General features: G+C 37.7%; 4 protein-coding genes across 6 annotated transcripts; 2 read left to right on the forward strand and 2 right to left on the reverse strand.

The window, feature by feature from the left end:
• The first annotated feature begins 2,367 nt into the window (after positions 1 to 2,367).
• Positions 2,368 to 5,235, forward strand: LOC104242826 (uncharacterized). Its single transcript, XM_009797930.2, has 2 exons — positions 2,368 to 2,966; positions 5,137 to 5,235. The coding sequence occupies exons 1-2, from the start codon at positions 2,532 to 2,534 to the stop codon at positions 5,152 to 5,154; spliced, it is 453 nt and encodes a 150-aa protein (XP_009796232.2). The 5' UTR covers positions 2,368 to 2,531; the 3' UTR covers positions 5,155 to 5,235.
• On the reverse strand, positions 4,013 to 12,988 carry LOC104242789 (intermediate cleaving peptidase 55, mitochondrial). 2 transcript variants are annotated; one of them, XM_009797876.2, is made up of 14 exons: positions 12,826 to 12,988; positions 12,303 to 12,377; positions 11,845 to 12,108; positions 11,568 to 11,660; positions 10,328 to 10,534; positions 9,345 to 9,448; positions 9,015 to 9,081; positions 8,795 to 8,902; positions 8,209 to 8,301; positions 7,367 to 7,457; positions 7,099 to 7,169; positions 5,262 to 5,317; positions 4,515 to 4,575; positions 4,013 to 4,378 (listed from the first exon to the last, which is right to left on the reverse strand). In XM_009797876.2, the coding sequence occupies exons 1-14, from the start codon at positions 12,883 to 12,885 to the stop codon at positions 4,277 to 4,279; spliced, it is 1,452 nt and encodes a 483-aa protein (XP_009796178.1). In that variant the 5' UTR covers positions 12,886 to 12,988; the 3' UTR covers positions 4,013 to 4,276. The 2 variants fall into 2 exon arrangements, with proteins under 2 accessions (XP_009796178.1, XP_009796171.1); XM_009797869.2 differs by having other exon boundaries at positions 12,796 to 12,968.
• A 3,232-nt stretch (positions 12,989 to 16,220) lies between these two features.
• Positions 16,221 to 25,055, reverse strand: LOC104242799 (rhodanese-like domain-containing protein 6). Of its 2 annotated transcripts, XM_009797883.2 has the most exons (9): positions 24,806 to 25,055; positions 24,551 to 24,712; positions 22,601 to 22,706; positions 22,261 to 22,459; positions 21,241 to 21,322; positions 20,729 to 20,811; positions 20,158 to 20,290; positions 19,214 to 19,376; positions 16,221 to 17,116 (listed from the first exon to the last, which is right to left on the reverse strand). In XM_009797883.2, exons 1-9 carry the CDS (start codon positions 24,980 to 24,982, stop codon positions 16,380 to 16,382), a joined length of 1,842 nt encoding a protein of 613 aa, XP_009796185.1. In that variant the 5' UTR covers positions 24,983 to 25,055; the 3' UTR covers positions 16,221 to 16,379. The 2 variants fall into 2 exon arrangements, with proteins under 2 accessions (XP_009796185.1, XP_009796198.1); XM_009797896.2 differs by lacking the exon at positions 24,806 to 25,055 and having other exon boundaries at positions 22,261 to 22,511; positions 24,551 to 24,680.
• A 2,402-nt stretch (positions 25,056 to 27,457) lies between these two features.
• Positions 27,458 to 37,686, forward strand: LOC104242812 (importin subunit alpha-4). The gene is made up of 10 exons (XM_009797903.2): positions 27,458 to 27,838; positions 29,200 to 29,296; positions 29,375 to 29,466; positions 29,566 to 29,697; positions 30,749 to 30,934; positions 31,061 to 31,224; positions 31,383 to 31,461; positions 31,848 to 31,976; positions 36,388 to 36,515; positions 37,040 to 37,686. Exons 1-10 carry the CDS (start codon positions 27,629 to 27,631, stop codon positions 37,416 to 37,418), a joined length of 1,596 nt encoding a protein of 531 aa, XP_009796205.1. The 5' UTR covers positions 27,458 to 27,628; the 3' UTR covers positions 37,419 to 37,686.
• Positions 37,687 to 72,089: the final 34,403 nt, after the last annotated feature.

The raw sequence follows: 72,089 nt of genomic DNA on the forward strand, positions 1-72,089 counted from the left end.
AAAGGGGCCAAGAATTGAAATACAAAGGTCACCATGTCTAACTTATTGCGAAAATAACACTTTTCTTAGAAAGGTAGGCAAGAGAAATCAAATGCATCCATCAAATTAAACGTCAAATTCGCTCTATAAATTACAAGGCAATCCCTAGCCACCTTCGTCGAACGTAGTTGCTGTATCCTATGTAGCAAAAGATTAAGAAAATGAATATGACTACACTTGTTTAATACTATCCTATGAAAATTTAAGTGTTTAGTTTATGAGGGTGGCTACACTAATGAAGTAATATCTATTGATGCTCTTCTACGAGGAAAGGAGGTGATGAATTGAGACGATTAGTTCCATACTTAAATGACCATTGATTAAGTATATATATATATATATATATATATATATATATATATATATATATATATATATACCCCTATCATTCTATTACCTTGCTATATAATATAGAATCCTATAGGAGCATAAAGTTTACTAGTTCAGTATGACTCATTGTTACTAAATGTTGTCACTGCTATTTATCACTAAAAATAGGATCACTTTATTGCATGTTGCAACTACGTACCTGCTTCCTTAATTTGTATCCTAATCAATAGTATCTTGACGCCAAAAAGAGATACTATAAGATCTTGAACGTAAGTAATTGAGATTTTTACACACTTGCTCCCTTTTTAAAGAGTATTCTCATAAATAATATGTTCTGCTTATTCCAAAAATAACAATTTTTATTTTAGCCGATCTAATTTTGAATTTAAATTTAAAAATTTGACCAATTCTATTAGGTCCCTAAAAATCTCTCGAATTTTAAAAAAGTATTTCCTTTTTCTTTCCTATTCCCATACGTTATGTACTTCCTTCTTTATGATTTACCCATCTCGCCCATTTTTACTTTGTCATGGAGATTCTTGGAAGATCGTTTCTTCTCTTTTTTTCTTCAACTTAGCTAGAAGAGCTTGAAGCACATTAAAGAGAAACTAATATGATAAAATATAAAATTAATATATTAGAATACCACTGTAAGTTATATATTATTATACTATGAATATATACTAGTAATGTACATTCATATATAACATTACTATTCATCATAACAAACATCAACCCGGTAGAGTTATATATACATTCATATATAACATTACTATTCATCATATATTCAATAATTATACAACACAATGTATTATTAAAGCTAATATATTATAAGTATAATAATTAGAGTTAAAAGCAGTTACGTGAAGGAGAAATGAGAACATCTTGAGGTAATGCATTAAATGAGGGAGAGAAAGTTGTGGGAATGATTGTTCCAGCGTTATAGGTTTGTGTTAGAAATGTAGTTAATTACTTATTAGTGCTAGGACTATGTAAAATCTCCTTAAATATTGGCTAAATATGTTTTTTCAAAGTAACTAAGCCAACAAAAATTGACTTTTATTTTTTCTTTTGTGTATCAGTTTTTTTTTAAAAAAAAAAAAAAAAAAACAGACAACGGACTGCTGCACAACGCGTCTATAGTTGAAATTTATCATAGTCTAGTTTGGCCAAGGAAGTATAATAGCCAACTGGCTGTAAAAGAGATGGTTTGCTGAATAAATGTGGACGGTGAGATGGTTACACACATTTAACCACTACGTAGTAACCAAATAATGGCAACTACCAATTCCCCCTAATTACATTCAAGAAATCTGTTCCTTTCCTTCCCACCCATAACATCGACACATACAATTCTTAGTGGGCCAGTTACTTACTTCGGCTCTACAACTAGAAGTCTTACAATCTTCTGTTTGGTTAATTCCATTATAGAAAATAGATTTGATATTAAATTTTGTCAATCACATATATGGTGCGACTTCAGCTTGAGGACATGACCTTTGATAAGAGGGTCTGGAGGTCGGAATTAGGGGGGAAATAATAGGTAGTCGGGCGTTTTTCTAATCCATACCGGGTTGTTTAGGGCTAGTTTGTTAGTATCTTGTCATTGTTCTCAGATTACTAGTATTATGGTTATTTTCTTACTATCTTCTACTTCAGTTTTCTAGTATCTTGGCGTGGTTACCGCTTGTTGCTATTGCTAGTGCTATTACTTTCTTCCATTTATTTTTCCGATTCTTACATTGTTGTTATTATTTTTCTGGCTTGTGTTGTTGATATTTTATTGTTTTCTATTCATCCTCTCAAGCCAAGACTCTTTCGGAAACATGCTCTCTATTTCCACGGAGTAGGGGTAAGGTTTGCATACACATTACCCTCCCCGACTCTTGTGTAATTTCACTAGGTTTGTTGTTGTTGTTGCAGTACAATCGGATGTTTAATTGTCTTTTGTTTTGTGTTAATACTAATAATAATATTACCAACATGAATTATGAAATAATTTATTTTATATCAAATTATTGTAGGAGTAATTGTTTTTATCATTTCTCAAGGAACCATCAAGTGCACAGATAGCCGAGCACTAATTAATGTTTAGCCGCCTCAGCATCATTTTCAAACCTAAGAGGCTATAGTTAAAAACTCCTGAATCTTAAGTTTCAGCAATGGCGATTCCGTCGGCATTCAGAGAAAGACTTGAACAGATGGAGCAGAGCAGAAGCGAGCGTCTCTCTGTTCTTCAGTCGGAGAAAAAGATCCAGCAAAGCAAGTCTCAGGTGTTGGCCTCCAGACTCTCCAACATCGCATCCATGGAACAGCGTTGCCTCAAGCTTGATCGCAAAATTGCTTCTCAATACTTGTTTATCTCTTCTCTCAAGTCTCGCCTCCACCGCCTTGATGCTGATTATCTCCAGAATCTTCAGAAACACAGGGATTTGAAGGATGAGGTAGACAACTTGGAAGAGTTAGAGAAAGAGGAACAGAGCTATTACAGTTTAGAAAGTCGAGAAATGGAGGAATTCAGGGAGCAGGTGGCAAATTTCCTGGTTGAATGCCATGTACAGGTGGAGGAATTGAGGAATCAGGTCAATGAGCTCAAGGTAAGATTTGCACAACTTCAATGCAACCTTAATCATTCAAATAATTCTGAGATTGCTGCTGCTGAGATGAGAAAAACACAACTTCTCGCTACCAAGGAGAATTTGGAGAAAACCTTGGCATTGAATTACCAACTGCGGGAGCAGTTAAATAACCTACTTCTCACTACATTGATGGGCCACAGTCTAGAGAAAAAGTGATTTTGCCAAACAAAGAAGCTTTTACTGGAAAAAAAAATGCAGATTTAGAAAAGAGATTAATTAGAGAATCGTGAATGACATGAACAGCACTCTGAAGTCATCTGTTGCTGTACAGGTTAGATGTGTAGATGTTACAAAGAATTTGAATGGATTTGTAGAAGATAATAAAAAACACTTTTCTGAAAACAATAAAAAATAAAAAAAATTCAAATATAAGTCGAAGTTGGCTTGCCAAAGTAACTTTAAACTCGTATGTACTTTGAACTCAGTTTGGATGAATTCCAACTTAATCACTTTTGATAAGTGAGTATTAGGTTTGAGTCAACAGGAGGGGAAGTGTAAAAACATTATAGATACTCCTAAATTGGGAGGACTTCAAAAAAGAAAAAAAAGATTAATCACTATTGACTTTATAAAGAAAGGAAAAAAGAAATAAGGCATTAGTGTTGATAGTTAATTCTAGAGCTCATTATATGACATCAAGTGGTCCCGGCTCAATTCACGGTTCACCCACTTCTAATTTTGACTTTTGAGGCGGATAAAGGCTAGACTCAATTAATGATTCACCTGTTTTAAATTACGAATTTACGATGCATTAATTTTCAAATGTATGCCAATAGTTGCCTAACGCCATTTGAATTATATTGGCAAATTCATGGATAATAACATAAACGTGACTAAAAGCGCAAAAAAAAAAAAAAAAGTTCTTGGAAGTTTTAGGGGTTTATCTTGAACCTTACTTTATAGACGAATCCAGCTTGGATATATGTAACTATATATGATATTTAGATAATATTGGACTGCACAAAGACAATACTGTATGACAAAGAAATGCTTCCAAGCGATCCTTCAACTTAATACTAATTCTATAAAAGCTAATAAAATTGTTCTTATAAAAATACCATAGGAAATCACATAAATTATTATTCAACACTTGTAACATCAAATTTTAATGATCCACATTCTTGCTAGTAGAGTAGAAATGGCTGCGAAAAGAATGAGGAGCAGGTATGAAACTTCTGACTAAAACAAGCATGACTAAGGATCACTCAGATTCTGGTCCTGCTATTTGGTTAATTATGTGTAGAAACTTGGAGACTTTAAAAGCAGAACTAACTGAGAGCAGCTCTAATTTCTGTTCCTCTCCCACTGCCAAAGTTGTTCAACAAGGACTCGAGGTGTTTAATTTCCCTCGGTATGGATGCAGTAAGTACCTGTTTCCAATAGGGCAGAAAATCAGGTCTTGAATGCTAATAAGTTTCGGAAGTGATGAAAGTATCAGAGATTATATGAACTGGTACTTGTATAACTCGGTTGTTTCAAACAATTGAACGATTTCTGTATCTATACCTCGTAACCTGATTCTGTAATAAGGACTTCATCTTCAATCCTAAACCCAATGCCTTGGAACCTGAATGAGCATAAGTGAATATAGACAATGATTTATGCATATATAAGTGAGTAAAAATCAAGAATTCTAAGGAAACAAACACGATGTTCCTTACTGGGGTAAGAAAATAATCTAGCTCCTTAACCATAGATGAATCACCAGATGAAGCTTCTTAGTTCAAGTGAGCAATAATTCTCTCCCTAACATTTATGACAAAAGCAACAATTTTCCCTAGAATGGGACAGCCAGAAAATGCCATTGATACGTGGAATATTCTTTCGAGCTATTTGTTTATGGGAAGTTTTCTCGGACCTTGCAAAAGAAATTTTGAAGTAAAGGTTGCTGATCCCATTCTTGGTTGAACAAACAAGTAGCCATCAGTCATTCATGGAAACCCCAATGCAAACTGGGACTCCTTTGCACGATACGACTACTTTTGCTACAAGGTCCTTAGATTAACATGTTGGCTAGACCTACAAGATCTACCTTGGTCAACCTAGAACAGACATCTTTATACGATTCTCAATCTTTTGTGCATGAAAGAGTAACTCTTCGTCCATCCACCATAATACATTTTGGCAGATAGAACCAGTTCAATAAACCAAGAATCTCAAGGATGATCTAAGGAACTCGAGGATGATCTAAGATACAGTAACTTCTGAATGCATGCCAAAAGGAACATTAATTTGATGAAGTAACAAGTATACCTTTCTGGACAATCAAAGCATGAAGGGATGTATACTCCTGGTTCAATTGTGATGACCTACATATAACAGTCCATGAAGATTGATCACAAGTTCTTGCAGAAATCACAAGTAATTGGAAGCTAACATGAAAAGGACTCATCTATGGGGGTCAGAGATTCTTCTTATCAATGACCACCTCATCAAGGTTAATGTAGAAACAACCAGAGGGAACAGGAGTTCACAAATGTCAAAACAATGACCAGGCAATTTTATCCTAGACTAATTAGCTTTGTCTAATTTCATCTGATCATTCTGAGTTTTATGGTCTCCTTCACCTTTAAAAAATTGTAAAGCATGTTTCACAGTTGGCCATGACCTTGTCTAGATGTATGAATGTAGAGAGTAAACATGAAGTGTTCCAAGAGTTCCGAGGTCAAGGAAAAAAAAAAGACGCTGCACATAAACTCAGAACAATCTAAAGTCATGTACTTCTTTCAAATACAAGTGCGACGCAGAATTAGCATATTTCTCCACAAATATGATCAACGTAAATAATACAAACTTAGACCTCGAAGTAGATGTTCATGGTGCTTCTTATTCAAAAACATAATGGTTCTGAAAAAAATTAAAAGGACTAAAAACAAATGCATGGATGCAGATAACACTGGCAAAATAGACCTAAGTTAAAGCATAATTTAACATAAATCTACCACCTACACCAATTAGCTGTATTACTGGAATTACCTTCAGTAATTTGCCTATAACATCTGACTTGATATATATTGTGTATGTTTTTTTGGTCATATCAGACAGGTCGCGAGCATATTCCAATTTTCTAAGATTCGATGAGTGAAGGAAAAAGGAGAAGCATGGGATAACCATTAATTTTTCATACATGGAAGCAAGCATGTTGGACGTTAAGTACCTTTCACAAGAGGAAGGTACTTGTCATGAAATGTGTAATAAGTTAACAGATTGCACTACCAACAGGAAAACAAGATGCACGACCTACTGAGAAATTTTATAACAATTGCATATAACATTACACATTATGCAGGAATATTACATTCCGTGTGACTCAGAATGAAAAGATATACAAGAACTTTACTTTTTGATAAAGAATAGACACACCAGAAAAGAAACCTTTATCACTAACAAAAATTGCATTGTGTATGAAGCCGGGGTTAATGAACTAAGTGGCCGAGGAATTAATCATTTCAAATATTTCTAATTAATCAATCAAAACGAAGGTTTATATGGAACCTAGAGAGAAGCAAAAGATAATTTGATCTTTCTGCTAATTGGACTTCAAAAATAATTTTTACGCAAATGCATGCACTACCCTGATGTATACATCCTTCAAAAGAAATAAACCTCACCAACTTCATTTCTGAATTTAACTTTCTCCATGTAACTACTAGTAAAAGTGATGAAATTAGAAGCTGCAATAGGACCAAAGAGGTGCACATGACAAAAGCAGTTTAGAAAATATTCATATATATCATCATTCAACCGTCTGTTTTAACCCTTTGCATCTCTATAAAAATGGAAAAAGTGAAGGAAAAGGGAATTTGACCATATGGCTCTAAAAACATAAGCATGCTTAGTTGGTTTATATTGTAATTCAGTCAAGAAGCAAGGAGAATGACTAAACTATCCTTTGGAGGAAAACTCACTGTAAATTGCAAAAGGGGAATGATGCATTATGGCAAAGCTCCTTTGTTTCCAAATGAACAAGTCACTGGTGCTCATTCGCTAGGAGGATTTCAGAAGAATGACAACCAATTTCTTTGCAAATCTAGCAGTTTCCTTATTATTTCAGATATCAAAGCAATCATCAGTAAGGAAGGAAACTTACTACACCAGGTTTCAGAGGTCGATCATTTCCAATTGTAGAACAATCATGAACGTCCATTCCTAGATAGTGACCTGGAAATATAGATGAACAAACCAAATTCATTCAGGGATGGTCGCAGTGGTACAGGAAATCATTTTCTCTTTTCAGCAAAAAGCACATTAGGAATAGCAACTGTGAAGACAATTGAGAGGGAGCAGGTTTCTGCTGCTATTGCACATGCATTTGTACTTGTATCTGCAGCGAAAGAGTAAGGGCTAAAAGGAAAGACCTATATTTGTAGGATTTAACATTTCATAACTTCCACGCCGATCATTTTTTAGTATCCCAATTTCTTTGAATCCTCTTCGCAGCTTTTCTACCTATACACATCAAATAAAAAAACAAGAATGAGACCTTGGCAGTCCTTAAGTATCTAAAGAAAATATCACGCTGATATGGAGCAATTACTCACTACAGAATATATATATACCATATATGCCCATATCTTGAACAGTAATAAGACCTTTACAGCTGCACTAACAACAAATGCAGAGAATGACCCTTAATTCATAAAGCATTTGCATCAACCAAGTAATACTACCCTTCATTGAGAATCAATTACCAAAGCATAATACACTAATTAGACACCTCTAATCATTACCTTACTGGCTTATCTTACAAAGCATTACCATTCATCATATATGAAGAAATGGGGGAACAAATACTATTTTCAAATCAAGGGAGGGCAATCAAAAGGCCTCTATCTCTCCCCAACACCTCTCTACTCAAAGGCTTAAAAAGAAACTAAACTTTTTTCCTTATCTTCAAAAATGCCATCAAGCCTCATTTCCCTCGGCCCATGCATAGGAACGAAAACCGTGAAGCAACATTGCTATTCACAATAGGAGGTGGAAGTCAGTGTAACTTGAGAATTAGGCAAAACATAAAGCAAGAGTATGGCCTCACAACTGTACCCAAATTTATATCACCGAGACTACCAATGTAACTTGGCAATATAACTGGGTCTAAGACTATGAAAGGCAAGAGGAAAAAAATAAATAAATTCCTACTCTCAGCTACCCCCTGAATATAAACAGAAAGAAGTTACGAGATGGATTAACCAAATAGTACCGAGTAGTGGTGTATTTCTCGGATGGTTGTGCCAGGTCTGCACAGCTCCACGCATTCCTTGTTTGTCTCCAAAATAAGATTATAAAGTTCCTCCTGAAATGTATCTTGGAGCGTATCACTAAGTTCCAGACAATAATGTATAGAGACTATATCACAGAAAAGTAGCAATTTAAAACCATACCAAGGGAAGAATTTATTTCTCAAGCATAACCTGTAGCTTAGACGTAAAATTGAGATTTTGTTTTTCTAATAATGAGGGACTTTATATGATTATATCATTCTCATTCTTCACATCCACATCAAATCAGCAAGGCCATTGAGATCTGGAATTAAGATTCATAACTCATACCACTGGAGGGTTAAACTAGCTGCTAGGCTACATTACCTGATGATTTTCATTTTACTGTTTGTCTTTCTAGATTGTTTTTGGTAGTCTGGGGTTTCAATTTAGGTCAGTGCATTTTTTCTGAAATGGAAGGTTGTCTATGACTTTGATCAGCTAACAGGGTTTTTACCCAGAGGAGTGGGGTTTGACTTGAGTTTGTAAGGGGAAAAAGGAGAAGAAAATGATGGATTCTATACTTACTTGAACAGAAGAAAATTTTCCAAAGGGCGGCCAAGCACGAGTAAGATCACTGACATAACCATGGAGCTCGCATCCAACATCCATGAGTACAATGTTACCATCTTCTATCTGTTAAAACAACAAAGTCCCTATCTTCAATCTGTTAAAACAACAAATTAGATACTACTAGTCAATATGCTTGATATTCAAATTCAACTGTGCTTAAAGACAGTAAACATACTTTCTGGTCATTACGAAAATAATGCACGACACTGCCATTAGGTCCGCCACCAACAACAGGATTAAACCTGTGGAACAGGAAAAAAAATGTATAATCCTTGAAACTATCTCAGCCAGAAGTATGACCAAAAATAACAGTCAGGAAAAACAACAAATTATCAGAATCTCAGAGAATAGAAGAAAAAGAAAATCAATTGCATGTTTACACATGAGGTCTTAGTGGCATTTTGATTCACTCTGCTGCAACTCATGTAGACTAAAATACTTAGAAATTGCAAACGTGCTCCTCTCTATATACAAACTTCCAAAAGTTATTACAAGAAAAACTTACGCCATTCTTTGGGCACCTCTAACTCTGCATTCATATTCAAATTTGGCTGACAGCATTCCTTCATCAGGAAACAACTTCGAGTACAACATGGTCTGGATAAGTGCCTACCAAAAATATATACATTAAAAGATAAAGAAATAAAAAATAACCTTTATACAGAATAAAAAAGGACTGAATTAGTGAAAGGAAAATATCACAACTCCCATATAACTGGCAGCTATATTGCTAGGCAACTGCATACAAGTCCAGGAATAGGAAGAAACATTTTCCAGACCAGTCTCTCATAAGAAAACATGCAAATCATGATTGTGAAATAGAATGAATGAGTAGTATATACACATCTTTTCATTAAGCATGCCTAGAGCTTCTGAACTACTTAACACAAAAGCACATTATCAAAGAAAGCACTGTACATGCAAGAACTGTTCCTTCACAATTAGAGCAAGAATATCTTGACCCAAATAAGCAAGCTGGGACTCCAACTTTTGGAATATTAAGAATCGTCTTCTTTTAGACTGGTGATCCTTTTATCTGTACCCTTTTTCCTTCTGTGAAATTTATTTTAGATCCTCAGAAGTGTAGTATCTTCAACCTGAAGACACCACACTAGACATGAAAGAAGAAGGGGAAATAAAGGGAAATGCAAATACCTATTTTACCTTTTAAAAAGAATTTGTCGTATAGAAAATGACAAACATGTTACTTAAGATTGTATAACAGCTGACCTGCAAATAAGCTTTTTAAAATTCTGAAAACACCTCGCTGGCATATCAATACCTTAGTCACATGTTAACTGTGTGAAGAGTATCAACTTCAATGGAAAACAAATAAATATACAAAAGTAGTGTCAGGTGTACACTCTATCTTTCCATCTCTATAACCCAAAGACTGCTTTTCCTTGTCCAATCAAAACAAGATCCTCTATGAGTAAGAACTACCACTCTAACCCATGAACCTGACAAAAATGAAAGAACTACCATTACCTGACAAGCTATAGATGCAGAATCTCTCATCAATTTCAGCTCTGCTGGAGACTTCACAAATCGGGCTTCATGAGTGTAAACAGAGAAATCTTTCACTTTGTAATTGCTAACTGCTTTTTTATAGGCCTCAAGCTCAAGGTAGGATGAAGTCCTTGTCTTCACATTATGGAACACAGTGGAAGAACTTTGTATCATCCTGGAGAGAATCTGACAAGTCCAGCAAAAATTAAAGAAGAGAAATTGGAACATGGAGAAAGTGAAACAAAGTCACTACATTGAAGCCATGTACAGGAAAGACAGCTTAGAAGGAAATAATTGACATATTTTCTTTGCTGACATAGAGATAATCATGATATCGGCATCCCGTCTTCATTTCCTGCTCTTTTTTATAAGGTAAGAATTTATCGATGTTTCGGAATTTAAACTCTTGTACGCAAGTGCTCTACAATAACTAGAAAACCTACACCATAAACTGGTTCTCTACAAATAACACAGTCATATATATATATATATATATATATATATATCTTCACTTCCTGTTCTCTGTGTTGCCGATTTAAATAGTAATATGCCGTTATGTGGTCAAACAAACGGTTAACCTGAGAGCCAAATACAACCAACCAAAAAATATTCCCTCTGCCTAAATCATTTACCTAGTTTCCATTTGGAACACAGTGTCCACTTTCTGTTAACCTTCATTCTTCAATTTCTTACCCCTAATATTTTATTCTCAACTGATCCTAGCATGATGCCTGCTTGATTTTTAAAAATTATGAGGAAAAGCTACATCCAGTGTTATGTCCTATCAAACATGAATTTATAGTAATAAGCCAGGCCTGACTCCTATATATGCAAAAACTCTAACTTCCATCCACTTTGTTCCCTCTATACCTTTTACGCGTATTAAAAGAGGAAAAAAAATCTTTTCCCAGCAGGAAAAGAGAAAAAGAAGGTGTTTTCAATAGAAATTATTCTAAGAATTGCATCAACAGTCAAAAGGTATCTACAAGCCAACTCTTACAGATTCAATTCTCTGACATAAATTTCTATAATCAAGAGGAAAGGAGACAAATAGGTTTCCACTCCCTTTTTAGATAAAGTACTCCATTGTCCTATTGAAAGGAATACAAGAAGGGATATTATCATATGCCCTTTTGCTTATCAGTGTGAGAGGTATTCACTTCTAAAAAGAATCTCACACTTATTTATAGTTGGAGATATGATTTTAAATTTTTTGTACCTGAGGCAATCTGCTAATAGGGTAAGCAAGGTCAGCCTTGAATATCTGTAGAGCTGCATCAACTCCAGCAATTTCTCCTTGCCAAAGAACGTCCTAAAACTTTTGACTTTTAGTATGGAAACAATCTTTAACTTGCTACAATGTATACTAACTACCAAAAAATCATGGTAGTAGCTGAATCTAAAGAAAAATGGCACTAAATTATAGGACGAAGCTTTTCTCTTATTAACAGCTTCTTGTCAACAAGAAGGAAGCAAATGAATGGTTCCTGAAATACCTGGGGGCTTTGTTCTGGCATGAACATGCATAAACCACAGTCATGGCCTAGAACTGCAACACCGCCAGGTTGTTGGCATCCGGTGATGTATGAATAGTCAGCATCCTGCCTAAAATTGTATGGTACAACGTCAGTCATCATTTTTATGGGAGCGGCTGCAACAATCGCTAAACTATTCTCCGGAAGAAACTCCAATAGTTTCTTCCTTCTCTGCATATATTCTTCACTGGTAATGCCAGGAGTAATCTCCCCTTCCTTCATTAACTGCATGCAGTGATATAACAACATTTAACAGAAATCCACAAAGGAGCCCCAAAGGACAGCGGGGTATGTCCCATACAAGGAAAACAACCCCCAGGAAAACAAGATTTTAAATTTACTGCACATTTATCATTAATTTCAACAGCCTTAATTCCATTTTAGCAAATGTCAGTACTACATATGCAGTGTAGAAGTACCTGAGGGTGAGTGGCAGCAGTCGGCTGCCCAGCATTGTAAACTTTCTTGGTTGAATATGCACTGGTTTTGACTACCTATCGCATTCAATTCATGACATATCAGCAGCAAACCAAAACAAATTGAATTAGAAAATAAATCTAAACCTCACAAACCAACTCTTAAACAAAAAGATTATAGCTTGACCTAAGAATGGGGAGAAAATTCCACTGTTTCACCACTTGGCCGAAAAAATTGCAAACAGGGAAAATAAACGATTTGAATATCTGAATTGCAGCCATATAATTAATTAATCCAGTATCCTCTAACAGTCTAACTATAAGCTATAGCTGCAAGTCCTACTGAATTATACTGGACCACGTGCTCAACCCCATTTAGAAATATAACGAGTTTTTGCTGTGAACCTCAAGATATATGAAATATCCCAATATATGTTAGTTGTTACACAACTAAGATATCCGAAAAGCCAAACAAAAATTGAAAAGGTTGCTATACCTTGGAAGAGGAAAAGAAAAGAAAACGAACTTGATTAAGGAATCTGGGGGAGATTCTGTGAAGTGATGGGTTTCTTCGGAAAACCTGCATGCTGCTGTTGCTTGCTTCCCGCCTTTAGCCTTAGGTTCGTTTTCACTTTGGGATGGTTGTAGGTTTGTAATAACTATGGTAATCGGTACAACCAAACTGAACTGGGGTTCTTCTGGGTTTCTTGAGTTTTCTCCTTTTGAGGTTTAAGGTCCCTATGAATTCTTATATTTGCAGTAGGCACCCATTTACCCATATATTATCTATGTCGTCCAATTATATTTTCTATTTCAAATTTTGCACCCTTCTTTTTTGGTGAAACAGCAAAAAGTTCCCACTTTTACCTTTATCTCTATTCTTTTGCCCCTCTTTCTTTTTTTTTTCCTTTTTTTTTTTTTTGTGGGGGAGGGGGAGGTGAAAGTGTTTCTTCTAGAGCTGTCAATATGGGCGGGGCCGAGCTAGCCCAGCCCAGCTCACGTGGGTTTTAGCAATTGATGGGCTGAGCTGGACTGGGCTAGGCCACCATTTTGATGGGCTTTATAATGGTCAGCCTACCCCAGCCCTATGTGGGCTGCGGGCCCCCACAGGCCAACCCATCATTTTTTAAAACATAATTTTATATTTTTTCTTTAAGTTCTAACCTAAAAAAAGATAAATATTTAAAAGTTAAAAAAAAATTATTGGAAAAATTTCACAAAACTTAATAACTTTTTATACTATTCCAATATATCACAATAAACACTAAAAAAGTAAAAGACAAAACTATATTTCATCACTAAAAGTCAAAACTCAAAACAAACTATTCAAGAGAACGTCCATGTCACTTATGTGATATCCAACACATCATCTTCATCAAACACATTTGAATACGCTTGTGAGAAGATTGTCTTAACATCTTCACATTCATCTACATTTACAATTCATATGCAATATTAATTAGTTAAATATTAAGAATAATTAAAAAAGGTTTATCTTTTAATATGATGAGCTTAATAAACTTTAAGCTTGGAATACTCTTCTTGTTATTTTTTGTGTCATATACTTTTTATATTTTATATATTTTAAATATCTATTTTTATTAGGCCCACGGGCCGGCCCAGCTCAGCCTCAGTTAAGCCTCACGCGTTACGAAATTTACTTGGGCCGGATTTAAAAGCCTCATTTTTAAATGGGCTCCTAAAATTCTAGTCCAACCCTACTAAATTACGGGTTGGGCTAGGCTGGCCCAACGGGCCAAGCCCATATTTATGGCTCTAGTTTCTTCTAGCGATACACACAAGTTCCCTTCTTCTTTTTCGGTGAAGGTAGATTTATAATCAAGTATATTTTCATATGAATATTGCTTCTTAATTTTGGTATTTTTCACTTCAGAAATTATTACTGTTTATTTTCTCATTGGAACAGAGAGAAGGAAAAGAATTTTCATACATTTTTTAAACGGTTAAGGGTCTGAATTGTTCCTCTACTATTATAAATGGGTCTAATTTATCCCGCGTTTAAGTTTTCTATCAAAAATATCCCTACAATTATACATTTTGTGCATATTTATCCCTTATACGTTAAAAACACCCTCCCATATTTTAAAATTCACGTGGCATCCCCTTATTGGACCAACTGACCCGCCCATTTTTTAATTCAAACTCGCCTGATCCCTACAACAAAACTACACCCACTCATTTGAATATAGAGAATAATTCAAAACCTTTTTTTTTCATCCGACTAGCTCCTTCTCTCTCTATCTCCTTCATCAAGGGGCCTTTTTTTTATTTGACTATCTTTTTTTCACATAGTGATGTTGTAATATTATTCTCTATATTTTCTAGTGAATGTATTGCTTTGTTGCAAAATTCTAAGTAGAGAGAGAACAATGATTTTCTTTTTATGTGCCCCTTTCTCTAGAATAAATTTAAATAGTGTTTAGATGAAGTATGGTAATTGAAACTAGCATTTACCAAAAGAAGTTGGTGAAATGGTAAACAATAATCAACAAAATGATGCGGATATAAAATTAGATCCCGCAGAGTGAAGAGATGAAATGGGATAAAACAAAAATATTAATTCTAGGAAGAGCAACACTAAAATAATAGGAGTACAAACTTCAACTAAAATCAACTGCATATTGCTTAAAACAGACAAAAATAACTGCAAAGTTCATAGTGAAAATCCACCATACAAACTTCAACTAAAATCAACTGCATATTGCTTAAAACAAATAAAGATAACTGCAAAGTTCACTATGGAAATTCACCGCACAAAAACTAAAATCAACTACATATTGTTTAACTTAGAAAACTTGAGAATTCAGTTTGATGGACTGTTGGATGCAAAATTATAACCCCCAAAAACTTACAGACCCTTGGTCAGTTGAAGGAGATAGAGAGAGAAAGATATAGTCAGATAAAAAAAAGGTTTCTTAACGGATGGGTGGGTGTAGTTTTGTTGTTGGGGTCGTGCGGGTTTGAATTTAAAAAATGGGGCGGGTCAGTTAGTCCAATAAGGGGATGTCACGTGAATTTTATAAGCTGGGAGAGTATTTTTAACGTGTAAGGGATAAATATACATCTAATGTATAACGGTAGGGATATTTTTGTTAGAAAACTTAAACGGAGGATAAATAAGGCTCATTTATGATAGTAGACGGGTAAATCAGACCCTTAACCGTCTTTTAAAATTCTGAAAATGCATACGAGTCATCTACGATGCTTCTGTAAGCATTTTTTTTAATAACACTTTTTTTTCCCTCTAATTTGATCAAGGATACAAAAAGTCGGAGATGAATAATATGATATTAAGGACAAATGGATAATATAAAGGTTATTATAAACAACTGTATGTCTTTCAGATGCTTCTGTTGTCCTAAACTATAGTGAGATTATCTACCTTGACTTTAAATGAGTCAATTTGGCTAATTTTTGAAAGAAGGAAGGAACACGAAAAATTAATTGTTATACAAATGATATTCAAAGTTTGCAAACTACAATGACGATAGAAAGTTAAAAAGGAAAATGTATTAAAGAGAGTATAAAAACATCATGATCAAAGTTTAAGTGTCAACTCTTGAAAAGCAGAAACTGGAAAATGGTAGTTTACCAAGGGAGCACTATCATATGAATAATTCAAATTGATTTCGCTTACCTGAAAAAGGGGGCCTTGCGTAATTGATAAAATTGTTGTCATGTGACCAGGAGGTCACGAGTTCGAACTGTGGAAACAACCTCTTGCAGAAATGCAGGATAAGACTGCGTACGATAAACCCTTGTGGTCTGACCTTTCCTGGACCCCGTGCATAGCGGGAGCTTAGTGCACCGGACTACCCTTTTTTTCGCTTACATGAGTTTTGAAAAATTAAACGAATTGACTTCAGAAAACAAAAGATGCAAAGAACAAAATCGCACACCTTTGACAACAAGGGTTCTGATTAATAGTATACAGAAGTTGTAACATAGGGTACAAGCTAGCATAATCCCAAATCTCTTGCAGCAAAAGCTGGTGTGCATCAAGGCTCTATTGATCAATGACACGAAGCCCGAGTTATGTTAGATAAAATGGTAAATAACTTACAGGAAACGTTTGAGGAAATCTTTTATCTGGTCTATATACGGAGGTCGTGCTGGAATTATATGACCAAAGTCATGTTCAATAACAACGGAGCAGCCATTCTCAAACAAAGAAGCAAGGTATTTACTAGCTTCATTCTCTATCTGCCTATCTTTGCCCTTGTCGCTGCCAAATATATGAAGTGAAGGAACATTGATTGACCCCTGCTGACAATTGTTCATATTGACAGCAAATCCAGAGCACAGGATCGCAAATCTGAATTCCATCTGTCCTTTTAGCTTCTGTTGATGCAGGCAAACTAAAGCGGCCATTGCAGCTCCTTGTGAAAAACCCAATATCCCATCAAATGGGCCTGCTTTAGAATATAAGGCTTTTAAATAAGCAATTGATTTATCGAAACCTTCAGTTTGTTTCTGGTACTGAAGAGGATCAAATGGACTGTCAGCTATCTTCCAATCAGAATCGTTCTCCCCCTTGTGATCAGGTGCAACTAACCATGAAAACTTTTTATTGCAACTCTCCGAAGGTGGATGGTTATTTTCCAGTTCTGATGCAGAATCGCAGTTTTGACGAATTTGATAAATGAAAGGCAATTCATGGGGTGCATCCACAAAAACAAGCTCCGCAATGCTCTTGAGTTTCTTGGCTAAAGATGCAGTTCTACCTTTGAATCCAGAAGCATTCTGGCGAAAACCATGAAGGCAAAGAATTCTCAGTTTTCGCAATGTCCTGGGTCCTGCAGTGTATCTCTACATAATGTCAAAGAGTGCCTTGACACACCAACACCAAGTAGGGGAAAAGAAGTATTTCAAAAGCATATCCCTGAATTAGTTTTCCCAAATATGTTTGTGCTGGCAACAAAGTGTGTGCTATAGTATTTTTCGATTGTCATACCGCATGGCTTAAATCAAAATTGATAGGGTACATATCTATCTACTCTACACTTTCTGGGAAGTCATACAACCTCGCTCAGAAAAAGTTCAAAGGATTCTTTCCTGCACACAGAGGTTTAAGACAAGGAGACCCTCTGTCTCCTTTTTTGTTCATATTAGCAATGGAAGGTCTTAACAATATGGTTAAGACAGCAAGAAGTCAGGGTTGGATCAAAGGTTTTGAGGTAGCCAAAAATGGAAACAATAGTCTGGAGGTTACACATCTCCAGTATGCTGATGACACTTTAATTTTTTGTGATGCAAAAGAGGAGCAACTGAGGTTCTTGAGAATTATCTTGGTACTATTTGAAGGCATTTCAGGACTGCACATCAATTGGAGAAAAGTAGGAAGCCTACCTACAATTTACCTTGGTATGCCCTTGGGAGCAAAGTCTAAATCTAAGCTGATTTGGAATTCTGTTATTGAAAAATGTGAAAAGAAGCTGGCTAGATGGAAATCCCAATATTTGTCTTTGGGTGGTAGACTCACCTTGATCAACTCAGTCTTAGATTCTCTTCCAACATACATGATGTCCCTCTTTCCCATTCCTGCAAGGGTTACTCAGAGACTTGATAGACTTAGAAGATCCTTTCTTTGGCAAGGAAACAAAGAAAAAAGGGCTGTTCATTTGGTTAAGTGGAAATCTCTTACAATTGGCAAAGCTCATGGTGGTTTAGGCATTAGGAACCTGAAGAACCAAAACAAGGCCCTAAAGATGAAATGGTTATGGAGGTACTCACAGGAAATTGAAACCTTATGGAGCAACGTAATCAAAGCTAAATATGGTGAGGAAGACAAGTGGGTATCAAAGGTAGTTAATACAGTATATGGAGTTAGTTTATGGAAGTCCATTAGGTCACTTTGGCCTGTGATGAAGAGTCATTCTTCCATAAGAGTAAATAATGGCAACAAAACCTCCTTTTGGAAAGATAACTGGTTGGGAGTTGGTTGTTTAAAGGAACTCTTCTCTGATATATATGGTTTGGTTCAACATCAGCATAGAACAATAGCTGAAGTATGGACCCCCCAAGGTTGGGATCTTATATTTAGGAGGATGTTAAATGATTGGGAGGTGGCTAGGTTAACTGAGTTTACAAACAATTGGAAGACTTTAAAGGGTTACAGAGTGGGGTGGATACACTATTGTGGTAGGGACACAACAAAGGTATGTATAAGGTGAGTTCAGCCTATAAGCTCTTAAACCATTCAAATCAGCAATTAACTAATTGGCCTTGGAAGCATATTTGGAAAGTAAAAGTTCCATATAAGGTAGCTTGTTTTACTTGGCTGCTAGCAAAGGAGGCTGTCTTGACCCAAGACAATCTCAAAAAGAGAGGGATTCCACTGTGTTCAAGGTGCTTTCTATGCGGGGAAACAGCCGAGACAATCAGCCATCTATTTCTTCACTGCACGACAACAGATCAACTATGGAAAATCTTTATTAATCTCAGAGGTATAGCTTGGACAATGCCTAGTAAGATTACTGAAGTGCTTTTTAGCTGAGATGAAGCTGGAGCTGGAGCAAGAGACAGAGATAGATGGAGGACTGTCCCAGCATGTATTTGGTGGACAATCTGGAAAGAAAGGAATTCTAGATGTTTTGAGGACAGTAGCAACTCAGTACAAAAGATCAAACTAAACTGTGTTTTACTTTTTTGTTTTTGGTGTAAGCAAAGCTACACAGGACACTATGTCAATCCTAGATATTCTAGAACTTTGCTAGGACTGCATAGCAGAACTTTTCTTTTCTTTTGCCTTCTTGTAAATATGGTTTCAGTACAACCTATGTACTGAGTTGATTAATATATACAAATATGTTACCATCTCAAAAAAAAAAAAAAGTTCAAAGGGTGCAAGCAAAGCTGAACTTGAAAGCTAATACTAGAAACCATCGTATTACCTGAAACCAAGGCAGGTGGTGCTATTCTGTCCGAGGTAGAGACAGCTTCAAGCTCTGCGACTTCTGATATTTCCACCGAGTTGTCAAACTCTGTTGCTGAAGTTGGTTGAATACACAGGCTGTTTTTCCGGCATAATTCACAAACATAAGAAGAATCCTTCTCCTGCAAAACAGGAAGTACATTTAACAGAAGGAAGATAGAGGTGAAGAAAAGATGACAAAACAATCAAAAAGGAAATACTCCTTAGATAACCAAACAGAGGTGACTTCCAAAATGGTTGAGACAAGACCATTATGTTAAAGTAACAATGCAATACTTGGAACTCTGAATATTTGAAAAGGGTATATGGATGTCACATCAAAATTCAATAAAAAAGCAATATTATTACATTAATTGATTTTTTTTAAAAAGTTGACTGCTATTTTAAAGAAGAGGTCATTCTTTGTGGGGCAGATGAAAATATGAAGCAAGTAAATGAAAGGGAGGTAACTGCAGTATTAATAAGCCCAAAGCACAAATAAGGTACTTCTAACTGAAAGGCAGTTATCTATTAGTTCGCCGAAAGTCCAAACAAGCATAGAAGTGAAGATAGGCCCTTAGTCATCAATTATTTAGGAGAATCAACCTAAAACTACATAATAGGTATGCATGTCCATCATCAAGGCATCTGATGGGAAGAAGCGAAAAATTGCTAAAATTTATCAATGGATAGGCCTAGAGGCATACAATGCAACAAGCATAGGTTGAGATCTACCAGTTAACCATCAAAGAGGAATGGTTCATGCCCCCATCACTCTATATATACCGTGCAATAACAGTTCTACTGTTCAAGTACTACACAAGATCAAGTATGCTTTGAATTTCTGAGATATGAAATAGTTTTAAGAACCCAACTAAGCTAATGCAATTAAGAGGCTTGATCAATCTTCCTAGTGATACTTACCCGGCAATTATCACAGACTAATACAAGCATCCTACAGTATGTGCACCGGCTCCGTGAGGAGTAATCATCAAATGGAGAATTACAGAGAAGACAAGTACCCAAAATTCTTGAATCTGAACTTCCAACTGAAACCCTGCCAAGACCAGAAAGTGTAGGGCAAACATTGAGAATGCCTCCTATGGATACTCTACAAAGGAAGTAAATGAACACCACACACAACATTTCTAGAAGAGTATTATGGCATGGTTATTGACACGGAAAAAGGTAAATTTCTGGTAATATGCATTTTTTGTAATACACACACACAGAGAGAGAGAGAGAGAGAGAGAGAGAGAGAGAGAGGTATCGAGTTAAAGACCTACATATGCTTAATGTGCTAACATGGAGAGCCACATTATATGTTATTTTATGGTTCTTACCTGTGAGATAAAAAGCAGCTACACATATATTTTGGATAGAGAGTTTCCTAGTACTAATGAAGTTGTAATCACATCCGTAAGAATGCTGGATCACTGAAACCAACAATTCAAGTAGGGATTGACTAAGAACCACTGAAATACAGTGACCATACCTGTGGTCAAAGACAAAATTCTTTCCTTTGAAAAAACCACCATCAGGAAATTGCTCCAGATATCGTTGAATCCCACCATAAAGCTGTGGAAAGTAAGTACTCTGAATCAACCTTCAACATAATTTAGCCCACAAACCAGAATTTACCCACAGTTCAAAATCCCAATGATCATGAAATGGAATAAAAGTGGAATTTAAAATGAACCTGGTTGTTCCGCAAAAGAAATTCTTTAGAAAGCATAACATAGATATTTCAAAACATGGCCATCCATTGCATTTTGAAGTCTCTGTCTTACCATGGCAAAGCTTAAAAGATCAACTTCATGGTTTCAAAAAAAAATTCAAAAAACTAACCATTAACACAAGGTTAGGGTTCCAAATTCAATAGAATTTCACTTAATAAAATAGAAATCATAGTTTAATTTATTTTTCAATGTAGCAACAATACCAAAGAAAGACACAACAACATTAAAAAAAGTGCACCAGAAGGGTCTGATTCTCCTAAAAGTTTACCTGGAAAACATTTTCAAAGCCGGCACCTTTAGACCTGATATAGGCTGATGCCATCTCGCATCTAATTCCTCCAGTACAATACCTGAAAACACATTAATGAGTGATAGGAAACCCAGATGCTCAGTCAACAGTGGAGTGTAGATCAATACTAGAATGCATGCAATTCATAGAGTGTTATATCTGATAATTAAGAGTTTGCGTGCTGCTATTTTACATCTTAACTCTGAATTAAATGCAATTTAATACAATATACTTTGCAACTTTTCATCCGTTCCCCCCACCCCCACCCCACCCCCCAAAAAATCCTAATATTCCTAAAGAAATATCAAGATTAACAATATCCTAAAATGCATGCAAGTTACTCAGCATTATCTTCTACTAATTAAGCATCTACATGATGCAGTTTTACATCTGAATTCTGAATTAAATGCATTTTACATAATATCAATTGGAAATTCAGTCCATCTTTTCCTCCTAATAGTCCTAAAGGAACTTTCTTTACACCAAATAATATACTGATAGTAATGTACAGGGTCTAGCCATATCCAAGAAAAAAAGGAGAAAAACATTTTTTTTTAAAAACATGCAAGAGGAAAGGAAAAGCATGGAAGATGTTGCAACTAGACAGCAGACACAATATGTCTTACACTTAATAGTTGAAGTTGTACGATTATCGACGAAAGGAAACAAGTTTTTAATTCTCTACTCTATAATAACATGAAGGCACAATGCCGCAGATTCGAAGTTCACAATACACATCACCTGGAAAGTAACATAAAACCAATGAGAGATTGGAAATTTAAAGGGAACAAAATAGTGAATCAGGATAGCAGCAAGGCTTTAACTGAGTAGAAGTAAGCCCATATGCAGTTTCTTCACCATGTAAGACACATATGATACCATTGAATAAAAATGCAATATCACAAAATCACAAGAAAGAACATAAGAGAAACATTCCCTGCAATTCATCAGAATAATTATCCACCCAAATATGATACAATATGGTCAAGCAATACTTACATAAGAATATTGTTCCCACGCAACTTCTCAGAGTTATTATCTATCCAAGAAGGAAGGTCGCTGTACTGCCGGATTTCTGGATCCAAAGTCTCCACATTTGGTGTATAGAACTTCCCAATTCTAGTCTCATATAAATTCCTTGCATCCATCAGGACTATTCCGTTACTGCTGCTTGGAATCAGTTTGTCTTGCGTGTTCCCTAATAAATTACTGAGAATTAAACAGCTGCCAGAGAAATATACACATTCGTTCTACAAAAGTTCAATGTCCAAACATCAGAACATCATAGTTAACTTAGAAGAACATGGATTAAGCTTCGTCAGAGAGGTAGAGTACAAACCAATATTGTGAAGGACAGAGTGGAATTCAACTGCAGAGAGATGCTTCCCCGCATTTGAAATTTCAGGTGACTTTTGCAGGGGACAGGAACTTAAAGTTACCAATTCCTGAGTGAGAAGATGAGGTTAGTATCACATGGAAGGAAAGAGAGAAAGAGATAAAGACAAACAAACTTCACTAAAAGTCAATTACTCAACAAACATTAGCCAGATTTTCCTCTTCATAGAAAAAAATCCAACATGTTTATTGTTTTTTTTTATAAGGTAAAATTGTATTAATCCAACATGTTTATTGTTATGATATATGCTTACACAGTTCCAATTTTTTCAATCTATGTGCTCTCTTTATTACGTAGCATAGACCAAGTTCAACATCCTGTTTATAGTAACTTTCACTCCATAGAGAAGTCCTCTCCATTACATCCAAAGATTTGCTGGCCATGATAAATGGATGGCTGACGCTTGCAGCATTTCACTTTCTTTAGCAAACACCCAAATTAGCCACACCCTAATTGTATTTTGGTTCGAAATATCAGCAATATCTTGTGAATGTGGAAGATGCCAGTTGAATACCGAGACCCACAATGGCGCTTAAGCTAGATAGGACCAAGAAAGAGTAGAATCACAATTTCACGATAGCCTACTTCTGCATTGCTCAAATGGTCTGCAGCAAGGGCTTTGGTTCAAAGGTAAGGATGTAGTTCATGAAGTATGGGTTAGGAGCATGTCACGGGTTCAAATCTTACCGTGAACAAAAGCCGGATATTTAAGTTAGAAATAGGGTAGAAGGGCAGGCCATACTCCCCGGAGTTTCAAACTTGATACCTGAGTGTGTCGTAGGCCCAGTGTTATCAAAGGCAAAAAGCGTTAAAAAGCGGTCCAAGTATATCGGGGCTTTAAGCGCGAAGCACAATTAAAGTGTGGGCTTTAGTTAACAAGAGCGCAACGAAGAAAAAAATAAAAATATATATGTAATGCAAAGTGACATTTTCATTCATAATGATTTCCTTAATAATTTTATTTTTTTTTTGCCAACCATATTTCTTCTTTTGTGCCGCTTTATTTAAGATAGAACTTATAGGTAATGAGGTGTATGCCTTAGTGTCTTGCCTACATTGAAGCGCAGCCTAAGTGAGGCAAAGTGCATACCCTGAGCTTTTTTGAGCTTCAGGGCTTAAGCGTCCTCAAATGAGCCTTTGACAACACTGCGTAGGCCCATATGCAATTTATACGAAACGTTGCTACAATGGTTTTTCTTAACAAAGAAGAATCATCTAAGGCTTCTGGAAGAGATCGTGCTAGCTGCTCGTTACCTATGTTCCTTAGCAAGTTATATGGTTTAGGAAAAATATCAATAGAGGTATCAAGATTAAAAGTTCAAGTAGCTATAATTAAACAAATTCATTGTAGTATTTTCTTTTTTCTTTTTGGACAGATCAAACTTCTGTTATAGTTCAAATTTCTAATAGCTATATTAGAAACAAATGCAAGTTCACCTTCTTAATACTCTATATGACTAAGGAACTTCTTGATTTAAAAAGTTGACTTAGGAGCTTGTAGGTTGTAGTATATCCCAAATCCAATCCGAACTTCTACCAAAAATGTGGACTTGACTGATTGGTCCCTTTAAGTTACTAATAAGTTTGTGAAATGTAACCGTGAAGGTGCAAATCAATAACAGGGAGGAGCAATTAACATGCAATCTCTCCCAATTGCTCCAATTGCTGAGCAGGGTCAATGCCAATTGCCCACACACATTATGCCCTTTAATTCTATCATACCCCTAAACACGGGCAAGTTTTTCATTCAATTTAGGCTCTAATTTGTATCTGACACAACTAAAATTTCTGAAAGTTTCGACCTTTCCAAACCACTAACTAGAATCAATCATATAACTTCTTTCTGCAAATGAACACAGACAAAAAAGAACAAAATGAAATTAGGGAACCAACCTTAACAATACGTATGGAGAGGGAAGTAAATCCACATTCCTTGGCGACCCTATCGTTCGAAGGTTCATGACAAGAGGCAAGCTTGAAGTCCGTGCCTTCAAACAAGGAATTCAACTTCACTGCAACAATATGCTCCTCCAAAGCAGATAACTTGCCACCAACCTGCAGGAAACCACCTAAATAGCTCAGAATCATCATTTTGGACAATTAAGGGTTTTCATTTTCCATTTTCAATGGCGAAAAGAGAGGGATTACAGTGACGTTGACGCCATTGGGAGAGAGGCGAACACGACCGAGGAGGGAAAGAGTGTTACAGTTGGATTCATAGAAGTTGAACAGTTCTTGGAGGTCGGGAATGCTAGTGTATTTGTAGTATAACAACACCCCGTATTCTTCTACTTCTTCCTGCTTTTTTGGTTCCTGATTCGCCATTGATGACGCGAGGCTTTCTTCGGATATTTGCTTAAACCCTTGTTCTTCGTGATCGTGCAAGTCCTTCTTCTTTGGTTTATTGCGAGTTAGCCCCCTGAATTTGTTGTAACCTTGTAGAATTTGGTTGCTCTCTTGGGTACATTAGAAAAGGTAATCTCCACATAACATATTTGTTACTTGGGGTGTGAATTGCTCGGTTCGGCCGCTTATTTCATAAAATTTATACCATACTAATTATTTGGTTATTTTATTATATATAGCAAAAATTAGACTTTTCGAAACCGTCCCAATCATGTCGGTATCTTTTCAGTATCGGTACAGTTCGATTAATTTTTGGTATTTTTTTTTTAAATGTCATGCACAAGTCACTGGCAGGAGACTTAACAAAACTATCTGCACATTTTTACAGTTTAAAAGGTGACGAACTATGAAAATATGAAATATGCATCAACTATTCTACAGCAGCGTAAAAGAAATTAAGAAATACAAAAAAAAAATATATAAATCACATAAGTGGAAAGATATTAATCAAGGTGGGGCTCAAGAATAAAGTATATGGAAGATTAAATATTCAAAAAGATAAATTTAAATCATACGAAATAAAGCATATTCAATACATTGTAGTTTGCTACTCATAATCGCCACAATACCCTGTGTCTTACTATTGAATATACTGGAAATAATTTAGCTTCAACAACAATAGCATATTATATGGGGGTGAGTATTGGCCAGTCAAGATCGCTCATGTCCAGAAGATGAAGGTAGCAGAGATGAGGATGTTGAGATGGATATGCGGGCACACTAGGCTAGATAGGATCAGAAATGAGGTTATACGTGATAAGATGGGGGTGTGGCCCCTATTGAGTAAAGGATGCGAGAAGCGCGACTTGGGTGGTTTGGTCATGTGAGGAGGAGGAGCACGGACGCCCTAGTGATAAGGTGTGAGAGGATGACATTGGAGGACCTATGGAGAGGTAAAGTTAGACCAAATAAGAGGTGAGGAGAGGTGATTAGGCAAGACATGCGCAACTTCAACTGACCGAGGACATGCCCCTTGATAGGAAGGTATGGAGGTCGAGAATTAGGGTAGTAGAGTAGGTAGTCTATAGTGTTCATAACAGTAGTATTGGCACACAGTCTCGCTTTCTGTTGGTAGTAGGTTTTTATGACTAAACATTGTTTTCTTTCATAGTTGATCACCTTACTATCTTGTTATTTTTATTCTGCTTTTATATGATTTTTTGGTACTGTCACTTTTTGTCTATATTTCATTAATGTGGTGCTTATGATTTCATGAGTCGATGGTCTACTGGAAACATGCTCTCTTCCTCACAAGGTAGGGGTAAGGTCTGCATACACACTACCCTCCCTAGATCCCATATTGTGAGATAATACTGGATATGTTATTGTTGTTCGTTATAGCAGTAGCATAATAGGTTTGGGAATTAGCATATCGAATTTAATTACTTGTTGGCTTGTAATTGTTTTATAATTCTAAGGCCAAAGGAAAAAATTAATGCTTTATTATTTTTAAACTTAATATATAAATATATATTTTCACGTTGTAAATTTATTCAGTATGGTTTTTTTTTTCCGGTTTATTTTCATAAAATAAAAAACTTATCATAATTATCGATACGGTTATAGATTTATATAAAACCTACGGTTTTATTAAAAGAAACTAAAAAATCGATTCGGTATGGTACAATTAGGTCGGTTTAGTCGGATTTTAAATATTCCTTGACAGCTGTAATGTTGCTAATACTTAATATGATCATTTGATTTCATTTTTTTTTCCACACAAAACTATTATTCATGTAATGTTTGGTTCCAATTTTTTTTTAAGCTGTGAGGGTAAAAATTAAAATAAGTAACCTTTTTTGTAATGATTGATATTTCATTTTATCAAGGAAAAAAAATACAATTTAAAATACTTGCTCCAAAATTTGCAAATTCAATTCTTTTATTCAATTTTTTATTTGGATATGAAATATATTAAACCACAATAATATATTATATTTAGTTCTTCTATTATTTGATACAATTCCACGCTTTGGAATATACAATCTCATCCACCATAATGCGAAAACTATGTTCACTAAACTCATTATATTTTTCCAATCTCTGAACTTATGATTGATCACGACATCTATATCGTAATTCAAACAAATTATTCATTAACATGGTCATCGAAAACCAACAATATCTCGTGCATACATATACAATATTTTACTTAAGGATTCTACCTGCGACACACTTCCATCTTTCATACTATACTAGTATTTTATTGTCTTCCCTTAGGACCCTTTACTTTTTTTATTATGTGATAAATAGTACTCCTGGTGACTCATATATAATAAGAAAGACCAAAAATCAGCCTGTTATTTTTTCCTTAACGTGTCTTAAAAGCAAAAACCAAGAATAACCCAAAGTTAGTTTCACAACCCATTCCCACTGGCCCTCGCACTGTCTCTTGCCGTTTATATTCTTCAAAATCTCACCCCATCAAAAGATTCTCTTCCCTTCTCTCTCTCTTAATCTCACTTTTCCAGTTTCCACTTTCTTTCTTCTTCCAAATTTCCACTGAGAGGGAGAGGGAGAGGGAGAGGCATTATTATCCCCCCAAACCCCCTCAATTTCAAGAAAATGTCTCTTCGACCCGGCACTCGAACTGAAGTCCGCAAGAAATCTTACAAAATTGGGGTTGATGCAGATGAAGCCCGTAGAAGAAGAGAGGACAATTTAGTGGAGATCAGGAAGAACAAGCGCGAAGACAATCTCCTCAAGAAGCGACGTGAGGGCCTTCTTCTTCAGTCCCAACAATTACCTGATGCCCCTGCCGCTATTGAGAAGAGGGTAATGTGTATTTTGAACTCTTAATTACGATTTTTATAAACCCTTTTGTGTTTTATGCCACGTAATGTTTTAAAGTTTTGATCTTTGTGATGTCTGATTCTTGATTTGATTACTTTTGGAGCTAAGAAAAAAGTTTGTATTTTTTGCCATTTTCTTTTGACTATTTCCGAGTTGGGTATTGTGATTTTACCGGTAGAGCTTAATTAAGTTGACTCCACTTATTAGTCCACCTTTTCTTTATGTGTTGTGATTGAGATCGTGCTTGTTTGCTTGGAATATTTTAGCAATAAGCAAGAGAAATGCCAGATATTTGGAATTTGATTATTCTTTTTCTTGGTACTACAGAAAATTATGTGGCGACTTGCGCGTATTACAGTACTTCTTTAGAGCTATGCAGCCCTTGATTACCAGTGGGATCAATAATGAACTCCTTATAATCATACACTTGAACAAATTTGACTAGTCAGTCTAAAAAAAAAGCTGTAGCATATTCTTTTTGTGTAAAGAGAAAATGCTAGCATGTATAGGTTATCAGAACAAGTTATTATTGACTGTATGTTGTTTTGCACGATCCTAGCATGAAATAAATGAAATTATCTTTTGATTTATAAATTTTTTAAAGTATTTGCCAAATTTCAATATGCTGATCAAATTGTTGGAGTGTAGACCAAGTACGATGGTGGAAGGGAGCGCTAGCAAGACTTAGACAGAGATAAAGAATGTACCCATACTTTAATCAAGGACTTAAAAATATGAACATACAATATTGAACACAAAATATCTATGTAGAGAATTTAGTTACAATTTTCAGCATATTATTGATAGAACTACGATCTTAGCACATCATATCAGTACAGACGTGAATTTCAATTGAAAATGTAGTCAGTAAAGAATGATTTTCAAAAGAAATATTCAGTAAATAATGCCACAACATGATGAGGAAAAATAATCAAGTAACTGTAGAATGAAGAGATCAGAAGCAGAAGATGAGAGATGCTAGCATAAGTGCAAAAAGAAATGTATTATTTGGCAAGTTTGGTTCTCGAAATTAAGAAGAGGAACGGAAATCAGTAAGTCCTTTGGGCTTACATAATTTAACCCCTTTTCTTTGATGTAAAAGGTAACATTAGTTTTATAAGGAAACACCATATCATGCTGGGAATACTCTGACGACTGTGGATTCTTGAAACACATTAAAGGTTTACCGATAACTATCTATGGAATTGTAAAAAGTTTGGAATAAGGACAGGTGGAATGTATTTGAGTGATTAAAGATGATACTATCGTCCTTCCCTTCCCCTGATCTTTTTATTATTATCTCGGTCCACCTCTAACTTTTTTTTTTTTTTGTATTCTGACAGCTGGAAAGTATTCCTCTTATGGTCCAAGGAGTATGGTCAGAAGATCCTGCAGCACAAGTTGAAGCAACAACACATTTCAGGAAGCTCTTATCGATTGGTATTTATTTGTTCCGCTGTTTTTGGCTTTTTTTTCTTAATTCGCCTTTGCCATTGACTATAGTTTTGTTAACTGTAGAGCGCAGCCCTCCAATTGATGAGGTGATTAAGGCTGGAGTTGTCCCTAGATTTGTAGAATTCCTCGGACGGCATGACCTGCCTCAGCTTCAAGTATGTGTTATTTATAGTTCCTTCTTTTCCTGTTATGTTGCGTTTACTCAAGATGCAGCAACAATATTACGTTTGCCTTGATCTTTCCTGTACCTGCAGTTTGAAGCTGCCTGGGCATTGACAAATGTTGCATCTGGAACATCGGAACATACTCGCATCGTGATTGACCATGGAGCTGTTCCGAAGTTTGTACAACTTCTTAGCTCTGCCAGTGATGATGTCCGTGAACAGGTAATTTTTTGGTTATTTTATACTATTATTTTAACCTGTGCACCCGACAGCTTCACGTGAACTTCAGTATTCTCCTGGTGGGTTTAAAGTTTAAAACTATGTCACCCATTATGCAGATCACTTCGGTTTGTGGAACATGAATGACTTTGCAATTTGTTATCTAACCTAAAGGCTGAAACATAATTCAGTACGGAGAGCTTCTTTAAGTTATACTTCCAGAAACCTTGATAAGAAAGGACAATCATATTACATTAATCATTTCTTCATAATTCTACAATTTTAAGCAAAATCAAGTCTAAAGTAAGAAATAATTGTTTTCCTTGTTCATACCAGTGGTATTAGTCTGCTACGTAGTGGTAGTCTTGTATCTTCTTATTCTTATATTTGTGTTATCATTTGTTGTTTCGTTGACTTCAATTTGCTGATTGGCCTGCTGGGGTTACTACTTGTTACTCCTTTCTTCTTATCTTTCCTGAGCCGAGGGTCTATCGGAAATAAACTCTCTATCTTTTCAAGGTAGAGGTAAGGTATGCGTACACACTACCCTCCCCAGCCCCCACTTGTGGGACTACACTGTGTTTTTTGTTGTTGTTGTTTACTTGCATGTCCGGATTAAAAAATTGTAATATGATTTTCCTTAGTGCAGTTGGATTTAGAGAGAAAAAAAAAGTGATGGAGATGTAAAAATAAAGGATAATAAAAATGGATAACTAAACTTAGTGTACCAAGTAACCAGTGCACCGCAACTGTGGGATCCATTGTGCACAAGGGATTAGTGAGTTGTGGTGGCTCTGTTTTCAAGGAGCTTGATACTAAGTGAAAGCCAAGCGGTATTGATTGTTGTATAAATGTAGGAGGTTTGCAAAATTCCCAGATATTGCTTCTGTAATTTCTGTATGTGATGCTCTGTTTTCTTCAAAGAGTTGTGATGTCCAAACTTCTAAAGAAACGTGCAAGTCCCTTGACATTAAAAACATAAGAGTTTAATAATTGTTGGTTCTTTCCAAAACTTCGGGCAACAATTCTGTTGCAACACCATTTTACTAAACAGGCAGTCTGGGCTTTGGGCAATGTTGCTGGCGATTCCCCAAGTTGTAGAGATCTCGTTCTAAGCCAGGGTGCACTGATGCCATTGCTAGCTCAGCTGAATGAACACTCAAAGCTTTCAATGCTAAGAAACGCGACATGGACTCTCTCTAACTTTTGTCGAGGCAAACCACCAACACCATTTGAGGCGGTAAGTGGACTTGGGTTATGCTTCCTTCTAATGAAAGCATTTTTGTGGTTTGTAATATTGTTCCAGATCTACCTAGATAGTTAAAGTTTTATTTCAGAAAATAATTCCTGACAGTGTATTTTATAGGTCAAACCTGCATTGCCTGTTCTTCAACAACTTATCCACATGAATGATGAAGAAGTCTTGACAGATGCTTGTTGGGCCCTTTCTTATTTATCTGATGGCCCAAATGATAAGATTCAGGCTGTAATTGAGGCAGGTGTCTGTCCACGACTTGTGGAGCTTCTTCGGTATGTTCCAACTTCCTCTACAATGTTGTTTTTAGTCTGTATCCATGCTTTTAGGGGGTTGGATATCGGTCTCTGACATCCAACTTCATGCTTGCATTATCATAAAAATCCACTTGATTTGACGCTAACTTTGGCTTTTTCCCACTTGTCTTATGAAGTCATCCGTCGCCTACAGTTCTCATTCCTGCGCTCCGGACTGCGGGAAATATTGTCACTGGTGATGATGCTCAAACACAGGTACGGCTACTTCATCTTCTGGGTGAATCAATGTTCTGATGTTACCTTTATCGTGTTTAAAAATTTGTTTTTCAGGTTACTGTATCTCCACATCAAAAATCTAAATGATATGAAACTGTTGTACGGTTGATTATGTTATCCTAGTTTAGCATGTGAATCTGTTTATTGAGCACAATTTACTGAGTAGCACTGCCAATATTTTTATCGTGTCTCTTTGTCTTTCAGGATGAAGTTGTATAGATTCCTCATAATTAGGAAAAATTGAAAAATTCTTCTAATATCACCTCCGCTTCTACTTGAATATGGATTTAAGCGTTTAACAAGTGTTTTTCTCCTCTCTTTCTTTTGCTCTATTTTCACATGACTAATTGCTTTATATATTTCAGTTTGTGATTGACAACCAAGTATTGCCATGTCTCTGTCAATTGTTAACTCAAAATCACAAGAAAAGCATCAAGAAGGAGGCGTGTTGGACAATCTCTAATATCACTGCTGGAAACAAAGCCCAAATACAGGTATGTCTCCGTCCAGTTAAGCTCTTGTTGTGTTCTGATTTAATTAGTCTGTTTAAGGAAATGAAGGCAGTTTGATCCCGATAAATGCTCCGTCTCCCCCTCTTGAGAACAATTTCAGTTTGCATTTTTTGACTAATTTGGGATGGAAGAAATAAGTAAAAGGAAAATGCATAAGTAACCCCCCTCCCCCGATCTATACCCGGATTCTCAACTACACACTCTATCTTTGCGGGATTTTTATTAGCCCCCTTAATCTATTTTAAAGTAGAATTATTTGCACCCTTAAAGCTGACATGGCAGAGTGTGTGTATTTCACTCTCCTTGGGAGAGTGAGGAGCAAGAAAAAACGATTTTCAGAATTTTCTTTTGGCTTGTTTACCATTTTTTCTTCCTTTTTTCCCTTTTTCTTTGTCTTTTTCTTTTACTTCTTTTTTCGTTTCTTCTCTAATTCCGGCGGATATTCATTCACCGGCGACTTTGTCTAACCGTTTTTCTTCCATTTATTCTGTTTTTTTTTCTCTTTTTATCATTTTCACACACAAATTAAACTCTCAAAAAGATCTATTCATAAGCAAAATAAACTACACTCAGATTTGGGGGAAAAAAATTCATCATCGGAAAACCTTCCCACGCCGGAAAAAATTGAGGTATCGAAATTTTAAATGGAAAAAGTCTTCTCAGCTTATATTCGTTTTTCTTTCTTTTGCTCTTCCTCCCACACATAAATTACACTTTCAAGAAAAAATTATATAGATATATGATAATATGAAGCAAAACACACTCAGATCGGGGTAAAAATCTATCGCCAGAAAAAAAATTCGCCGAAAAAATGGTGTCCTTGAAATTCCGACTACCACCATTTTATGCCGCCAGTGACCAAAACAAAAAGAAAGAGAATGAAATAACAAAAAAAATCAGGATAATAAGAAATAAGAAAAAAGGATAAGAAAAAGAAGAAAGAATAAAAAAAAGTACTAAATATACATGTGGCAGCGCGTGTAGTTCACCACTTGCCAAGAGTTTGGTTGTCTAGTTTTAAGGTGATATTTATTCCATTTAAAAAAAGTTTAAGGGTTTAGTAGGATTCCCATAAAGATAAAGTGTGTAGTTGGAAATCCGGGTATAGGTCAGGGTACTTATGCATTTTCCCATAAGTAAATCATAGAAAAGCAAAAGAGATGTAACAAGTATAAAAGAAACCAAGTGAAACGGATAAGGAGTATTCATAAAGCCAACCCTGGCTACTTTGGAACTAGGCATGGTAGTTTAATGTTTTTTTTTTGGTGTAAAGAGAAGTTCCTTGTGGGTATAGATAGTTGAGACTATTGCTAGATTGGCTGTGATTAAGTTGGTGTTGTCAAATGTAAAATATGTAGAATACACCAGGGTTTCTGGGACTTTAAAGTGTCCCAAATTGGTTGAAGGAGCAGGCTTAATTAAAAATTTAAAATATGGAATTTACTGAAAAGAAAGTGCAAACGAAGAATATATATATATATACTAATTTCTCTGCACGTGCGTTGCACGTGTATGACATATCACTATTTACAAGATTTATATATTAAAAACAGTCGATGTCCTTTCGAAAAACATTTAATGTAGTTGTGAATTACATATTTTAATATATCAAAAGCTAGCATTCTGAAGTAACTTAAAATCTTTTATTAATAAAGTCAAAAGGCATAGATCACTCAAAGGAATTACTTTGTTCTAAATATACTAACATGGTCTTCTAAATGAAATATGGGACTTGAACTCGGGATTAACTCGTTTAATATATGTATGGGCATTCCTTTTAGCCTTATTACTCCTGCATTCAATTCCTATGGTAAGAAAATATTTCTTAGTTTTGACTTGAAAAATCATGACGAGAAGTTAAAGTAGAAAACCACAACACAGCTGCCATGGGTTGTTGGGTGAACCAACTGGTTGTAAAATCGCTAATTTTAGGAAAATGACATAGGCACGAGAAAACGGTCCCAATGAATTATCATACAGAAAATAAAAACATATACATTGTACATTTCCAAAATTTGTGAAAATAGAATAAAATATTTGACACGCAATGTTGGTTTTCTTGTCTTTGTATTCCTCGGCTAATTAAAGCTATAGAAAGAACTAGAAAACATGAATCTTAAAAGGATTTTTGGGCCTTCTCGATAGTTATAACCTTATAATTTCGACTAATGTGCATGCTATGTGATGTATATTGAATTGAACTATGAGGCAAACATAATTGAGAGAAAATTTATGCCTTGTCAATGACTATTGAGCCAGAAAACACAAACAACAGAGAAATAGAAAAGTTTAGTCGGAAAAATTCAATCTCGATCAACTCTAATCATAACCGATTTCAATTCAATAACAAATGGTAGACCCATATCAGAACATTAGTTGAGAAACAAAACCAAAGAGCGGCATGAGAAGTTTAAATATATATTCTCTGTATATGAAAATAAAAGTGAACTTACAAATCTATTATCTGCTATAATCGACGCCTTCTTGCAGGAGGTTTTGCTTTAACTTGTCGACGTTATACCCATTCAAAAATTTGTAGTATATCTTTGTATAGAAGGAAACAAAACATTGCGACTCTTCGGCAGATACGCACGCCTTTCTGAAGGTTTGTTTTAGCTTTTTTAAATAAAACTAAATAGGGCATTAAGTAAAAGGGAATTCTTGTAATTTATTTTAGTTTTTTAAATAAAACTAAATAGAGCATTAAGTAAAAGGGCATTCTTGTAATTTAACTTTTCAGTTAAGGGCTTCCTGTTTTTAATATATTATTATAAGGAATTATCAATGTGGATATGTACAAAAGAAGCTCTTACAAGTGTTAGAACAATAGGAGCTACAATAAGGTTCCCCATAATCTTGGGTGTAATTCCCATAATCATGTTTGTTTAGTTTACAAAAGGGACCTACATCTAGCACGTATTTCTTAACCTTGGAAACAACCTCTCTACCTTCACTAGGTAGGGGTAAGGTCTGCATACACACTACCCTCCCCCAGACCCCAAGTATGAGAATATACTGGGTATGTTGTTGTAGTTATGTATGAACTCACTAATAGTACACATGATGAGCTTTAATACTTTATGCTATTTGCAAACTTTTTGTGTTAATTGATGAAACTAGTGAGGATTATCAACCAAAATATTGAACTATAAATAAACACTTTAGACGGTTTTAGGATAAGTAGAAATAATATATGCACGTCAAGTTTAGCCAATATAAGGATAGTGAAATTGACGTGAGATTAGATGGGATTTTCTACTTAAATATACCAATCAGATATTTAGGCTCAACTTCTTGGAGAATGTTATGATAGATGAAGATGCAACACATAGAATTAAAATAGGATGGTTGAAATGGAGAAGTGGAGGCTCGCTTCCGGAGTTTATGTGATAAGAATGTGCTGCCAAGACTTAATGGTAAGTTTTATAGAGTGGTGGTTCGACTGGCTATGCTGTATGGGGCGGAGTGTTGGCCAGTCAAGAACTCCCACGTGCAAAAGATGAAAGTAGCAGAGATGAACATGTTGAGATGGATGTGTGGGTGTACCAGGAGAGATAAGATCAAGAATGAAGTTATCCGAGACAGAGTGGAGTAGCCTCCTTGGAGAACAAGATGCGGGAGTCGAGGTTGAGATGGTTCGGACATGTTAAGAGAAGGAGCATTGATGCTCCTCTTCGGAGGTGTGAGAGGTTGGCCATGGCAAGTTTGAGAAGAGGACGAGGTAGGCCTAAGAAGTACTCTGGGGAGAGGTGATTAGACAGGACATGCCGCTGCTTCAGCTCACATAGGACATGATCCTTGATAGGAGGGTGTGGAGGTCGAGGATTAAGGTAGAAGGTTAGTGGGTAGTTTTTAGTTGCTCACCGATAGTCTTAGTAGCACGCATGTCCCTTCATATTCTTGGATTTTTATTACATTATGTAGTTTTGTTCGCCTCAGGCATTGTATTCTCTGTTGCTATTATTTGGTGCTACTTATCCTTTATCTCTCCCTTTTTCTTTTCTCTTCCCATCTTTCTCCCTTTCTTGCTTTCCTCTTCTTATTATCCTTCCTGAGCCGAGGGTCTATTGGAAACAACCTCTCTACCTGTTAGCTTGGGGTAATGTCTGCGTACAAACTACCCTCCCCAGACCCCACCTGGTGGGAACATACTGGGTTTGTTGTTGTTGGTTGAAATGGAGAAGTGCTGCTGGAGTGTGATGCTATATGAAAAACCAAGAATTTATTTCATTGAGAAGCGCACTTCTTTTTTGTCAATTTTTTTTTTCCAGATTTCTTTTTTCCCCTTTCAGGGATGAAAGGAATTGATTCAGGAAGTTCTCTTTATCTTCTTTCCCTTTATATGACGTCTTGCTACTAATGCACTTACACTTGTTTATTTCCTTCTAAACAGGCTGTTATTGAGGCAAATATTATTCCTCCATTAGTTCACCTATTGCAAAGTGCAGAATTTGACATTAAGAAGGAGGCGGCATGGGCCATCTCAAATGCTACCTCTGGAGGATCTTATGACCAGATTAGGTTTGTTCTGTGTCTGTATCTTCTCTGCGACTGTGCATTAATTGCACTATTTGTCTGATATAACCTATGATCCCATCATCTTCTTCATGTAACCCGAGCCAATATGAGTTTTCAAGTAAAGAACTATTCGTGAAGTTTAAGCGAAACTAACGGCAAATTTCTCCTCTAATTTGATGATAAATGATGATCAGATGACTGTTCATGGAGTCTTTTGCCCTGTGTAGGCATTTTGTTGGAGTATTATCTGATGATAAAGTATGCAAAGTTCCTGGTTTGAAACACGAACCGATAATTAATGAATGCTCGTCTACTCATTATCTTGACACGTTAGAGGATTTCCAGTACTTATAGTGGGTTTAACCTTTTAAGGGAACAGCTGCTAGGTTTTTGAATGAGCAAATTGTGGGTTACTGTGCAACTGTGAAAAGATGAACATTTCAATTGCAAGAGTTGAAAGTCTAACATTCTTATTTCAAATAAGTGGAGGGGCCAATAATGGGATCTGTTTGTGTATCCTATTGCAGATTCTTGGCAAGTCAAGGTTGCATTAAGCCACTATGCGATCTCCTGATATGTCCAGATCCTAGAATCGTTACAGTATGCTTGGAGGGGCTCGAGAATATATTAAAGGTGGGCGAGATGGACAAAGAAGCTGGCATGAATGGTGGAATTAATTTATATGCACAAATGATCGATGAATGTGATGGATTGGACAAGATCGAGAATCTCCAAACTCATGACAACAACGAGATCTATGAGAAGGCCGTAAAGATCTTGGAGAAATACTGGGCTGAAGAAGATGAAGAGCAAATTCTCCCCGATGGCATTGATGGGAATCAGCAAGGTTTCCAATTCGGAAACAGCCAGCCTAATGTTCCTGCAGGTGGATTCAAGTTTGGGTAGAAAGATTATAGCGAGTATGTTTTGTTTTATAGATCTCTTCACTCGTGGAGCACAATTTTAGGCGATGTAATCGGATTTTCTTGTTGCCGAGGGTCAGGGTTTTTGGTCTGGCACAAAGGCCTTTTGAATTATTCGTGAAATTTGCTGAAAATGTAATGTTTTAGTTTGTTTTTTTCTATATTTTTCGTTGTACTTTCAACATCACGTTTCAAAAGCTGTTTCTTTAACTGGGTTTTTGAGTGAGGTACAGGATATTTTTATACTTAAATGGGTGATATGTGGTTATATTTTGCTTAAGAATAGCTGTTCACTATCATTCTAATATAGTGTCAATATCAGCGTCATTTTTGGCTGTGTCGAGAGATGGTTGCGATTTTGCGACTAAAAGCACACTTGTACTAGCACACTAAAGGCTCTTCAAAGCATTAAGAATACAGAAAATATATTGTATTTACCGTTCGTAGCTATATATAAAAAGATCATCCTTTTTACAAAATACTCAAGGGACATATCAACAAAGATCATCACTTTTACAAAATTACGTGACACATCAACAAGTTTATGTAAAAAGATAGTATTTATAACTTAAATATAAATTTCATACACCGATTTGTATGTTATACAACTAATTTTCAACTTTCATACAACACTCAAATAAAATAAACATATTGATTACCCTCAAACGTGAGTAACAAATAAATTTATACGCGGTTTAAAGGATATGTGATTTAACTCAATATGAATGATTAAGTACAACAGGTAAATAAGTCAGAGATAAAATAAATGATCAAACCAATCGCAATGTGATGATCAAGCCTTATCTTTGAACAGTGAAATTTGTCCTCGACTAGACTCTCGATTCAAGCTCGGTCGCGAATAAATAATAGAACAAATGAAGAACACCTTGAACAATAGTTATCGGACAAAAATAAACTTTTTGTTTGCTTTCATTTGCGTGTCATAGTGTGTGTAAATAAAAGATCTTCCCCTTTATATAGTAGGGGAATTTCAGTCCTAGTACAAGTATATATATATATATATATATATATATATATATATATATATATATATATATATATATATATATATTGTATGTCATGTGTTTTTCTTCTTCGAGTTTCAATCTGAAATTTGGCCAAAATCAAGTCTAATATTCACCAGATAGCCTCAAAATTAAGATATAAACTCCAAAGAATATTTTTAATTATTTGCAACAACACTCAATCCAAACAAATAATAATTTTTGAAAACCCAAATTCGAATTCAAAGATTCGAAGCTTTTTAATGACTGACAATGGTAGAGAGTCAAACACATTCAAATTTTATTAATTGACAATTTCAATTCGAACATCAATTATGCAACATGAAAGGAAATTGCTAAGTTCAAAACTCTATAGTAAAATGATTGAAATCCATTAATAAATTTTCGGAAAAAAAGAGAGGTTAAAAAGTAGAGGAAAAGAAAGGAAGAAAAATTGGGGAAAGAACAGAGAAGGAGAGAATAGAGACGAAGAAGAGAGAGAGCAGGGAAACAACTGATTCCCTATTCAATTCCTAATATAAAAGAATACTCATTAATCCTAATTTGTATATAATTAAGTTAAAACTTGATTAGGAAGGATAAATAAGTTTTGTATGTAATATTGATAGGTAAAAATCTTTTTAACACTATACACGCGAGATTGGTCGTCTACCTGTATATTCATGTTCTCAGTCATTAGTTAGCGTTCATCGGTCAGCTCGGTTCAATTTTTTTCTTCAGAAAACTGAAAGCGCAAACCAAATTATTGAATTTCTATAAATCAAAGCTAAAAATCGAACTGAATTACCAAATTTGAAAAACCTAAATCTTTTATTTGATTCTGTAATTACGTTTTCACTGAATTATGAACAACCTTATCAATAAATGCGAAGCATTTAATAAAATGAAGATCAAGTTAAGTACTTCCATTACATAGATGAAGAGGTGTGGTGAAAAGGGGACCAATACTTATATGGCTTCAAAATCCTTCACCTAACGCTCTTACATTAAAATACAAAGTAATTCCATATGGGATATTGGGCCATTTTCATATCTATGATCAAGTCTATAGTTTTTTAGTTGCAAAACTAAAGTTAACGGGAGGAACACAATTGCAATAAGTTTTAATATTACTCATTATTTCACCGAATAAAGAGCAAAAAAGAAATAAATCTGCAGAATTAAATGACAGTGGAATTAATAGTAACGGTCGAATTAGAGAAAATATGACTTTAATTGGTTACAATGAAACTAGGGAGGAAGAGCAGAAGTTGGGTGGAAGGAGGGTAGGTCTTGAATATCTTCAGTGGTTGACGTCCACATATCAATGAAATTCAAAATGCATACATCATTACATCATGTAAATTGTAACGTCTGCAGCACGTGGCTTGCTTCACTCATTTAATATATATAATATACTGGTCTTTTTTCTTCCTGAATAAGTTTGGACCAGTTCAGTATGAACATAAAAATAAATTGACCAAACATATTGTTCGGGAAAGAAAAGGAATGAAAAGAAAACTTGTGTGAAAGAAAATGAAAAGTCATGGAAATTTATAGTAAAAGTTTTTTCTCAAGCAAAATAGGATGTCCATTGAATTTTAATGTATCAAAAAATCCGAGTGTGTATATATATTGTTTGACTCAAAAGATGTTAAAATCTTTTTGAAAAAATCAATCAAAGATGAAGGGGTAAATCTTAGCCAAATATAATTAATTCCGGATCGAAACGTTAGTGATAATGATTGCATATGAGACAAAAGAGGCATGATTGATCTTATTAAGATTCAACGTTGTCTTTTTCATCAATAGATGAGAAAGTAAAGTTACATGTATTCTTCGAGGTCATTTCCCCGTTTTCTAGGATAAAAGAAATGAGCTTTTTGTTTTCCTTTTTCTGAAAGAAAAATGGAGAAGCCCCCTTATCGAGAGCCCTTTCTGGCTATATATAGTCGAGGCCCCTTTACCCTTTGCTTGACTCGACGCTTTCTCGTCGCTAATGTGTCCTGGTCGTGTTTTTAGGCGTTACTCTTTTCGATTCGTCGGATGTCACAGAGGAGAAATGGAGTGGGCTCTATTGACTTTCACTACCCAGTTACTGAGGCGGGGTGTTGGATAACTTGATCGTGGTGATCAGATTTTGACCAATACAGTTAGTCCCTCCATCTGTCGGGTTCGTCCTATGTCGGACTCGACGGACAGATCATGCTCGTTACGCAGTCGAGAGAAATCTGACCTATAACTTTTCGTTCCTTAGTCGCATTCTGTGGGTTTTTAGCGGAATGATGGCGTTCCTTCAATCCTCGCGGACCATTGCGGCGGTTTTGGAATCGAAACGTCGGTTGGCACGGAAGGACTAGTTTGTGGTTAACACTATTATGACACACATTTCTGGGAGACTGAAACGTTTCGTGCCCTATCAGATTCGAATGGCGACTCTTGGGTTTCGTGCTTGGGGAATTTATGTCTCTTATAAATAGAGGAGACTTGTCATTTGATTGATTCACTTCATCTTTCGCTTGAGACAGTTCTTCAGATATAGCTTTTTTGATACCTCGAATTTCTGCTTATCTTCTTATTCACTGAAATCTTTCATCTCTTCTTCTCATTGCTTCTTTGGCGCATTTTCTGCTAAAAAATGGTTGATGATTCTTCTCGCGACAATCTTCCTGCCGCTAATCCGGTACCGGAGAGTTCTGTTCAGGACACCGGATGGGCGGATGCGACAGAGGATGAGGAGATTCCCTTAGTGGTTGAGATCTTGCCTCGTCCAGGAAGAGAGGCGACTGACTTCAGTTTTAATAGCGGGGGAGGGGGGAGAACCAGAACCCGTCGCCTCCGTCATGAGAGCAAGGGGTATTGTAGAGCTGAAGGAAAGGTGGGGTATCCCCAGTTACGTCGATATGCGGCCGGTGAAGGGGAACGACAGAGTTCACTTCGATCGTCTCGGGTACTGCTTTTTCTACGCCTACCCCTTCATTGTAGGGTACACACTTCCTCTTCCCATGTTGGTGGTGGATTTTTGCCGTTTCTACGAAGTGTGCCCCGCCCAGCTTTCGCCTTATGTGTACAAGTTATTCCTTATGCTGCTCAAGTATGCGGAACTTGCCGGTCATGAGGTTACTTTGGACCATATGCTCAACATCTTTGCTCCTCAACTGATCCGCGATTCGATGATCCATATGCGTCCTCGGGGGTCGAGGAGTCTGGTGGTGAAGATGGACGACAGGACCAACTGTCGTTTCTATGATAACTACTTTTATGTGTGGACCGAACACATTGTGGCGGACCCAACGGTATTCCCCGAGAGATGGAACTTCGCGCGTAAGTTTGCATCTTTAGTTAGTGAAATGTTCGACCATTTTTTCGAGAGTACTAAACTGTTCTTGCTTTTTGCAGCTGAGAGATTGCCTCCTCCGCCCGTCGAAGGGATTCGTGAGTGGGTGGAGGCCATACTTCCCCATATAGTGGGGATTCACACGTGGTCGACCTTTCACGAGAGGTTCGGACGCAGGCCCCTTACAGGTGGGAAGACGCCTTTATCTACTATTCTCTCTTCTTCTTTTTTGTTTAGCCTCTTATGCATCATTCGTCGTTGCCAGGGAGGGTGCGGAGATCAAGGGCCCCTCAGCTAACTTTTCATCAGCCGGCCGCATCTGCTCGCCCTATCGCATTATCCACTACACGACCTTTGTTGAGGGCTGCTTCGGTTGAATTTGCAACCTTAATTACTCCAGCGAGGGCCGCTTCCCAAGACGAGGTCCTGACCAATGTCGTTCGCCAAATGGATGAGTCACCGTCTACTGAAGAGGAAGAGGGGCCATCGAAGAGACGGAGAGTTGAGTTTGAGACGGCGCCCCCAACAGTAATTCATCTGGACGACTCCCCCCCCGACGGGCTCCAGAGGGGATGTTACTGCGGCTCCCCCATAGGTGGAGCAAACCATCGAAGTTGTTGGTGCCCGTGATCAACAACCAGAAACTCCTGCCGCCGTCTTGGCTCAATCAGAAGTCCCTGTCGTTGTTGATGATCAACTCCTGGTCGTGGTAGAGAACCAGAACTTTGGGGCTGCTGTTGTGACTTCGGACGTGCCCTCGTCTTTTGCAGCGGGTCGTGCTTCCTCTTCAGCAGCAGAAAGGGGAAAAGGTGTAGTGGTTGATGACTATGAGTCTGGGTCAGACCTGGATCCCGACGATGTTAGGATTTTTGAGGAGGGTCTCACTCATTCAGTGGTTAATGCGGGGGGCTCGGCCCGTATCCTTCAGATCCCTTATGGCGTTAATCTCTTGGCGGAGGGGGAAGATTTGGTACCGCAATTCAGCTTGTTATGCTCCAAGCTGAGAACGAGTCCCTCCGGGATGTCCCCGATGCTGAATTGAGGGACGAGGTAGCTGTCATGGGCTTGAAGGTACGTTACATTTTGTTTTCGTTTTATGCTTTCGCCCTTTTCGAAAGTACTAGTTTAACCCTGTCTTTCTGTTTTCCAGACATACATGGTGGAAGTGGAAAGCATTCGCAGGGCCAACATCCGGGCAAGGGTTTTCTTGAAGATGTTGGAGAAATACCGTCTCTACCGTGACAGATGTCGCGAGATGCACGAGCGGCCGAGGACGGATCCCCGTAATCGGGCTCTTGGTGAGGAGTTGGAGAAAAGGGACCAGGAACTGATGCAGACCATCCGCAGCAAGAGCGAACTCGAGGAGCAACTTCGTATTAAGGACGAGGAGCTCGAGTTGGGTAGGGGGTCGCGGCGGAGTGCGAACATTTATAGGGTACGTTGAGGTCGGTGCAGTCGGAGATGGACTAGAACTTGGTCAAGGTCGAGGCGATGAGCATGGAGTGGACGAGAAAACTGACCGCGATGGAGAGCAAAGTCGCTTGATTGGAGAACATTAAGAGAGCCTGGTCTGAGGCTTTGGCGAGGGCGACGACTCTGGAGAACACCATTCGTGTACTCCAGTCTTAATAGGAGTTAGAGAGAGCGACAACTACCATGAGGAAGGTGAGGCTCAAGGACCGAATTGGCGTGATTGATTAGGATGCGTCAGTTCTGGGAGATCGGATCGCGGCCCTGGAGGTGGAAAATGAGCGATTACAGGCTCAGGTTGAGTCATCTTCCGTTGTCGTTCCTCGCCAAATGCATGAGCTCTGGGTTTATGCTGAAGCCTAGCGGGACATATATAAGAGTTTGTGGGAGGCGGCACCATGGCCGAGGCTGCTTATGAAGAAGCGCGGGCAAAAGCTCGTGAGACTCGCATTAACTGTGGATGTGACGCGGCGACGCCCGAGGCTAATGGGGATGCGGATGATGGTAATGGAGAACCTTTTGGAGACGGTGATGATAGTGGTGATGATGACGACGATGATGACTTCGAATGAAAAATGTTATCTTTTGTTTTGTTTGTCGACTATCGTCTGTTCATTTTTTTTGGTTGGCCTGGGCCATATGTAAGCGGCGGCAGTCCGCACGGTACCTTGCATAAATAAAAATTCTTTTCTTCGCTATTTGCCTTGTACTTAACTTTTATTTCAACCGTTCACGGCTTTGGTGCAAGATAGAGGCTCGTCTGATGAGTCCCGATTTTTCTTTTCTTTGGTGGTGGTTGACCTTTAGGGACGTCATTTCGAATTTATTGAAATGTCGTCCTATCATTGTATGATCGAGGTCGAACTCTTCTTTTCATTTGGCGAAGGCCCTTAGCCTTAAAGAGTGTTATTTTGAACATATCGAAATGATAGCCCGTCGTCGTTCAATCGAGGTCGAAATTTTCCTTTCATTTGGCGAAGGCCCTTAGCCTTAAAGGGTGTTATTTCTAACTTATCAAAATAACAGCCCGTCGTCGTTCGATCGAGGTCGAACTCTCCCTTTCATTTGGCGAAGGCCCTTAGCCTTAAAGGGTGTTATTTCAAACATATCGAAATGACAGCCCGTCGTCGTTCGATCAAGGTTGAACCCTTCTTTTCATTTGGCAAAAGCCCTTAGCCTTAAAGGGTGTTATTTCAAACTTATCAAAACAACAGCCCGTCATCGTTCAATCAAGTTCGAACCCTTCTTTTCATTTAGCGAAGGCCCTTTGCCTTAAAGGGTGTTATTTCGAACTTATTGAAATAACAACCCATCGTCGTTCGATCGAGATGGAACTTTTCCTTTCATTTGGAGAAGGCCCTTAGCTTTAAAGGGTGTTATTTCGAACTTATCAAAATAACAGCCCGTCGTCATTCGATCGAGGTCGAACCCTTCTTTTCATTTGGCGAAGGCCTTTAGCCTTAAAAGGTGTTATTTCGAAATTATCGAAACAACAACCCGTCGTCGTTTGATCGAGGTCAAACGTTTTCTTTCATTTGGCGAAGGCCCTTAGACTTAAAGGGTGTTATTTTGAACTTATCGAAATAATAGCCCGTCGTGATTCGATCGAGGTCGAACCATTCTTTTCATTTAGCAAAGGCCCTTAGCCTTAAAGGGTGTTATTTTGAATTTATCGAAATAACAGCCCGTTGTCGTTTAATCGAGGTCGAACCCTTCTTTTCATTTGACGAAGGCCCTTAACCTTAAAGGGTGTTATTTCGAACTTATCGAAACAACAACCCATTATCATTCGATCGAGGTCGAACCCTTCTTTTCATTTGGCAAAGGCCCTTAGCCTTAAAGGGTGTTATTTCGAACTTATCGAAATAACAGCATGTCGTCATTCGATCGAGTTCGAACTTTTCCTTTCATTTGGTGAAGGCCCTTAGCCTTAAAGGGTGTTATTTCGAACTTATCAAAATAATAGCCCGTCGTCGTTCGATCGAGGTCGAACTTTTCCTTCCATTTGGCAAAGGCCCTTAGCCTTAAAGGGTGTTATTTCAAGCCTATCGAAATAAAAGCCCGTCATCGTTCGATCGAGGTCGAACTCTACCTTTCGTTTGGCGAAGTCCCTTTGACTTAAAGGGTGTTATTTTGAACTTATCGAAATAACAGCCCGTTATCGTTCGATCGAGTTCGAACTCTTCTTTTCATTTGGCGAAGGCCCTTAGCCTTAAAGGGTGTTATTTCGAACATATCGAAATAACAGCCCGTCGTCGTTCGATCGAGGTTGAACCCTTCTTTTCATTTGGCGAAGGCCCCTAACTATAAAGAGTGTTATGTCGAATTTATCGAAACATCATCCCGTCGTCGTTCGATCGAGGTCGAACCCTTCTTTTCATTTGGCGAAGGCCCTTAGACTTAAAGGGTGTTATTTCGAACTTATCGAAATAACAACCCGTCGTCGTTTGATTGAGGTCGAACTATTCCTTTAATTTGGCAAAGGCCCTTAGCCTTAAAGGGTGTTATTTTGAACTTATCGAGATAATAGCCCGTCGTCGTTCGATCGAGGTCGAATCCTTCTTTTCATTTGGCGAAGGCCCTTAGCCTTAAAGGGTGTTATTTCGAACTTATCGAAATAATAGCCCGTCGTCGTTCGATCGAGGTCGAACCCTTCTTTTCATTTGGTGATGGCTCTTAGCCTTAAAGGGTATTATTTCGAACTTATTGAAATGATAGCCCGTCCTTCGTTCAATCGAGGTCAAAATTTTCCTTTCATTTGGCGAAGGCCCTTAGCCTTAAAGGGTGTTATTTTGAACTTACCGAAATAACAACCCGCCGTCGTTCAATCGAGTCGAACTCTCCCATTCGTTTGAAGAAGGACCTTATCCTTAAAGAGTGTTATTTCAAACTTATCGAAATAACAACCCGCCGTCGTTCGATCGAGGTTGAACTCTTCTTTTCATTTGGTGAAGGCCCTTAGCTTTAAAGGGTGTTACTTCGAGCTTATCGAAATAAAAGCCCGTCGTTGTTCGATCGAGGTCGAACCCTTCTTTTCATTTGGCGAAGGCCCTTAGTCTTAAAGGGTGCTATTTCGAACTTATCAAAATAACAGCCCATCATAGTTCGATCGAGGTCAAACCCTTCTTTTCATTTGGCGAAGGACCTTAGCCTTAAGAGTGTTACTTCGAACTTATCGAAACAACAACCCGTCATCGTTCGATCAAGGTCGAACCCTTCTTTTCATTTGGCGAAGGCCCTTAGCCTTAAAGGGTGTTATTTCGAACTTATCGAAATAAAAACGTTTCGTCGTTCGATCGAGGTCCAACTTTTCCTTTCATTTGGCGAAGGCCCTTAGCCTTAAAGGGTGTTATTTCAAACTTATAGAAACAACGGCCCGTCGTCGTTCGATCGAGGTTGAACTTTTCCTTCCATTTGGTGAAGGCCCTTAGCCTTAAAGGGTGTTATTTCGAACCTATCAAAATAACAGCCCGTTGTCGTTCGATCGAGGTCGAACTCTCCCTTTCGTTTGGCGAAGGCCCTTAGCCTTAAAGGGTGTTATTTCGAACTTATCGAAATAATAACCCGTTGTCGTTCGATCGAGGTTGAACTTTTTTTTCATTTGGCGAAGGCCCTTAGCCTTAAAGGGTGTTATTTAGAACTTATCGAAACAACAACCCGTCGTTGTTCGATCGAGGTCGAACCCTTCTTTTCATTTGGTGAAGGCCCTTAGCCTTAAAGGATGTTATTTCGAACTTGTCGAAATAACAGCCAATCGTCGTTCGATCGAGGTCGAACTTTTCCTTTCATTTGGCGAAGTCCCTTAGCCATAAAGGGTGTTATTTCGAACTTATCGAAATAACAGCCCGTCATCATTCGATCGAGGTCGAACCCTTCTTTTTATTTGGCGAAGGCCCTTAGCCTTAAAGGGTGTTATTTCGAACTTATCAAAACAATAGCCCATCGTCGTTCGATCGAGGTCGAACCCTTTCTTTTCATTTGGCGAAGGCCCTTAGCCTTAAAGGGTATTATATCGAATTTATCGAAATAACAGCCCATCGACGTTCGATCGAGGTCGAACCCTTCTTTTCATTTGGCGAAGGCCCTTAGCCTTACTGGGTATTATTTCGAACTTATCGAAATAATAGCCCGTCGTCGTTCGATCGAGGTCGAACTTTTCCTTTCATTTAGCGAAGGCCCTTAGCCTTAAAGGGTGTTATTTCGAACTTATCGAGATAACAACCCGTCGTCGTTCGATCGAGGTCGAACCCTTCTTTTCATTTGGCGAAGGCCCTTAGCCTTAAAGGGTGTTATTTTGAACTTATCGAAACAACAACCCATCGTCCTTCGATCGAGGTCGAACCCTTATTTTCATTTGGCGAAAGCCCTTAGCCTTAAAGGGTGTTATTTTGAACTTATCGAAATAATAACCCGTCGTCGTTTGATCGAGGTCGAACTTTTCCTTTCATTTGGCGAAGGCCCTTAGCCTTAAAGGGTTTGATTTCGAACTTATCGAAATAACAGCCTATCGTCATTCGATCGAGGTCGAACTCTCCCTTTCGTTTGGTGAAGGTCCTTAGCCTTAAAGGGTGTTATTTCGAACTTATCAAAATAACAACCCGTCATCGTTCGATCGAGGTCGAACTCTTCTTTTCATTTGGCGAAGGCCCTTAGCCTTAAAGGGTGCTATTTTGAGCTAATTGAAATAACAACCCATCGTCATTCGATTGAGGTCGAACCCTTCTTTTCATTTGGCGAAGGCTGTTAGCCTTAAAGGATGTTATTTCGAGCATATTGAAATAACAGCCAGTCGTCAGTACCGGTTTCTAGAGAGTTGGACGTCTTTCGTGGGAGTCCCAGTTTGTTTGGTATTGCTTGCACCAGATGGTGCGACGTTGGTGAATACAAGGTATTGATGTTTCATTTAGGTTCGTGCTGTGTACGCCTTATGGTTTTCTTATCTGATTCATGCTGTCCAGCTCGGAGATGTTGCCGAAAGGAGATATTTCAGCTGTGTTGAAGCGACTTTTGTCCTTCAATCAAGATGTTCCTGCATACGTTCGTCCACACGAGTCTTATGTGCTTACCTGGACAAAGAGTGGTAGGTGAGGACGTGATTTTCTTCGCTCCCGCCCGGTGGTCCGATGTGGGAATGAAGGTCGGTAACATCATTCGATTTGTTTAGTATATCGACGGTTGATGGGGCGGGGATTTCTGAGACCGGTGATCTGGCTTGGCTCTTCTTCCTCTTCTGTGCTGCTCTCGTGTCTCGCGCGGGTTGGGTTTTTCTTCCGCGCTCCCTTTGATGAGTGATTGTGCTTCTTGGTTTCGATCTAGGAAAAACTAGGAAATTCTCACTAAGAAATCCCCACAGACGGCGCCAAACTGTTTGACTCAAAAGATGTTAAAATCTTTTTGAACAAATCAATAAAAGATGAAGGGGTAAATCTTAGCCAAATATAATTAATTTCGGATTTAAACATTAGTGATAATGATTGCATATGAGACGAAAGAGGCATGATTGATCTTATTAAGATTCAACTTTGTCTTTTTCATCAATCGATGAGAAAGTAAAGTTACATGTATTCTTAGAGGTCATTTCTTCGTTTTCTAGGATACAAGAAAGGAGCTTTTTGTTTTCCTTTTTCTGAAAGAAAAATGGAGAAGCCCCTTATCGAGAGCCCTTTGTGGCTATATATAGTCGATGCCCTTTTACCCTTTGCTTGACTCGACGCTTTCTCGTCGCTAATGTGTCCTGGTCGTATTTTTAGGCATTACTCTTTTCGATTCATCGGATGTCACAGAGGAGAAATGGAATGAGCTCTATTGACTTTCACTGCCCAGTTACTGAAGCGGGGTGTTGGGCAACCTGGTCGTGGTGGTTAGATTTTGACCTCTCTCTCTCTCTCTCTCTCTCTCTATATATATATATATATATATATATATATATATATATATAATATTAAAAGCACGAAGGCCCTTAAAAAATGTCGTTTGCCTCTTTTACCCTTTAAAAATAAAGTTCATATTAGACAAAATAGTAATTCAACTTATTTTCCTAATATTTAGAACTTAGTTCCTTATTTGAATTATGTATGAAGTCCTAATATTTAGGAATTCAAAATCAATTAATATTTTACCTTATTTAAATTATTTATAATCATTCTATATTAAGTTCTTAATATAGAAAATTTTAACATCAACTTAAATTTTATTAATTAAACGCTTTAACAAACTCATGCGCGTACAATGATGGTAAGAAGTATTGGGGAACATCATGTAAACTATATGGGCTAATTGATATTTTTTACTTTAAAACTAATTTAGATGTGAATTACCTTATATGAATTATTTGTTTATTTTAGCAACGTGACATTATTATTTTTTTCATGTTACAATTCAATATTTAAAATTTGGGATGTGCTAAATTAAGAATTTGAATCAATAAAATTTTAATGAGTTACTATAATAATAAAAATAAATAATTAAGTCTTTGAATTAATTATTAGCAAAAAAAGCATAATCCAATTATTTTTCAAATGCACCCATCTAAGTACAATTAATTTTGTAGTTAACAAAACTCCTTGATATATACATTTATTTCCATTAGATCAAGCAAATTGGCGGTGAACAAAATAAATAAAAGAGGAATATCAGTTATATAATATAGCATTAAGCGAGTAAAATTGATTAAAAATACAAACTTAAAATAATAAGAATAAAATAGTGGACCAAAATATATTCTAAATAAATTATAGTTAGTTATTATTATATTTTTTTTCTTGCACTCATTTCATTAAATAAGAACTCCTTAGTTTTTTCTTTATACAGCTAGCTAAATGCAACTAATATCCTTAGAAAATAGAGTTATATTGGATAAATAGTTATTTAATTATTTCTTTAATATATCTAAAATTTTATTTAATTATTTTATAATATTTAGGAATAGTCACTTAATTATTTTCTAATATTTACCACTTTAAAATCAACAAAATTTCTACTTATTAAATTTTTTCTTATTTGAACTATGTCCTAATAGGACTTTAAAATTAGTTAAAACTCTTCTAAAAATTTAGTTTCAAGTTTCGCCGTTTTCCTTTTCTTCAAATAAAAACTTGCATGCATACTCTTTCTCTCTAATTAATAACCTCAAATATTTTCCTTACCAGTAAGATTTCAAAAAATTTATTAAGTATCTTTATAGAGAGTATTACTTGAGATTCATAATATTCGTAGTTTTATGGCTTACTACCAAGAATTTATGAGATTTTGTTGCCACAAATCTTGATTGATTATATTCTTTGATTTTATAATGCAGCTATTTATTACTCTATTATATTATTTATTACATGTATTATTTTACTATTATATAAGTAAAACTATCGAAGTGAAAAGTCAAAATTGCTCATAGAAAGTCGAACTACATCATTACCTTTCAGTCATATATTATATTTAATGTTATACATAATGTTTTATAGTAATGGAACAAAAGGAAGAATGACTAGAGCGAACCAAACTCAAACATGATTAACATTTATAATTTTGAGGAGCTCATACTTTTTTAAATAAATTTTACATTTATAATGCAAATATGTTTTGAATATATTTTATGTTATTTTTAAAAAAGCTTATTTTTATTGATACAAGGTACACGCGCGCATCGCGCGTATCCTAAGACTAGTATATATATATATATAAAGCGTAGAACATGGATTTTTTCCTTATGTATTAGGTAGCTAAATCAAGTTAATGTTTGGTATGCTCCAACATACGTAATTTTTACGTTTGGGTAACGAACAGCAGGTTTTTGGGCATTATACATTTACAACGACGTCGCCATTTTTAGTTACGGCGTTTATAATTTATGTTTACGGAAAATGATTAAAAATGCCCCTAAACTATTAGAAAAAGTTTAAAAATATTATTCATTCACTTATTGGGCTAAAAATATTTTTCCATCCACTTTTTTGGTTCACTTATGCCCTTTGACCGTTAGGTCAATGCTGAATTAAAAATAATTAATATTTAAATTCCACGCGGCAACTTCTTATTGGCCGAAATTAAAACATCTAATCTATTAGAAAGACCTACTCATATCTACTCTTTTTTCGGACTAACCCGCACCTAATACTAACCCCGCCTGAATAAAAAGTTCAACTAAAAAAAAGACGCCCCACTTTCATCTAACTCTGTGGTGTCCGAGCATCAAGTGCTTCGATCTTTTTTTATAATTGTGGTGTTCGGATTAGCTTACATGCACCTCGACTAACATTAAGTACTTCTTAAAGACCATTTAGAACACAAGGGCATGGCTTCAATGTATTGCTGATTATAATCTCAAATAAACATAGCTAATCAAAATAAAACCAAGACGAGATAATTATACTTCCACATCGCAACAATTATGAAAAATTCGCTAACGCCGAAATGTTATACCACAGGGATATGGTGGCTTGTCCTGTAACCTAGCACTCAAAATATTTCCACCAACTTCTAATGAATTTTTCCAAAGAAAAACTAATGATTCGAACGAATTTCATTGTAGTTCTATAAAAAAAAAGTCAAGTCATCAGACTTTCTTTGTTACTAGTAATTTTTTTTCCATTTGTTGTTTGGAAATTCGCCATTAGTATTGACTATGAGGAAGAAAACGACCATTTCTATCCACTGAACTAAAACAAAAATACTAGAAATATCAAACTATACTTTCATAGATAGAATTAGTACCTCCATTGGAAAAAAGAGAGAATTCCTCGTGAAGAAATTGTGGTTAGGAAGTAGGGCGTCTATTTTTTAGTTGAACTTTTTATTCGGGTTGGGTTAGTATTAGGGGCGGGTTAATCCCGAAAAGGGGTATGTAATGGTCGGTCTTTCTAATAGGTTAGATTTTTAATTTCGATCAATAAGAAGTTGCCGCATGAAATTTATATAATAATTATTTTTAGTTAAGCATTGACCTAACGGTCAAAGGGCATAAGTGAACCAAAAAAGTGGATGAAGGGGTATTTTTAGCCTAATAGGCGGATGGAGAGTATTTTTAAACCTTTTCCAATAATTTAGGGGCATTTTTAACCCGTTTTCGTTATGTTTATTATACATTAAGTTTTACGTATTGGCTATCTAAACGATATTTTTTATAACAAATTACTTACACTTACTTGGTAACATGAAGAAATAGTGAATAATTTGTAATTAAATAAACAGATAATACATATATAACTTAACTCCTTACTATAGTGTATCATTTTAATCCAATATAATTATTTTAAAATTTAAATTTGATCGAATTCATTATTTCTGCCGACAGAATTAAAATGACATATGTCCATACACTGTGGAAGTCATTATCACGTTTGTACGTGTCTTTAATTGGAGTAAGAGCACAGTGAAGGACAAAGATGAGCAGCAAATTAAAGTTCCCTCATTATATATGAGTTTGCCTTCTCCCTGTCCCTCCCTTGATATGGGAAGTAAGTCTCGTATGTCCTATCCTGCCTTCTAAAAATTCACAACCGTATGAAAATATAAACACACAACTGTCAAATATTTATTTGCATTCGATATTTAATAATATTTAAATAATAAATATGTGCATAAAAGATACTATATATGGTTAAAATTGGGCTTACCTCTTTTTATGATTAATCGAGACCGGGGCGTGACAGGTCAGGGTTCGACCCCATGTCATACCGGATCGAAACACGAAGTTAGATGGCCAAGCTCGTGACTCAGGGACCGATCGAGATCGAGACCGAGCGGGATAGAGACCGAACAAGATCGAGGAAAGTCTGCCGAGCCAAATAACGGAAAGCCAAGATATTCGCGATTGGGCGAGGATCACAGCGAAAATCTCGGTACGTATCAAGAAGAGGCCGATTAATCAGCTAATCGTGAGATTTTCTTTTACCATATTTAGGATTGTATTAATGGTAGGACTCACCTACTATATAAAGGGGGTCTGATCATTTGTAAAGAATATCATATTCACGTTACATAAAGCAATATACTCTTTTTCTCTTAAGCTCTCAATTCTCTGTTACTCTGTTCATATTTTCTAGTGAAATATTTGTTTGATTCGAAGGCGGCTTAGCTCGAGAATCAAAGCTATACATTTCTTTTGGTTTGCTTTATTTCTATTTGCAGTTAATTTCAATATCAATTTGCGTTTTTTCTCAGTTTATACAACTATGAGAGTACTATGGTGCCAATATAGCTAAATCCATCAAGTGTAAAGGTAATAGCTTGAAGGAAGATGTAAAGGAAGTACTGACTATCCGAAATTAAAGGTAGTATTTATACATACCTTAATAATTTTGGATTTCGAATCGGGATCGGGTTAAAATATACAAATCCGAATCCGATCCGAAATCCAAAATTTTAATAAACATAATTGAAAATTCGTTCCAATCCGAAATTGAATGGATCAGTTCGGATTTCGGATATCCGATCCTAATGAACAACCTTACCGGGGGCACCACCGATATTGAAAAGACTAGATTCCAAAAGGTTTGTACAAAAATCTTTCCCCCCAAGTGCGGCTTCAAAGCCAATCCTCAAGAAGATCCATATGCCCGAGATTCCTAAGTATAATGGGACACCTAATCCAAACGAACACGTCACCTCTTACACGTGTGCTATCAAAGGAAATGACTTGGAAGATGACGAGATCGAATCTGTCTTGCTGAAAAAAATCGAGGAGACTTTATCGAAGGGTTCTATGATATGTTATCATGATTTACCGCCTAATTCTATTGACTCGTTTGCTATACTTGCAGATTCTTTTGTAAAGGCACACGTCGAGGCCATTAAGGTCGTAACAAGAAAGTTGGAACTTTTCAAGGTAAGGTAGAAGGATAACGAGATGCTTAGAGAATTCGTATCTCGATTCCAATGGAACGAATGGATTTGCCAAGATCACAGACGATTGGGTTGTTCAAGATTTCACTCAAGGTCTCAACGTTCAGATTTCCATAGCTTCACAACAGTTGAAGCAGAATTTGATCGAATATCCAGTTGTCACTTGGGCCGATGTACACAATCGGTATTAGTCGAAGATCAGGGTCGAGGATGATCAACTAGGGCTCCTTCTGGATCCGTTTATCCTAATAGGCCTGTGGATAGAACCAAGAGGGATATCTACCAAGAACCAAGGTCATAGAGATCGATATTAACCGTATAATAGAGACCGTAGAGGCAGCAGATCTGGGCGAAACTCTGTACAGAATGAGAAGAGAAATGATCGAGGTCAAAGTTCACAGGGACTCATGAGCAAGAGCAGTCTCGATAGGGATGTCGGGCCCAAATAAGCACCGTGACTATCGAAGTATAACTTCAACATTGATGCATCCGCCATTATATTTGCCATCAGACTTATCAAATATACTAGATGGCCTCAACTTCTGCAGACCGATCCAGCCCAGAGATATCCCAACCAAGTGTGCAAGCATCATGGTACCTATGGCCATAAAACAGAAGATTGCATACATCTAAGGGAGGAAGTAGCCCGATTGTTTAACGAGGGGAACTTTCGGGAATTGTTAAGCGATCGGGCCAAGAATCACTTTAAAAACAGAGATTCAAACAGACAGAACGAGCAAGAAGAGCCACAACACGTGATTCACGTGATCGTTAGAGGGGTCGATACTCCTCAAGGACCAGTATTTAAACGCACCAAGGTGTAATCACAAAGGAGAAGCGAACTCGGGATTACGTGCTAGAAGGAACATTGTCTTTCAATGATGAGGATGCATAAGGGATCGTACAACCCCATAACGATGCACCAATAATATCTGTACTTATGAATAAGACTCAAGTTAAACGTGTTTTAATTGATCCAGGTAGCTCAACCAACATCATATGATTGAGGGTCATAGAACAGCTTGACCTACAGGATCAGGTTGTGACCGTGGCCTGAGTACTAAATGGTTTCAACATGGCATGTGAAAACACCAAAAGAAAGATAACTTTGCCAGTAAACTTGGTTGGGACTGTCCAAGAAACGAATTTCCTTTTGATCGAGGGCGATATGAGGTATAATGCCCTATTCGGAAGGTCGTGGATCCACAATATGAGGGTAGTGCCCTAAACCTTTCACCAGGTTCTAAAGTTCTTGACACTAGAGAGAGTCAAAACAGTCTACGGGGGGCAACTCCCCGCTAAGGAGATGTTTGCAATCGACGAAGTGATTCCGATATCGGCACTTTTATCGATAAATAACTCAGGGTCAAAAACAAAACAGAGGGCCACATAGGTGCCAGCTTCGACCCAATCGGACAAGCAAGGAATTGACAAAGATGATGAATTCAGGGTTCCTCGATCTTTTATCGCCCCCGACGATTCCGACGCCACCAAATCAACGGTTGAAGAACTGGAGCAGGTCGTGCTAATCGAACATCTACCCGATCAAAAGATATACTTGGGCACGAGGTTAACCCCCAAGATCAGGAAAGAACTTATTCAATTTCTTATAGCTAATATGGATTGTTTTGCTTGGTCCATATCGATATGACTGGGATCCCACCAAAAATTACCACCCATAAACTGAGTCTGGACCCGAAATTCTGTCCGGTGAAGAAAAAAAGAAGGCCCCAGTCCGAGGTCAAAAATTCTTTCATCAAAGACGAGGTAGCCAAACTTCTCAAAATAGGGTCTATTCAAGAAGTAAAATATCCCGAGTGGTTAGCAAATGTAGTAGTAGTCCCTAAGAAGGGAAACAAACTTAGAATTTGTATAGATTACAAAGACCTCAATAAAGCATGCCCCAAGGATTCTTTTCCTTTGCCTAATATCGATCGCATAATCGATGCCACGACCGACCATGAGTTTTTCAATTTTCTCGACGCCTATTTCGGGTACAACCAAATACGGATGAACCCGGAAGACCAGGAAAAGACCTCGTTCATCATTAAGTATGGTATCTATTGCTATAATGTAATGCTATTCGGATTAAAATATGCTGGTGCAACCTATCAACGCCTCGTAAACCGGATGTTCGAAGAACAAATAGAGAAATCTATGGAAGTTTATATTGATGACATACTAGTTAAGTCCCTACGAGCAGAGGACCATTTGAAGCATTTGCAGGAAACTTTCAATATACTGAAGAAATACAACATGAAGCTCAACCAAGAAAAATGCGCGTTCGGGGTCGGCTCTGGAAAATTTCTCGGCTTCGTGGTATCAATCGAGGAATCAAGATCAACCCCGACAAAATCAAAGCTATCAAGGACACCACGGTGGTAGACAACTTAAAGGCCGTTCAAAGGTTAATAGGGCGCATAGCCGCCTTGGGGCGATTCATCTCGAGGTCCTCCGATAAGAGCCATCGATTCTTTTCGTTGCTGAAGAAGAAGAATAACTTCACATGGACTCCAGAATGTGAATAGGCCTTGGAGAAGCTTAAACGGTACTTGTCGAGCCCGCCGCTGCTCCACATGCCGAGGGCAAACGAACAACTTTAGTTGTATCTAGTAGTATCGGAGATAGCGGTAAGTGGAGTCCTAGTCCGAGAAGAACAAGGTACACAATTCCATATCTATTATATTAGTCGCAACCAGGTGAGCCTAAAACCAGGTACCCCATTTAGAAAAATTAGCACTCGCTTTGATAAGCGCCTCTAGGAAACTAAAACCATACTTTCAATGTTATCCCATATCTGTTGTAACAACTTATCCTCTTCGAAATATTTTTCATAAGCCCGAGCTTTCGAGACGATTGGCCAAATATATCTTAGAAATCAGCAGGTACGATATTGAGTATCGACCCCGAACAACCATCAAGTCTCAAATCTTGGCAAACTTCATGGCTGACTTCATGCCGGCCCGGGTACCTGAGGTTGAAAGAGAACTATTAATCAACTCGGGTACATCTTCGGGAATTCAGACCCTTTTTATGGACGGTGCTTCGAACGTAAAGGGGTCCGGACTCAACATCGTGCTAAAACCACCCACAGGTAACGTGGTTAGACAATCTATTAGAACTATAAAATTGGCTAACAACGAGCCTGAATATGAGTCCATGATTACCACTCTCAAACTAGCCAAAGGCTTGGGAGCAGAGGTGATCGAAGCCAAATGCGACTCCCTCCTCGTTGTAAATCAAGTTAACGGAACCTTTGATGTTCGAAAGGAATGAATGCAAAGATACTTGGATAACCCACAAGTAACTCTACACCGATTCAAGGAATGGACTTTGGAACATGTCCCTCGAGATCAAAATAGAGAAGTTAATGCCCTCGCAAACCTAGGATTATCGGTCGAAGATAACGAACTCAATTCGGGGGTTGTCGTACAACTTATGAGGTCAGTGGTCGAAGAAGGCCACGCCGATTTAAACTCTACAAGCTTGAATTGGGATCGAAGAAACAAATATGTAGAGTATTTGAAGGACGAAAAACTTCCCTCAAATCCAAAGGAATCAATGGTTCTACGCACAAAATCAGCCCGATTTAGCTTGTCCGAAGATGGAGCCTTACTCAGGAGAGCGTTCGACGGTCCGCTAGCAATATGTCTGGGACCGAGAGATACCAAATATGTTTTGAGGGAAGTCCATAAAGGCACATTTGAGAACCATTCAGGTGCCGAATCATTAGTTTGAAAGGTAATCAGAGCCGAATATTACTGGATCGACATGGAGAACGATGCGAAAGAGTTTGTTCGAATATTCGACTAACTGCAAAAGACATGCACCAATGATTTATCAACTCAAGGAGCTACTCCATTTGGTCTTGTCCCCATGGCTGTTCATGAAGTGGGGGATGGACATCGTCGTCCCTCTTCCATCGGCGCCAGGTAAGGCTCAATTTGTTTTGTTTATGACTGACTATTTTTCTAAGTGGGTTGAAGCACATGCATACAAGAAGATCAGGTAGAAGGAAGTCATCGACTTTATTTGGGACCACATCATATGTCGATTTGGAATACCATCCGAAATTGCATTTGATAACGAGAAACAATTTATTGGCAGCAAAGTGACCAAATTTCTCGAGGACCACAAAATCAAAAGGATTTTATCAACACCTTATCACCCTAGTGAGAATGGACAAGTTGAATCGACCAACCAAACCATAATACAAAACCTCAAGAAAAGGTTGACCTACGCCAAAGAAAAATGGAGAGAAATCCTGCCCGAAGTCCTTTGGGCGTATCGCACAACTTCGAAGTCTAGTACTGGGGCCAACCCATTCTCTTTGGTTTATGGCGTCAAAGCTTTAATACCGGTCAAAGTCGGGGAGCTGAGCATCAGATTCTGATATGCGATGAAAGAATAGAATGACGAGGCCATGAATACGAGCCTGGAGCGATTAGATGAACGACATGAAGTTGCCTTTGTTCAATTGGCTGCCCAGAAACAACGGATCGAAAGGTATTACAATCGAAGGGCCATCCTTTGATATTTTAACGTCGGGGACTTGGTACTGAGAAAGGTCACATTAAACACCTAAAATCCAAATGAAGGAAAATTGGGTCCGAACTACGAAGGGTTGTACCAGATTCTTGAGATCATAGGTAAATGATCCTATAAGCTCGGAACAATAGACGGAGAACAGCTACCAAACAATTGGAACGTAACTCATCTCAAATGATATTACTGCTGAGATACGACCCTATTTTAATTCTTTCTATTTTTGACTAACACTTGCAAGTTATCGACAAGGAACGACACGAAGCCTTTAGATCTGAAAGCACGCGTTGCACTCTTTTTTCTTGAACCGTTTTTGTCCCAATTGGATTTTTTGGCAGGTTTTTAACAAGGCAAAAGTGGATCGTGCTATCTTTGAATTGAAGGTTAATCACGAATCGGTATCAAAGACTGTTTATAGTATCCGAGATTTCTCTACAATCAACCTTGAATACTGGGAGGGATTACCCTCAAATATTGAATTGTTCTAGCAAGTAAATTATTTTGAAATGGAAGGGTCTCAATAGGTAGGATTTATTGTATGGTCAAATGGTCAAAACGAACGTGCCCACATAGATTGCTCAAGTCCTGACATAAAACATGTACATCCTTTTTACCTGCACCCCCGGGAAGGGGTATAATAAGGGAGTTTTTTCCAACTTAAAGTGACAATCGAAACGAGATTTATTTATTTAAAGATTCCGAGTCGTCACTTGGGATAATTTAGGGTATCCCAAGTCACCGGTTCAAAATCCGAATCGAGGAAAGATTGACTCTGTATTATAGTCTGCGAACACAGAAATTCGGATAAGGAATTCTGTTAACCCGGGAGAAGGTGTTAGGCATTCCCGGATTTCGTGGTTCTAGCACGGTCGCTCAACTATTATAATGGCCTATTACCTGATTTTAGTACATGTTTAAGCCTATGGTGCAATTTTAAACTTCTGAGCCGCTTTTATTGAATTATTATTTTTTAGGAAGATTTTAACGTTATTAAAACACATCTTGAACCACGTCATATAAATGCACCCATGGTCCTCGACATATTTTATCTAACATTGTTGAGTGTGCACCCGAGTTTAGGAAGGTAAATTATTAAAATAACGCGCCTAAAGCAACTCCGCATTTTTAACTTTGCGAGGGCCATGAAAAATTTTCTAATGGCACACCTCGATTTCTAGAGCAAACACATTAATTAAATGAGGGCCGTGCGTTTAAAATTTTATTTGGCACGACATGCCTCAACTCCATTTTTAAATGGAAGTTCAAACAAGATGCCTGAAGGCCATAAGCTATTTTGTGTTATTTAATATAGCTCTTTCATTGAAGACTACAGGAAAATCCTACTTTATTCTAAAGAAATGCTCGAACCTAATGAATGACAGCCCTATTTGCGATTTCCCTCTGAATTGGGCCTGGGACAAGTCCGAATTTGAGCAAGAAAGGACTCGAGTTCGAGTCTGGGCAACGCCAAGTCCATTTGGGCATCAAGAGGCCCTGGGATCCGAATAGTAGTACAAACCCCAAGAAACTCACTTGGTTTCAGCGGTGAACCAGTGAACCATTAACTACTGGGAATACTCAAACACATAAAATTGAAGCAACCATTCGATTGAGCATTTTAGAAACTACTATTACAATTCCCATACATAATTACTTTACTCAATGATATACAGATTAATATAATTCCCTCAAATTCAACATACACGTATTAACATATGTTTCTCTATAACCCATTTTCATGCCTTAAATCCTCATTTCAAATGATTTTAAATCAACAATTATCTTGCGAAGCAACGAGAGGTTTGATATAACATGTTCTATAATAACATGCTGAATACAGAATCTAGCCAAGAGCCCAATTGACAAATTCCTACTTCTTAACAATTTAGGATTGTTTACCATAACAAAACTCTAAACCTGATAATTGCAACAATTCTAAATCATGCAAACCAAAAGAGCTAAACTCCTAATTTACTCCATTAATACAAACCAAACTCAAAGGTAAAAACAAAGATGAGCACACAAGGCCAAAATCCAACATTGATGACAGAATATGATGACAAAAATCATAAAAGAACAACATTTACTAACTAACATGATCTAGATTTCAATTACAACCCATTACTTGATAAATACACCAATCAGAATCTTTCTAAAACCAAATATTACAAGCTAATCATGAAATTGAAAGAAGAAAAGATGAAGTTCAAATAAAAGCTGCATCAAATTTCATCTTATTTTCAAACCCATACTTCGAGTTACACATCAAATGATATCCATAGGACTGAAGAATACCTGGAAATAAAAGGAAAATAGGTAAGAAAGCAATAAACTGCAGCAACCCAGCAATCAGGAAAACAAAGCAAGGAAACCAGCTTGCTTTAGGCAATGGAACAGTAAAACCAGACACTAAACAACTTCAAACTAGCCTTTCAAGTCCCAGAAATCAAACCATTTTTCAACCAAATGCAGAATCTGATATTTTCAGTAGTTTTGACTAACTTATGAAGATCAAAAGACCAAAAACCAAGCAGAATTTTTTCAGATTTTCACAAAGAAATGCAGGGCCATCAGTGTGTTTTTTAGAGTTTTTTTTCAAAAATAACTCAACCGTTTTGATTTTCAAAAAATTTCAGTCTCCAATCTCTCCCTCCTCAAAAATTTCAGCAAATGATGCTTTTATATAGGGGTGTTAGGGCAGCAGAAATGGGTTTCAAATTTTGCTCTTTAACCCCTCTCCAATTTTCGTTTTTGCTTAAAAATCCTCAGTTCAAAAATCTAATTTCATTTTAGCCCCAAAGTCAGCTTCTAAGAAGCTTCCCATTTCTGTTATAGAAAGATTCCCTACCCACAAACCCTGAACTACCCTTTAAACCTAGGTTATTTACCCTTCAGCTCATGGGTCAATTTAACCTATATCCCAAACCTAACCCATAGGCTTGACAGCCAGAAATGACCCCTCCCCTCTATGGGCTCTTGACCTTCGAAGCCCAGATTTTAATTCAAAACTGACAAACCACAAGAAAACAGGCTTACGGAGTTATAAACTCCTGATACCATAAATCCAACAGAACAAAAATTAAGGAAAAATTTGGGCAAAATCAAACAATGAAAACAAATGGACTAATAACTATACTGATCTTACTATGAACCAATCCTAACATTAAAGCAAAACGATTTACAATAGAAAAAGGAGAAAGAGAAGAGATGAATCAGAAAAAGATAAAGAGAGGAATAACACAAAGGACGGAAACAAAGAAAAGTGAAAAGAGATACCTAATAGACGACCAAACTTGAATAAATCTCCAGCAAACTCCGATTTAAACCAAAATTGGTATTACCCGCATGTTCTCGTTGAGAACAAATGGACAATACTAGTTTCAGTCTTAATCGCTTTGAAAAAAATTCTTTTTTCTTCTTTTTTAGATCCAAAGCTGGCCGGATTTGGTGGAAATTTTGGGAGATATGATGGTGAATTTGGAATGGGGAGGCAACAAGGGTTATCTGGTCAAGTTTCAAGGGGATTTGGAGATCAACCGCTGCCGCTGACGATTTCCGGTGGGCGGCGGTCAGTGGTGAGAGATGAGGGTGAATGAGGCGATATAATCGGGGTCCTACATTTAACTAAGAGGATTTGGACATTTTTAATTAAAAATGGGGATAGCTCAGGACCATTAGATGATATACAATGAAGGGTCAAGATCTGTTTTAAACCCTTGAACTCAAAACGACGTAGTTTCGACTCCATACTACGTCGTTTGAGTTATCTTGATGCCTAAGGTTTGGACCGGGTTGCAGCACTGGCTTGGGTTGGATTTTGAATGGGTGTAGGGTGTTTGGTTTGAGCTTGGAAAAAATTAAAAGGATTTGGCCCAACATATGACTTCTTCCAACTCCTTTCTTTTTTTCTTTTTTTCAATTTTATTTTCAAAAATTCTTTTCTTACCAAATTGGATTAATTAATCAATATAATACTTAACACAACTAATTAATTACCAAATTAAGAAAAAATACAAAATCCGAAGCTAAATGCAAAAAATGAGTTATTTTTGTGATTTTTCTATTTGTAACACAACTAAATTACTAATTGATTTAAAAATGCAAAATTAAATCCTAAAATGCAAATACAATGTATTTTTGTATTTTCATAAATTAAATAAAATAAACGTGCATAGATAAATGCAGACAGTCGACAAGAAATGTCACAAAAATCCACAAAATTGCAAATAATGGGAGAAATTTATTTTTCTTGAATCTATGGGAGTAATTCATATAGGGAAAAAATCACGTGCTCACAGCTACCCCTCTTTGCTCAGAAACACGAATAGTTTTCGTGCAAAGATAAAGTGAGCGGATACGAGCGATTTTTGCCCGTTTGAATACTCCGTGGGAAGCATTTTTTGAAAGATTTGACCGCACCTTGCTTCCGAGGTTGTCTACATATCCTTGGCTAGTCCGGGAAGTTTCGGTAGCTGGGACTACCATGAAGCTATGATCTCACTGTTGTTGCTGTTGCTGCTACTGCTTACTGAACTCCTTATTACACCATGTCAAAATAAAAAGAATTTAGACTAGACTATGATCTATGCATTACAAAAATCCTATCTATGTCCTCAAACTTGATTTTGTAATTCCTGCTACCTTGTTGACTTGGATTTTCTAGATGAAGTCCCTTTGTTGCCGACTTGAATTGTGATCTGAGACACTTTCCCTTTTCTTCAGGTGGATGCCTGATTACTGAACTCGAGTTATAATCTGAGATGCTTTCCTTTTCCCCAGGTGGATGCCTGATTACCAACACTTAAATTGTTTCCCTTCCTTGAAACATGTGTTGTTCCCCCGTGCTCTCCAGGTGGTCGCCTGATTTCCAAAACTTGAATTGTATTCCCGTGCACTCCAGGTGGGCGCCTGATTACCAAACTTGAACTGTATTCTCGTGCTCTCCAGGTGGGCGCCTGATTACCAAACTTGAACTGTATTCTCGTGCTCTCCAAGTGGGCACCTGATTACCAAACTTGAACCGTATTCCCGTGCTCTCTAGGTGGGCGCCTGATTACCGAACTTGAACTATATTCCCGTGCTCTCCAGGTGGGTGCCTGATTATTAAACTTGAACTATATTCCCGTGCTCTCCAGTGGGCGCCTGATTGCCAAAACTTTAACTGTATTCCCGTGCTCTCCAGGTGGGCGCCTGATTGTCAAAACTTTAACTATATTCCCATGCTCTTCAGGTAGGCACCTGACTGCCAAAACTTGAACTGTTGATCTAAACTGCTACCTTTGAACCTGATTACAACAAAACAAACAAGACAAAAGAAATTTTCCTGCCCCAGTTTGGTAGTTGGTCACATCTGTGAGTATTAAACTGAATCATGTTACCAAATATTACTAAGAATTTGAAAGCTCGATCCCATTATCCAGGAGGGTTCTGACAACTCCTAGTTAAATGACAGTTTTAAAAGCTGAATTATGTTTTCTAAAGGTATGACTTCCGCTAAATCTGTTTATCTAAGAAGGTCTTACAACTACATCCCATTATCCATGAGGGTCCTGAAAGTCAAAAATCAAGTATTATCTTAAGAGTGACAACTTTTACGGCTGAATTATACTACCCTACAACAGAACTTATGCTAAATCTTGTTATCTAAAGGAAATCTTAAAGCTAAGTCCCATTATTCAGGAGGGTCCTGAAAGCTTTTAATTGAATTCTGTCTCAAGCATGAAACTTTGAAGCTAATTTATATTCCTTTGGGGTACATTTATGCTAGATTTTGCTACTCATGATTGTTTTGAATTTTAAACTAGGTCCCATTATCCAGGCGGGTCCTGAAAATTTACGGTCAAACCTGTCTGGTGCTTGCCTTTCCTTACGGAGGGTTTCTCCGAAACAACCGAAACTTTCTGCCCCTATTTCAATCAAAGAAAAATCTTGTCAGTTTAAAATGTGGTGGTTAATTTGTGGCATTCTTTGTGAAGGTGGACTCTCCGCTGCCATGCTTTGTTTTGACTGATTTCCCCGAACTGACCAAGCACCGCCTGACTTTCTGACTGACTTTCAACAACATGACCTTGGATGACCCGAGTGTTCTATATCCAAACTTTTGTGTCGCATCTCTGACCCATTCAACCGCACCTCTGCATCTCTCGCGAAATTACTAAACCATTTCACCGATGGAACTTTTCCTGACCCTTTATATCCCACTTTACATCATACTATCTTTGGTATGTTCTGGCCAACTGTGCTTCGTGCAATTTTGGGAATTGGTAGTGAGCTTTGAAATCCTTTCTTATTTGCTAACACACAACTGACATTGAAAATATCTTAGAGGAATAAAACCCAAAAGAAATGAAATGCAATGACTTTAAGAGTTAAGGATAAGAAAAATCCAAAACTGAATGACTGTTAGAAGGGAAAAAGAAAAGAGACTTATCTGGTTGGAGTAGCTAGCACCAATGATCATGACATGCATTTCGGATTAATCGACCGAGTCTATCTAACCAATCAACTTTCAATGGCCGTACTTTACGCCCCGAGATCTTCAAAACCCAATTTCTTTACCAAAACCTTGTCCTTGTTCGGCTTGCGGTGCCCCGAAGGGTTTTTACCAACAAACCTCTCTCATTTGTTTATCTCTCAACTCATTGTCGCCTTAAGGTGCCTGTGAAGGTTTTCACCGATAAGACTCTCTTATTTTTTATTTCTCTCAGCTTTTGTCTCCTTACGGTGCCCATAAGAGTTTTCACCAATAAGGCTCTCTCATTTTCCATTTCCTTGTTTGGACCGGAGTGTTGCCCCTGATATGAATTACTTTTACTTGCTCGACTTGGCATCTCTCGAAGACTGATCGGAAGGTCTTTCTTTGGACCGTAATGTGGGCTTTGGATAGGGTTAGAAAGAAAGGGTATTAAAAGGCTCAAAACAATTCAAATGAGTTCAAGATTACAACTTTCGGAATCATATTTCTTACAACAACCACAATTTCTGCCCAATTCCTTTGCTTGGGGACTTTTAATTTTTTACTTTGATAGGACCGAACCGTGAGACTGCCTACGTATCCTTAAAAGGAATCAGGTCGAACGTAGTTCATGGGACTCTTTTGTTATTGCTATTTTTCTTTTTCTTTTCTTTTCTTTTTTGTTGTTTTGTTGTTTTGTTGTTGTTTTTTTTCTTTTTCTTTTCTTCTCTTTTTCTTCTTTTTTTTCTTTTTCCTTTTCTTTTTTTTTCTCTTTTTCCTTTACTTATCTTTCACGCTTGCGTTTCTGATATTTGCTACTGATTCCAAAAAGGGGTATGAAAGGAAATAAATAAGGCTCAAAGGGGGTAACAGAGGATAAAGTGTTTGGATAGCAGAACAAAATGCCTTCGTCATTCCAATCTTCAAAATATGCCAAGTACAAACAAATACAATTTAACCAAAGAAAATCATATATAATATCTCTTGACCGCAACGGAATTGATGACCATTTCTACACACTTGCCTTCTATGTCTGTTAAATACATTGGACAACACTCTAGTTACGATGAACGACCCCTGCCAATTTAGGGCGAACTTGCCTTTAGCCTCGGCCTGATGTGGAAGGATACGTCTCAACACTTGCTGACCCACTTCAAACTTCCGCGGACACACCTTCTTATTATATGCTCTTGCCATTCTCTGCTGATACAACTGGCCATGACACACTGCTGCCAACCTTTTCTCATCGATCAAACTCAATTGTTCCAGGCGGGTTTTGACCTATACATCATCGTCAATTTTGGCTTCTGCGACAATCTGAAGGGATAGGATTTTGACCTCTACGGGTATCACTACTTCAGTACCATACACCAACAAATAAGGAGTTGCCCCTAATGAAGTACGAACAATAGTGCGATAACCCAGCAATGCAAAGGGCAACTTTTTATGCCACTCTATGGAACCCTCCAACATTTTCCGAAGTATCTTTTTTATGTTCTTGTTGGCCGCCTCGACTGCTCCATTCGCCTTGGGGCGATATCGAGTAGAATTTCGATGCGTAATCTTAAACTGTTGACATACCTCTTTCATCAAATAACTATTGAGATTAGCACCATTATTTGTGATGATTACCTTCGGGATCCCGAACCGGCAAATAATATTTGAGTGCACAAAATCGACCACTGCTTTCTTGGTCACGAACTTGAAGTTTTAGCTTCAGCCCACTTGGTGAAATAATCAATAGCCACCAGAATAAACCTGTGCTCATTGGATGCTGCTGGTTCAATTGGTCCAATGACATCCATACCCCAAGCAACAAAGGGCCATGGTGCGGACATTGTATGTAATTCAGATGGCGGAGAATGGATCAAGTCTCCATGTATTTGGCATTGATGACACTTGCACACAAAACTGATACAATCCCGCTCCATAGTGAGCCAATAATAACCTGCTCGGAGAATCTTCTTTGCCAGAACGTACCCACTCATATGCGGCCCATAGACTCCAGAATATACTTCGGTCATGATAGCCGTGGCCTGTCTAGCATCTATGCATCTTAACAATCCCAAATCTGGGGTTCTTTTGTACAACATTCCTCCACTGAAGAAAAATCCACTTGCCAAATGACGAATTGTTCTCTTTTGATCACCTGTGGCTTGTACTCAATACACCCCCATCCTGATATATTCCTTGATATCATGAAACCAATACTCACCATCAAGTTCTTCTTCCACCACATTACAATAAGCATGCTGATCATGGACCTGAATATGTAAAGGGTCAACATAAGCCTTATCTGGGTGATGTAATATTGACGCCAGAGTAGCCAAAGCATCGGCAACCTCATTATGGATCCTTGGAATATGCCTGAACTTTACTGATCGAAATCGCTGACAAAGATCATACAAACATTGCCGGTACGGTATGAGTTTTAAATCCCGTGTTTCCCATTCCCCTTGAATCTGGTGTACCAGAAGGTCCAAGTCTCCCAAGACCAAGACTTCATGGACACCCATGTCTGCGGCCAACCTCAAACCCAAAATGTATGCCTCGTACTCAGCCATGTTGTTAGTACAGTAGAAACAAAGTTGAGCCGTAATAGGGTAGTGATGCCCTGTTTCAGAAATAAGTACAGCCCCTATCTCGATGCCTTTCATGTTAGCAGCTCCGTCAAACAAAAGTTTCCAACCTGGCTCTCCATCTGGTTCCAACTCATCAATATGCATTACCTCTTCATCAGGGAAGTAAGTCTTCAAAGGATCATATTCTTCATCCACTGGGTTCTCAGCCAAATGATCGGCCAATGCCTGGGCTTTCATCGCAGTCCTAGTCATATAGACGATGTCAAATTCTGTGAGCAAGATCTGCCACTTTGCGAGCCTCCCTGTAGGCATAGTCTTCTGAAAGATATACTTTAACAGATCTAAACGAGAGATGAGGTAAGTAGTGTAAGATGACAAATAGTGCTTCAACTTTTGTGCTACCCAAGTTAAGGCGCAACATGTCCTCTCAAGGTGAGTGTAATTAACCTCATACGATGTGAACTTCTTGCTGAGATAATAGATAGCCTGCTCCTTCCTGCCAGTGATGTCATGCTGACCCAACACACAACCAAATGAATTGTCCAGGACCGTCAAATACAGAATCAAAGGTCTCCCTGGTTCAGGTGGCACCAACATAGGTGGGTTCGACAAGTACCCTTTTATCTTATCAAATGCTTCTTGACACTCGTATGTCCACTTGACCACAGTATCCTTCTTCAATAGTTTGAAGATAGGCTCACAAGTTGTCGTAAGCTGAGCAATAAACCTGCTGATGTAATTCAACCTCCCTAATAAACTCATCACCTCAATTTTTCCTTGGGAGTGACAATTCTTGGATAGCTTTGATCTTTGTCGGGTCCAATTCAATACCTCGACGGCTGACTATGAATCCCAATAATTTTTCAGATGGCACACCAAATGCGCATTTTGCAGGATTGAGCTTAAGATTGTACGTGCGAATCCTTTGGAGGAATTTTCTCAAATCTCTGACATGATCAGACTGCTTTCTAGACTTTATGATTACATCATCCACATAAACCTCGTTCTCATTATGTATCATGTCGTGGAATATGGTTGTCATTGCCCTCATGTAAGTTGCCCCAACATTTTTCAAACCGAAAGGCATGACCCTGTAGCAGTATGTTCCCCATGGCGTGATGAATGCCGTCTTCTCTGCATCTTCCTCATCCATTAGGATCTGATAATAGCCTGCATAGCAATCCAAAAAAGACCTAATCTCATGTTTGGCGCAATTATCAATCAAAATATGGATGTTTGGCAATGGGAAGTTATCCTTTGGGCTTGCCTTATTGAGATCTCGATAATCAATACACACCCTGGTCTTACCATCCTTCTTTGATACATGCACGACATTGGCTAACCAAGTGGGATACTGCGTGACTCAAATGACCTTTGCCTCAAACTGCTTTGTGACCTCTTCTTTAATCTTTACACTCATATCTGTTTTAAGCTTCCTCAACTTCTGCTTGATGGGAGGGAATGCCGGGTCAGTGGGAAATTTGTGAACCACCAAGTCAGTGCTTAAACCCAGCATGTCGTCATATGACCCTGCAAAGACGTCTTTGTACTCAAGTAACACTTTGATTATCTCTTCCCTGAGTTGTGGTTCAAGATGGACACTTATATTAGTTTTTCTGATATTATCGGGGTCCCCTAAATTGATTGCTTCTGTATCACTCAGGTCAGGCTTGGGGTTTTCTTCAAAATGGCTTAATTATTTACTAATCTCTTCAAGGGCCTCATTCTCATAATATTCTGATTCATCATCACACTCTATTTCTTGAATTATTATTTCAGAATTAGATTGACTCTTAAGACTGGGCCGAAGATTCCTCATGCATGTCATGTCATTGAAACCGGCATAAAAAGAACTGTACAAGGAAGAAAAGAAAAACAAAAATAAAACTATCAGGAATGAAGAAAAGGAAAATTGCATTTCATTGAATTTAAAAGATAACAAGGTTTATACATCCAAACGGACGGAACATAGAATATGAATTACAACCCTAGAATAATCCAGATAAACTGAAAGAAAATCAAAGCAAACTACCAAAACTTCTTCCGGGTAGGGAGAAGAGTAGCTTCCCAATTGTTAAGCTTTGCACTGGGCCCAACAAATTGCACATCCGCCTTGCTAGAACCCTCTCCAGCTTCCACCATGTTCACATCATCGAATAATTTCTCGAACCTTTCAATCAACTCTTTATCAGGACCAACTATAGAACTGGAAAATGTTTTTACTGGGTGTTTCTTGGTGCTGGGCCTGACAAATAATCTGGAGAGACGTGGGACAGGCTTTGGGAGGACCCATGCCCTCTGTTTCAGCTTTCTAGCTCTTTTCACGTCTGCAACGGTGGGCTTGAATCCAAAACCAAATTTATCCAAGTTTTTAGGGAGGGACACCGGCTGTACGATACCTTGCAGAGATGCACCCAAACTCTTTCCAGGTACAAAACCATTTTCAACATTTCAACAGCTACCATGACTGATGCAGCAGCTACCTTCGGAGTTGGAACGCACTTCCCTTTTGGAATTTTCTCTATCGATACCGTGTTAAAAACCTGATAAACCCATGGCCCCTTATCGTCTTCAACCTCAATGAACGGAACAATGGCATCACTAAGAACACACAAATTATCTTCGCCGTGTACAACAATTTCCTGTCTATCCTATTCAAACTTGACCATTTGATGCAGAGTAGACGGGACTGCTTTGGCAGTATGAATCCAGGGTCGGCCTAATAACAAATTGTAAGAAACAGCCACATCGAGCACCTGGAACTCCATGGTAAATTCAACTGGTCCTATTGTTAGCTCGAGCACTATGTCCCTAACTGAATCTTTCCCTCTACCGTCGAATCCCCGGATGCAGATACTATTCTTGTGAATTCTTTCATCATCCACTTTTAACTTGTTTAAAGTAGAGAGAGGGCAAATGTTCGCACTAGAACCGTTGTCGACCAATACCCGAGTAACCACGGAATCTTCGCATTTCACTGTAAGATAGAGGGCTCTATTGTGCTCAGTACCCTCTACGGGCAATTCATCATCAGAAAAAGTGACTCTGTTTACCTCAAAAATCTTGTTGGATATCTTTTCCAAATGATTTACTGAGATTTTGTCAGGAACGTGGGCCTCGTTCAGGATTTTCATCAAGGCCCGATGGTGCTCGTCTGAATGGATTAACAATGACAACAATGAAATCTGAGCAGGTGTCTTCCTTAACTGCTCCACAATAGAATAGTCTTGCACTTTCATCTTTCTCAAAAACTCTTCTGCCTCTTCCTCGCTCACAGCTTTCTTCACTAGTACTGGGTTATCTTTGGAGGATTTAGCTTTTCTTAACTCCTCAGGGGCAAAGCATCTCCTCGAGCGAGTTAATCTAAGGGTCTCATAGACTTCTTCTTTAACTTCTTTTTCCCTTGTAAGTCACTGTCACCCGTTCATAATTCCACGGTACAACCTTACTGTTGACTATTGGTAGATGGGTTACAGGTTTGATAATTACAGGATTTGTGCGAGCACCCTCCACAATTACGGCAGGCTTGTTCGCCGCTCCTAGCACCACCACTTTTTCTTTTTCTTATTTCGCTGCAACATCACTTGAGGACCCCTTCTTGAATACCACAGATGGTTCACTATTTGCCCTACTCAACCTAATCACTGACTTATCACTCGTTAACTTTTCAACCGGCCTGGATTCACTGGACCGAATCATCATGATGGTCTGCGAAGGCTTCTTAGGCTCCCCTCCCTTATGCACTGTCTCGATTGCCTCATGATGGGCCGACAATGGGTTCTAGTTGATATTGGGCGTCTCCGAAGCTTGGACTTCAATCCAATTGGTATTAATAATCTCTTGAATAGCTATTTTCAATTGCCAACATTTCTCTGTGTCGTGCCCCGGGGCACCTGAACAATATTCGCAACTTACAGAATGATCAAGATTTCTCGGGGATGGATTTGGCAGTTTTGGGTCGATCGGCCTCAGCATATCCAATTGTCTCAGCCTACAGAACAAACTAGTATAGGACTCTCCCAATGGAGTGAAGGTTTTCCTCTTCTGCAGCCTCTCGTTCTTAAATGCTTGATTGGGCTGAAAAGCTGGTCTGGTAGGGTTTTGGTAGGCTCGTAGGGGTGTGTAGGCATTTTGTGGAGCTGGGTAGATATTTTGTGGGACTGGCGCATGCCATTATGCGTAGGAAGGAGGTTGGCTGTGTGTTTGGGCATGGTGGACAGAAAAATGGGGATCTGGTGGTGGGTAGTAGTGTTGGGGTGGATTATACGGGGTATGAGGGTAGGTTTGGTGGTGGGGACGAGGTTGATGATAGTGATGAGGTGAACCCCTGGGTCCGAACCAAGCTCCTGAATCAATCGTTGCTACATCCTCTTTCTTTTTCTTTCCAATTACCCCCAGTTCCGCTTTATATGGCTGGGTGGTTGCC

Source organism: Nicotiana sylvestris, chromosome 1 (assembly GCF_000393655.2).
Source record: "Nicotiana sylvestris chromosome 1, ASM39365v2, whole genome shotgun sequence".
Lineage (NCBI taxonomy): Eukaryota > Viridiplantae > Streptophyta > Magnoliopsida > Solanales > Solanaceae > Nicotiana > Nicotiana sylvestris.

Bases quoted from the DNA above. Each gene is read 5' to 3' on its own strand.
- LOC104242826 (XM_009797930.2), top strand. From the start codon at position 2,532: ATGGCGATTCCGTCGGCATTCAGAGAAAGACTTGAACAGATGGAGCAG.
- LOC104242789 (XM_009797869.2), bottom strand. From the start codon at position 12,885: ATGCAGGTTTTCCGAAGAAACCCATCACTTCACAGAATCTCCCCCAGA. The intron at 11,661-11,844 runs GTATTTCAGGAA...CAAAAGTTTTAG, and splicing joins TGCCAGAACAAAGCCCCCAG to GACGTTCTTTGGCAAGGAGA. The intron at 4,576-5,261 runs GTATACTTGTTA...ATGCTCATTCAG, and splicing joins TGCTTTGATTGTCCAGAAAG to GTTCCAAGGCATTGGGTTTA.
- LOC104242799 (XM_009797883.2), bottom strand. From the start codon at position 24,982: ATGGCGAATCAGGAACCAAAAAAGCAGGAAGAAGTAGAAGAATACGGG. The intron at 24,713-24,805 runs GTAATCCCTCTC...GGTTTCCTGCAG, and splicing joins CCAATGGCGTCAACGTCACT to GTTGGTGGCAAGTTATCTGC. The intron at 20,812-21,240 runs GTAAACTTTTAG...TACTTTCCACAG, and splicing joins GCTTTGAAAATGTTTTCCAG to CTTTATGGTGGGATTCAACG.
- LOC104242812 (XM_009797903.2), top strand. From the start codon at position 27,629: ATGTCTCTTCGACCCGGCACTCGAACTGAAGTCCGCAAGAAATCTTAC. The intron at 29,297-29,374 runs GTATTTATTTGT...TGTTAACTGTAG, and splicing joins CAGGAAGCTCTTATCGATTG to AGCGCAGCCCTCCAATTGAT. The intron at 36,516-37,039 runs GTTTGTTCTGTG...ATCCTATTGCAG, and splicing joins GGATCTTATGACCAGATTAG to ATTCTTGGCAAGTCAAGGTT.